At 40.2% G+C, this 72089-nt stretch overlaps 1 protein-coding gene and 1 pseudogene across 2 annotated transcripts; both read left to right on the top strand.

Moving 5' to 3' along the window:
• Window positions 1-5653: 5653 nt before the first annotated feature.
• On the top strand, window positions 5654-7109 carry LOC308626147 (Krueppel-like factor 4; annotated as a pseudogene). Its single transcript has one exon. The product of its transcript is annotated as a Krueppel-like factor 4 (transcript).
• A 10219-nt stretch (window positions 7110-17328) lies between these two features.
• LOC308626095 (lengsin) lies at window positions 17329-46813 on the top strand (the record flags this gene model as incomplete). The annotated part of the gene is made up of 5 exons (XM_081250876.1): window positions 17329-17358; window positions 31467-31596; window positions 34108-34305; window positions 43177-43343; window positions 45614-46813. 5 exons carry the CDS (start codon window positions 17329-17331, stop codon window positions 46811-46813), a joined length of 1725 nt encoding a protein of 574 aa, XP_081107002.1.
• Window positions 46814-72089: the final 25276 nt, after the last annotated feature.

Raw genomic sequence — 72089 nt, 5'->3', positions numbered from 1 at the left:
AATAAACAGACAAATTATGTATAATCTCCCAAGACTGAAGCAGGAAGAAATAAAAAAATATGAACTGACCAATTACCAGTAATAAAAATTGAATCAGTAATTTAAAAACTGCCCCCCCCAAAAATGTTCGGGACCAGATAACTTCACAGTGAATTCCATTAAACATTTAGAGAAGATTTAACAACTGTCCATCTCAAACTGTTCCAAAAAATTGCAGAAGAAGGAATGTCTCTGAACTTATTCTATGAGTCCAGCCTCACCCTGATACCAAAACTAGACTAAGATATCACACAGGCACAAAAAAAATTATAGGCCAATATCACTGATGAACATAGATGCAAAAATACTCAACATTATATTAGCAAACTTAAACCAACAATACATTAAAAGGATCATACACCATGATCTAGTGGGATTTATCCCAAGGATGTAAGTACTTTTCAATATCTGCAAGTCAGTCAATCACCACATTGACAAACTGAAGAATAAAAACCCTATGATCATCTCAGTAGATGCAGAAAAAGCTTTTGACAAAATTCAACACTCATTTATGATAAAAAAAAACTCTTCAGAAAGTGGGTATAGAGGAAACATACTTCCACATAATAAAGGTCCACAGCTAACAATCATACTCATTATACTTATCAAGCAGAAAACTTTTTTCTAAGATCAGGAACAAGACAAGGATAACCATACTCACCACATTTATTCAACACAGTATTGGAACTCCTAGCCACATTAATCAGACAAGAAAAAGGAATAAAAAGAATCCAAATTGGAAAAGGAGAAGTAAAACCATCACTGTTTGCAGATGATGTGAACTATACATAGAAAATCCTAAAGACACTACCAGAAAACTACTAGAGTTCAGCAATGAATTTGGTAAAGTTTCAGGTTATAAAATTAACATACAGAAATCTGTTGCATTTCTATGCACTAACAATAAACTATCAGAAAGAGAAATTAAGGAGACAATCCCATTTACCACTGCATCAAAAAGAATAAAATACTTATGTATAAACCTACCTAAGGAGGTAAAAATATGTACTCAGAAAACTGTAAAACACTGATGAATGAAACAGAAGATGACACAAACAGATGGAAAGGTATACCATGTTCATAAATTGGAAGATTTACTGTTGTTAAAATGACCAAGGTACCCAAGACAATCTACAGATTCAATCCAATTCCTATCAAAATAACAATGGCATTTGTCACAGGACTAAAACAAATAGTTTTAAAATTTATATGGAAACACAAAAGACCGTGAATAGCCAAAACAATCTCGAGATAAAAGATCAAAGCTGGAGGTATCCTGCTCCCTGATTTAAACAACCACAAAGCTACAATAATCAAAACAGTATGACACTGGCACAAAAAATAGACACATAGACCAATGGAACAGAATGATCAATTAATATATGAAAAAGGAGGCAAGAATATACAATGGAGAAAAGGCAGTCTCTTCAATAAGTGGTGCTGGGAAAACTGGATAGCCACATGTAAAAGAATGACATTAAAACATTTGTCACATCATATACAAAAATAAATTCAAAATGGATTAAAAGACCTAAATGTAAGACCAGAAACCATAAAACTCCTAGAAGAAAACACAGAACACTTTTTCACATAAATGGTAGCAATATTTTTTTTAGATCTGATTCCTAAAGAAAAGGAGATAAAAACAAAAATAAATACATGTGACCTAATTAGACAAAAAAGCTTTTGTACAGCACAGAAAACCATGGACAAAATGAAAAGACAAGCTACTGAATGGGAGAAAATATTTGCAAATGATATGACTGAAAAGTGGTTAATACCCAAAATATATAAATAGTTCATGCAACTCAACATCAAAAACACAACCCAATTTAAAAATGGGCAGAGGACCTGAATATACATTTTTCCACAGAAGACATACAGTTGGCCAACAAGCACATGAAAAGATGCTAAACATCAGTAATCATCAGAGAAATGTAAATTAAAACCAGAATGAGATTTCACCTCACGCCTGTTAACATGACTATCATCAAAAAGACCACAAATAAAAATGTTGGTGAGGATGTGGAGAAATGGGAACAGTCATACACTGTTTCTGGGGATATAAATTGGTGTAGCCACTGTAGAAAATGGTATGGCGGTTTCTTAAAAAACTAAAACTAGAACTACTGTATGACCCAGCAATTCCAATCCTGGGTGTATATTTGAAAAAAATGGAAACACTAATTTGAAAAGATACATACACTCCAATGTTCACAGCAGCATTCTTTATAATTTCCCAGATAAGAAGCAACCTAAGTGTCCATCAACAGATGAATGGATAAGGAAGATGTGGTATATATATACAATGGAATATTACTCAGCCAAAAAAGAATGAAAGTTTGCCATTTGAGACAACATGAATAGACTTGGAGGGTATTAGGTTAAGTGAAATAAGTCTGTCAAAGACAGACAAATACTGTATGATATCACTTAAATGTGGAAACTAAAAAGTTAAATAAACTAGTGAATATAACAAAACAGAAACAGACTCACAGACAACAAACTAGTGGTTACCAATGGGGAGAGGGAAAGGGGGTGGGGCAAGATAGGGGTAGTGGATAAGAGATACAAACTATTATATATAAAATAAATAAGCTACAAGGATATATTGTACAACACAGGGAACATAGCCAATATTTTATAATACTATAAATGGAGTATAACCTTTAAAAATTGTGAATCACTATGTTGTACACCTGTAACATATATTTTTTTACATCAACTATACCTCAATAAAAAAAAAGAATATAATCCATCTTAAGAAAAAAAAAAGCAACCAGATTACCATGCATAGAAAGATAGTTAAATGAATTTGATTTTTTCCATTATGGAGTATTATGTTGCTTATATGATCAAATTTTTATAAAATTTACAGGAGCAATAACAACAAAACCCCAGGTTTATTCTTCAGATTCACACGTGCTTGCTAAGTATCTTTTAAATATTTCCTTTTAAGCAGTCTTTTCCTTTCAAGGTATTTTCTTTCTCTCTGAAAAATTGAGAAGAAAATCAAATTGGCAATTTCTGAAAAAGAAGAGACAAAAGTATATGAAATACATTTTGGTTTCAGATTCTCTATAAATGCCATTCTGAAATTTTTCCTATCCTTAAACTTTCAGCTATCACTCACTTTCTACAAATGGAAGAATTATATTTCTTCCTATGTAGACTTCCAACTGAAGATTTTACTATTTAGAAATGCTAAATATGATATCAAACATCACTCCTAAAAACTCTAAAACACCTGTGCCCTCATAAAATCGATTGACAATTTGATTTTTGCTGTAAGTGGTCAAATAAATTTCCCACTCAGATGGTATAATTTTAGAGACAAAGAAATGATACAAATAGAGCTTCTTTAATCTGAATGGCTCCTGACAGTCTCACTAATGAAAAGAGAAAAGGGTTACTGAAGCTTCCTCACCTTATATTTATGCATCTATTTATGCTTTCTTAGGTGCTGAATTTTTTAAAAGTCTGGATTCCTTCCCATCTTGCCTTTGTGGTTGAGGGTGTGGACTCTGGGCACAGGCTACTGGAGTTCATATCCCGGTTGTGCCACTTACTAGCTGTGTGAGGCTTCCACAAGACCCTTAAGATTTTGGTGCCTCAGTTGCCCCCTCTGTAAAATGGTGGTAGTAATGGTGTTACCTCACTGGTTTTGGTAATTAAATGAGTTACTATCTGTAAAGCACTTAGAAGTTCACTCTAAGAACTATGTAAGTCTGTCTTATTTTATTCATTACAATAACGTAGCAGTGCTAAATATTTGTTAAATCCTTAAAGCTTTTGTTGTAATTACAAACTTTTACAACTGGAGTGGAGGAAGCAGTGTGGATACTCCAGCTTCATCTAGGTCACTGCTCCAAAGTAAAGAGACTGATATACACTGTGCTGTGTAGGCACATGGGCTTTCATTGAAGAAGCTCGGTTAATGAGCAGAGGAAAGACGCTTTTAAAATTTTTTATTTCTTTTCCTAAAATATATTTGCTTAATTAAAGACATATTTCTTTAAAATTTATGATGCCATCAGAAATTTATTTATTGTATTGTAACATGAAATACACCAATGGACAGGTGATATATACCATTTAGATTATTATCTATCATCCTTTATATTAGCCAGTATACAATGGAAACTAAAGTTTTCAAATGATCTTGGGCCCTATTATTTGAGAATCTAACATCATTTTTTTAAAAAAAATATTTGTATATAGGTTACAATTATAGCTGTTTTGCAGACAAAATTATTCATAAGTCATCTAGACTCAAGTAGAAGGTACAACTTACCTTTAATTCTGTCTACTATCTAGGAGGCAATGTGGTACGAATATCAAGTTAATTTTGTGAATCTTAAATGACTCCCCTAGAATGATTCTTAACAAACCCGAAACAGGAGTAGATAATACAGATTACATTCTAAATCAAGAATGTGGTTAGAGAACACTAAATTGTTTGGTGTGTAAATTGTGTGAAGGGGTCTAACTTTATCAGAAAAAAATTATGAATATAAATAGTTACTTATGGGTGAAGATGTCTGACAGTAGATGTTTTCAGTCTTTTATCTAATAGAAAGAAGGCACTGTGGCTATGGTGATTGACAGGAGTATAGAGGATATCACCAGAAACTAGGTCATCATAAAAATTTGATTTGGTACAGCATAAGAGAGTATTTGTTCTTTGGCAATATATACTTAATTCTCATAATAGAAATGTAACATTTTTTCCTAGATAATAAATTCCATTTTCTCATATATCATTCATTCATTCAACAAATGTATACTGATCTCTTATTATGAAATAGGCAGTGTTCCAGGTGCTCAAGTTACAAAATAGAATCCAACTTCTAGGATGCGAACCCTCTGCTATGTGAAACTCTAGGAATTCACAGCTTAGGTGGGAGATATAAAAACAGGTAAAATACAGTAAAACTTGATGAGCACTATATAGTTATATGAAAGCCAGAGGATAGAGTGACTAACTGTACATAAATTAAATAAGATCTCATCAAAAAAAGAAAAATCAAATAAATACAATGGAAAGAACTGCTTTATGAAGAAAGAATGTCAACAATTTATTCAATTCTCTATGCCCTCATTTTCATATTTTTAATTTTATGTTGGAGTATAGTTGATTTACAACGTTGTGCTAGTTTCAGGTGCACAGCAGAGTGATTCAGTTATACATATACCTACATTCATTCTTTCCCCATGTAGATCATCACAGAATATTGAGTAGCATTCCCTGTGCTCTATAGTAGTTCTTTGTTGATTATCCATTTTATAGATAGTAGTGTGTCGATGTCAATCCCCAACTCCTAATTTATCCCGCCTCCACGTGGGAGACAGGGTGGGGTGTGGACGCTGCTGAATGGAAGAGAGCACAGCCCGGCCATCAGACCTACTTCCTCGTCTTGCTGATTATCTATTTTTATGGGTTTACAACTTTTCTAAGAACTTTTGTATACAAAGGAACTTTTTTTAAAAGTAATTTCCCCTTTATATTTAATCCAAAGAAGAAGGATCTCAGGCAATTTGGAGTTTTTGGTTTTGGCCTCGTTTCTAAGACTTTTTTCCTCTTTGTTGACTTTGGTGTTCGGGCACACCCACTGCTTTGGACTCCTGAGGACCTTCTGGGCACCCACATTAATGAGGCAGCCACCTGGAGAGTCTGACTTGGCTGTCAGCGACGCACTGCTCCCATCCTTCTCCACTGTTGCATCCGGCCCCCAGGGAAGGGGGAAGACACTGCGTCCAGCAGGTGTCCTGAATAACTGCGGGTTGGGGAGCTCTCCCACGTGAAGTGACTTCCCCCCAGGGCTTCCCAGCTGCCCCTACGACCTGGCAGCGGCGACCGTGGCCACCGACCTGCAGAGTGGCAGAGTCAGCGCGTCTTGTGACAGAGCAACCCGGCTCTCCTACCCTGGAGGGAGACGGAGGAGTTCAGTGATCTCCTGGACCTGGACTTTATCCTCTCCAACTCGCTGTCCCATCAGGAGCCAGTGGTCTCCACCGTGTCGTCGGCATCAGCCTCATCCTCGTCCTCCCCTGTGAGCAGCAGTCCTGCCTGTGCGCCCTCCACCTGCAGCTTCAGCTGTCCAGGCCAGGCTGGGGGCGACCCAGGCTTGGCTCCAGGCAGCAAGGGCGGTGGCCTGCTCTATGACCGGGAATCTGCATCCCCTGTGACAGCTCCCTTCAACCTTGCAGACATCAACCACGTGAGCCCCTCTGGCTGCTGCGTGGCTGAGCTCCTGTGGCCGGAATTGGACCCAGTGTACACTCCGCGGCAGCAGCCGCAGCCGCCAGGTGGCTTGATGGGCAAGTTTATGTTGAAGGCGTTGCTGAGGGCCCCTGATCATTGGTGTTAACAAAGGCAGCCTGGTCGGCAGCCAGTTGGTGGTGGCAGCGCCTTACAGTGGCGGGCTGCCCTGCTTGTGCCCCAAGATCAAGCGGGAAGCTGTCTCCTCATGCATCCTGTCGGTCGGCCCCTAGAGGCCCACTTGGTCACTGGACCCCCTCTCAGCAATGACCACAGCTGCCAGTGCACAACTTTCCCCTGGGGCGGCAGCTCCCCAGCAGGACTACCCCGACCCTGGGTGCCGAGGAACTGCTGAGCAGCAGTCATCCTGCCCTGCCGCTCCCCCAGGCTTCCATCCACACCCAACTACCCTCCCTTCCTTCCCTACCAGGTGCAGCCGCAGGTCCCACTGCTCCATTGCCAAGAGCCTATGCCACGCAGTTCCTGCATGTGGGAGGAACCTGAGCCAAAGAGGGAAGAACGTCGTAGCCCCGGAAAAGGCTGGCCACTCACACCTGGGATTATGCAGGCTGCGGCAAAACCTACAGGAAGAGTTCTCACCTCAAGGCACACACACCTGTGAGCCCACCCAGGTGAGAAACCTTAGCACAGTGAATGAGACGGCCATGGGTAGAAATCTGCCCTCTCAGATGAACTGACCAGGCACTACCGCCAACGCACTGGGCACCAACCCTTCCAGTGCCAGAAGTGCGACCAAGCATTTGCGAGTTTGGACCACTTCAACTTACACATGAAGAGGCACTTTTAAATCCCAAAACAGTGGGTATGACCCACCTTGCCAGAAGAGAATTCAGTATTTTTTACCTTTCACACTGTCTTCCCAGTGAGGGAAGGAACCCAGCTGGAAAGCACTACAATCATGGTCAAGTTCCCAACCAGTGAAATTGTGAATGGATAATCAGGAGACCTGAGGAAACCAAATGACAAAGGACAGTTGGGGTCTGTGACTGGATCTTCTATCATTCCAATTCTAAATCCAATTTGAATATATATTCCTGGATTAAAAAACACCAAGGGGGTGACAGGAAGTGGTGGGTATCAGGGTACAAATTAGATCAGTGAGTGTGGGGGAGGGAAAACCAGAAAGCCTTGAATTGTTTCAATGCAATATAAGCATAAAGATCACCTTGTATTCTCTTCTAAAAGCCATTATTACAATCTTAGAAGAAGAAGAAGAAAGTCAGGTACAGAAAATGTGTTTTAATAGCCTAAACAGTGGTGCTTGGTGAGTCTTGGTTCTAAAGGTGCCAAAGGAGGCCAAATTTCTCAAACTGCTGCATACTTTGACAAAAAAATCTATTTTTGTCTTCCAGTCTACATTTATGACCTAAGTCAGGTAAATACACCTGGTTTACCTTAACCTTTTTATGCAGAGAGTCTGTTATGCACTGTGGTTTCAGTTGGGCAATAATTTGTACAATGGCTCATTCCCAAATATGCCTTAAGCAGAAATTTTTTTTTCTATATAGTTCCTTGCCTTAATAAACATGTAATATAAATTTTTAAAAAATGATCTCACTGCAATTTATGTCAAAGTGTTCTGCCTATATTTTCCTCTAAGAGTTTTATAATATCTGGTCTCACATTTAGGTCTTTAATCTATTTTGAGTTTATTTATGTGTATGGAGTTAGAGAATACTCTAATTTCATTCTTTTACATGTAGCTGTCCAGTTTTCCCAGCACCACTTATTGAAGAGACTGTCTTTTCTCCATTGTATATTCTTTTCTCCTTTGTCGTAGATTAATTGACCATAGGTGAGTGGGTTCATTTCTGGGCTTTCTATCCCCGTCCATTAATCGATATTTCTGTCCCTGTGCCAGTACCATACTGTTTTGATTACTGTAGCTTTATAGTAGTGTCTGAAGTCAGGGAGCCTGATTCTTCCAGTTCCATTTTTCTTTCTCAGGATTGCTTTGTCTATTCGGGGTCTTTTTGTTTCCATACAAATTGTAAAATTTTTTGTTCTAGTTCTGTGAAAAATACTATTGGTAATTTGATAGGGATTGCATTGAATCTGTAGATTGCCTTGGGTAGTATAGTCATTTTGATGATATTGATTCTTCCAATCCAAGAACATGGTATATCTTTCCATCTGTTTGTGTCATCTTTGATTTTTTTCATCAGCATCTTATAGTTTTCAGAGTACAGGTCTTTTGCCTCCTTAGGTGGGTTTATTCATAGGTATTTTATTCTTTTTGATGCAGTGGTAAATGGTATTTGTTTTCTTAATTTCTCTTTCTGATCTTTCGTTGTTAATGTATAGAAATGCAAGAGATTTCTGTGTGCTAATTTTGCAACTTTACTGAATTCATTGATGAGCTCTAGTAGTTTCCTGGTAGCATCTTTAGGATTCTCTATGTATCATGTCATCTGTAAACAGTGACAGTTTTACTTCTTTTCCAGCTTGGAATCCTTTTATTTCTTTCTCTTCTCTGATTGACATGGTTAGGACTTCCCAAACTATGTTGAATAAAATGGTAAGTGTGGACATCCTTGTCTTTTTCCTGATCTTAGAGGAAAGCTTTCAGCTTTTCACCATTGAGTATGATGTTAACTGTGGGTTTGTCATATATGGCTTTTATTATGTTGAGGTAGGAAACTTACATATGCCCACTTTCTGGAGAGTTTTTATCATAAATGCATGTTGAATTTTGTCAAAAGCTTTTTCTGAATCTATTGGGATGATCATATGGTTTTTATTCTTCAATTTGTTAATGTGATTGATTTGTGGATATTGAAAAATCCTTGCATCCCTGGGATAAATCCTACTTGATCATAGTGTATGCTCCTTTTACTATATTGTTGGATTGGTTTGCTAGTATTTTGTTGAGGATTTTTGCATCTCTGTTCATCAGTGATATTGCCCTGTAAATTTCTTTTTTTTTTTTTTTTTTTGGTATTTTTGTCTGGTTTTGGTATCAGGGTGATGGTGGCCTCATAGAAAGAGTTTGAAAATGTTCCTTTTTCTGCAATTTTTTTGAAATAGTTTCAGAAGGATAGGTGTTAACTCTTCTCTAAATGTTTGATAGAATTCACCTGTGAAGCCATCTGGTCCTGGACTTTTGTTTGTTGGGCGTTTTAAAATCACAGTTTCAATCTCAGTACTTGTGATTGGTCTGTTCATATTTTCTATTTCTTCCTGATTCAGTCTCGGAAGATTGTACCTTTGTAAGTATTTGTCCATGTCTTCTAGGTTGTCCATTTTATTGGCATATAGTTGCTTGTAGTAGTCTCTTATGACCCTTTATATTTCTGAGGTGTCTTGTAACTTCTCCTTTTTCATTTCTAATTTTATTGATTTGAGCACTCTTCCTTTTTTTTTTGATGAGGCTGACTAATGGTTTATCAATTTGTGTATCTTTTCAAAGAACCAGGTTTTAGTTTCATTGATCTTTTCTATTGTTTTCTTAGTCTCTATTTCATTTATTTCTGTTCTCATCATTATGATTTCTTTCCTCTACTAACTTTGGGTTTTGTTTGTTCTTCTTTCTCTAGTTGCTTTAGGTGTATGGCTAGGTTGTTTATTTGAGATTTTTCTTGTTTCTTGAGGTAAGAGTGTATTGCTATAAACTTCCCTCTTAGAACTGCTTTTGCTTTGTCCTAAAGGTTTTGGATCATCGTGGTTTATTTTCATTTGTTTCTAGGTATTTTTTATTTCCTCTTTGATTGCTTCAGTGATCTATTGGTTGTTTAGTAACATGTTGTTTAGCCTACACGTGTTTGTGTTTTATACAGGTTTTTTCTTGTATGAGATTTCTAATCTCATAGCATTGTGGTCAGGAAAGATGGTTGATATGACTTCAATTTTCTTAAATTTACTGAAGCTAGCTTTGTGGCCCAGGATTTGGTCTATCCTGGAGAAGGTTCCATATTCACTTGAAAAGAATGTATATTCTGCTGCTTTCAGATGGAATGCTCTATAAATATCAATTAATTCCAACTGATCTAAAGTGTCATTTAAGGCCTGTGTTTCCTTATTGATTTTCTGTCTTGATGATCTGTCCATTGATGAAAGTGGGGTGGTAAACTCTCCTACTATTTTTGTGTTACTGTCAGTTTCCCTTTTTATGTCTGTTAGCATTTGCCTTATATCTTGAGGTGCTCTTATGTTGGGTGCATATATATTTACAATTGTTATATCTTCTTCTTGGATTGATCCCTTGATCTTTATGTGGTGTCCTTCTTTGCCTCTTATAACAGTCTTTATGTTAAAGTTTACTTTTTTCTGATATGAGTGTTGCTACTCCAGCTTTCTTTTGATTTCCATTTGCCTAAAATACCTTTTTCCATCCCCTCACTTTCAGTCTGTATGTGTCCCTAGAGCTGAAGTTGTTCTCTTCTAGACAGCGTATAGATGGGTCTTATTTTTGTATCCATTCAGCCTGTCTATGTCTTTTGGTTGGAGCATTTAATCCATTTACATTTAAGGTAATTATCAATATGTATGTTCTTATTACCATTTTGTTAATTGTTTTGGATTTGTTTTTGTAGGCTTTTCCCCTTTCTCTTTTAGTCTGTTGTCTTGTGATTTGATGGCTATCTTTAGTGTTGTGTTTGTGTTGCTTTTTCATTTTTGTGCGTGTATCTATTGTAGATTTTTGGTTTAAAGTTACCATGAAGTTTTGATAGAGCAGTCTATGTACATACAACATTGTTTTAAGTTGCTGGTCTCTTAATTTCAAGTGCATTTCCAATATCCTGCATTTGCACGCTCCTCTTCTCACAATTGCTGGTTTTGATATCATATTTATGTGTGGATGATTTCTTACCTTTACTGTATGTTTGCCTTTACTGGTGAGCTTTACCATTTATAATTTTCTTGTTTCTAGTTGTGGGCTTTTCTTTTCTGTCTAGAGAAGTTCCTTTAGCATTTGCTGTAAAGCCGCTTTGGTGGCACTGAATTTGCTTAGCTTTTGCTTGTCTGTAAAACTTTTGATATCTCTCTCAAACCTGAATGAGAGCCTTGCTGTGGAGTACTCTTGGTTGTAGGTTTTTCCCTTTCATCACTTTAAATATATTGTGCCACTCTCTGTGGCCTGCAGAGTTTCTGCTGAAAAATCAGCTGATAGCCTTATGGGGAATCCCTTGTATGTTATTTGTTGCTTTTCTCTTTCTGCTTTTAGTATTTTCTGTTTTTTGTCAATTTGATTAATATGTGTCTTGGCGTGTTCCTCCTTGGGTTTGTCCTGTATGGGACTCTCTGTGATTCCTGGACTTGAGTGAGTGTTTACTTTCCCATGTTATGGAAATTTTCATTTATTATCTCTTCAGATATTTTCTCAGGTCCTTTCTCTCTCCCTTTTCCTTGTGGGACCCCTATAATGTGAACGTTGGTGTGTTTAATGTTGTCCTAGAAGTCTCTTAGACTGTCTTCATTTCTTTTTTCTTTATTCTGTTCCACAGCAGTGATTTCCACCAATCTGTCTTCCAGCTCACTTATTCATTGTTCTGCCTCAGTTATTCTGCTATTGATTCCTTCTAACATATTTTTCATTTCAGTTATTGTATTGTTCATCTCTGTTTGTTTGTTCTTTAAATCTACTAGCTCTTTGTTAAACATTTCTTATATCTTCTCCATCTGTGCCTCCATTCTTTTTCTGAGATCTTGGATCATCTTTACTATCATTATTCTGAATTCTTTTTCAGGCAGATTGCTTATTTCCACTTCACATAGGTGTTCCGGTTTTTCTTTCTTTTCTTTTTTTTTTTTTTTGCAGTACGCAGGCCTCTCACTGTTGTGGCCTCTCCCATTGTGGAGCACAGGCTCCGGACGCACAGGCTCAGCAGCCATGGCTCATGGGCCCAGCCGCTCCATGGCATGTGGGATCCTCCCAGACCAGGGCATGAACCCGTGTCCCCTGCATCGGCAGGCGGACTCTCAACCACAGCGCCACCAGGGAAGCCCCATGGGGTTTTATCTTGTTCCTTCATCTGGAACATATTTCTCTGCTATCTCATTTTGTCTAGTTTTCTGTGTCATGGTCTCTATTCTGCAGGCTGCTGAATTGTAGTTCTTCTTTCTTCTGGTGTCTGCCCCTTCATGGGTGAAGTTGGTCCAAGGGCTTGTGCAGGCTTCCTGGTAGGAGGGACTGGTTCTCACTGGTGAGTGGAGCTGGGTCTTGTTCCTCTGGTGGGCAGGGTTGTGTCAAGGGGTGTGTCTAGAGGTGTCTGTGGGCTCAGGAGGACTTTATGCAGCCTGCCTGATGGGTGGGGCTGTGTTCCCACCATGTTGCTTGTTTGGCCTGAGGTGTCCCAACCCTGGAACTTGCAGGCTGTTGAGTGGGACCAGGTCTTGGTGCCAAAATGGTGACCTATGGAAGCGATCATGCCTAGGAATATTCCCTAGGGGCTTCCACAACCACTGCCCTTGCCTCCCACAGTGGGCCATAGCTGACTCCCTCCTCCCCTGGAGACACTCCAAAACCTGCAGTTAGGTCTGGCCCAAGGTCAAAGAGTCAAAGGAGGAACTAATGACATAAGCCTTGATGTCTACCCAAAAATGAGGAAGAAGGGAGTCTTCTCCCTTCCCACTTTTTCTTTGATTTTGAAAATGTAACGCTCTTTGTTCTTAGGGCTACACTCCCTTGCCTACCTGCTTGTATCTCTCACAAGCATCCTTCGCTAATAAACTCATTTTTTGCCTGTCACTTTTCCTCTTGCTGAATTCTCTCTGAGCCGAGACAAAAGAACCTGAGCTTCAGTAAGTCCTGAGAACAGGTGTGCAGTTTCAATCAAAGGACTGTGGGTTTGAGTTCCCTTCTATGTCAGAGACTGTGGGTTCAAGTCCCAATCTGAAGTGCAGCTAGCTTCAAGTCCTATCCAAGGTGTGTGGTTTCAGAGTTAATAATTGTCTTTTTTTCTAGTTGCTTAATATCCCATATATATATTAGAAGTTCAATCTCAATTATTTCCCAACATTCATGTACAAGAGGTATTTTATTAACTTATTCTTCTTGTAAATTATTTCTTGGGCTTTTGTCCTGAACATACCTGATAGTACTTTACTGTTTATAAAAGTAAAGTACTATCATATGTGTCATTCAGCTGTCATTCTGAGATTTCACCTTATCAGTTTCCTGGAGATTCCATTTACTCTCCACCATTTGGATCTCCTGTTACTTGGTTTTATGGTTTTCCTCTGTATTGGTTTCCTATTTCAGAGAAACATATCTTTCATCAGTTTTTTGAGAAAAGTATACGAGTGGTATGTGAAACATGTCTTCATTTTTCTCTTCACTTGATTGTTAGTTTTGACTCAGTATAGAATTATGGGTTAAACAATTTCCCACATGATTCTGAAATTATTTCTCCATTGCTTCCTAAGTTCCAGTGTTGCTATAAAGAAGTCTGAGTTCATTCTGATTCCTCATCCATGGTATGTGCTAGCATTCTGAAATTTTATGACAGTGAGTCTTGTATCAATTGTAATCTACTTAGCTAGGTATTCAGTGTACCATTTCATTCTGGAAACTCTTGCCCTTCAATTCTGGGAAATAAATATTTTTGAAGATTTATTTCCCTCTATTTTCTCTCATCTTTTTCTGAATCTTTTATTATTCATATGTTGAACCTCCTGGATTGGTCATCTTTTTCTTTTTTAATCCCTTCTCTCTTATTTTCCATTTCTTTGTTTTATTTCTCTTATTTTTGGAAAGTTCTATGTGGTACACTGCATTGTTTCCTGGTTTTCCTCACTAATTATGTGGGAATAGCTTTCTGAGTTTTGTTAAATATTTGGTACAATTTGTCTTACTGCTTTATTCCACCCAAAACTTTTTTCTTTTGTCCCCATTTCCATTTTCTTTTCTCTCTTTTTGCTTACGGTTTTTTGTTAACTTTTTTTTTGAAAGAGGCAAAAGTAAGTAAGTGCATGTATTAAGTGTGACATTTCTCCCCGAAAGACCTCATCAACATTTTTAAGAAAAGTTTATAAAGGTAAAAGATGTATTTTATCCTAAACAATCAGGTAAGAAAATTGGTTGGTTAATCAAGAAAGTCAGCAGAAATAAGGAATCATAAAAAAGAGTAAATATTTTATGTCATGAAGAACCTAGGGGTAAAACAGGAATAAAGACACAGACCTACTTGAGAATGGATTTGAGGATATTGGGAGGGGGAAGGGTAAGCTGTGACAAAGCGAAAGAGAGGCATGGACATATATACACTACCAAACGTAAGGTAGATAGATAGTGGGAAGCAGCCGCAGAGTACAGGGAGATCAGCTCGGTGCTTTGTGACCACCTGGAGGGGTGGGATGGGGAGGGTGGGAGGGAGGGAGACGCAGGAGGGAAGGGATGTGGGAACAGATGTATATGTATGACTGATTCAATTTGTTATAAAGCAGAAACTAATAAAAAAAAAGAAAAAAGTAAATATTTTAAACATATTATTTTAAATTGAGTTGTATAATTATACATTTGTTAACCAACATAATGAATTTAGAACAATGCCTTTTTTTGAGTATACATCCATTGGTTTGAATCTCATATTGTCTTTCTTGCAAAAAACCATTATCATAGTGCATCATATAAGAATAATATAAGATTTTTTGGGTTTGTTTGTTTGTTTTTTGGATGCTAGATCTTACAACCCATTGTAAGACAATCTGAAAGAGAATTCCAATTTAACAAATTGTCTTAATTTTTTTTTACATTTGTATTACCCCAACGGAATTCAACAATTTGTATTTGACATATACTGCTATGAACTGATCTCTCATATATTGGATTAGTGCCCTTATGAAAAAGACTCCAGAGAGCTCCCTCACCCTTTCTGCAAAGTTAGGATACAGTGAGAAGACAGCCGTCTATGAATCAGGAAGCTGCCCTCCCCAGACGTTGAATCTGTTCTTGGTCTTGAACTTTCCAGGCTCCAGAACTGTGAGAAATAAATTTCTATTGTTTATAAGCTACCAATTTTATGGTATTTTTGTTATAGAAGCCCAAACTAAGACACGTTATTTTCAAGTCTTTCTAAAACATTCAGCTTAGATTTGAAGAAATGTTAAATATCTTTCTTCATATTAGTTTGAATAATATTTAATTAAATTGCATGTATGCAATAACCAGCACAACTATGATAAACAATTGTGAACATAACCACAGTCAATATACAACTAGACTGGTGGGAGGAGAAGCTGGGCGGGGGGGACTGTTAAAACAGTTAATCTTGAGGTTTAGTGCAGGAAGAATCAAATTATAATGAGGAGGGGCTAAAGATAATTTGATTAGTAGGTTAGATGATGGTGTACAGGCCCAATGAGTAAAACAGTGTTGGAAGGATGCTCAGTGAGTAGGTTGTCACTAGAAATGAGAATCTCTGAATTAAGATCTCTCTGACTTTATGCCTCTATTGGGCAGATAAGACAGCTCTTCATGACAAGAAAAATCTTATAAATGAAGGATAACTAAGTTCTAACAACTTAGTAAGATCTAATGGTTTATCTGAGTTATTTGTCAGAAATGTACCAACTCCGTGTTTTATGACACAAGAATTTTTCCATTTTATCCCAAGTATTAGAATTAGGATTAGTTATTAATTTGGAGGGTTAGGAAAAAGTTGTGGATGTGGATGCAAACTGTATTTAGATTGTTGTGTTTTATGTAAATAATATTGATTATCTGGCAACTTCAGGTATAAGTTTTTACTTCATCTTGGTTCTACAAAATAAATACATGCATTATTAAGTTTTATAAAGAGAATCAGCATTTAGATTTGGATGAAAAACAACCAAGTGAACAGGTAAATAGGTTAATTTTAAGCTTTTTAAGTTTTAAAAGAGAAATGAAAACCCTTTCAAATACTCATTTTTGTAATTAAGAACAGAGATAAAAATTTCTCAGCAATATAGCAACTGTTGTACACAGTATGTTTGAATTTTATATTGCAGTTTGATTAGAAAGAAACAAAGAGGGTAAACGGAGAAGATATTGACATTCATAAGGTAGGAAAGAGAGACACCTGGAACGATGATCAAAGAAATAAAGAAAAAGTTAGAGTTGATTACAGCAAACATAAAATAATGACTATGCAATTGCAGAGATATAACAAGAGAGTCAGACTCAGCTGACCAGTTGGAGTTGGGCCTGGACTTTCTTGGGCCTAGACGCCCTGGAAAGGAGTGATCAGCTGTGAAGACTATACATCACACAAGGAGGAGAGTACAGAAGGTTTGACTGGATTCAGAAAAAGCCTCCTACCATCCCCCATTAACTGGACTTGAAGTTGTGGTTGAAGGCAGCAAACTCCCTTTGAGAAACCATTTCCTATTTCCTCTGACTGAGTTAGGATTGTTTCTGGGACCATGTAGAGCAGCTTATAGATGATTTCTGGGCTCATGGTGGACAGCTGGAGTGGCTGGGGCTCTTCAGAGACTGACATTTGGAGAATTGAAAAGGCTAAAGAAAGATGACAGTAGTTATACAACACAGGACCAGAATTAATTTAGAGACTAGAAGTGATGCTAGAAAGGAAAATAAAAATAGAAATTACAAATAAGTAGATCTTTGCCATCAGTAAAAATCTGGGTCACTTACAGGTGTGTTTTTCCAATTGTGTTTTTGTCTGTGGACTTCGGTAGCATAGTTGTCAAATAAATATTTCATTATCTCAGTCTAACAATAGATTTCATTCCAGAATACAATTGTTATATAACAAAACCAGTATGTTGCAGAAAATGTTGAGCAACCCAGTTTTAAGCTTTGTATATCCTTTGTTTGTAAGGAGTCAGGCATAAATGAACATTCATCATTAGACTTTTCTAGTATATTTCTAGTGTATTGTGCCTTGGGCATGACACATCAGTCTGGTGCTTATCTTTTGTTACCTGTCAGACCCCTCTGGAAAGAGCCTCTATGCAATTCATCATCTGCAGTGTTTGTTTTGGGTATACATATAAATACATGTTGAATGCATTTGTTGGGGATACTGTGGTTTCCAAAGCCAACTTACGTAAAAATGTGTGAGATGAATGATGAAGGGGACCTTCTGAAGGAGGTATGAAGTTAATAATTAACATGTTATTTATCAAAATACTGACAGCAAAGCTTTTTATTATTCTATGTCAACTGTTTGAGTGCCAGAATGAATAAGGACAACGTGATTACACTAGTTTTATGTCTACACTGGGGAAGTTTATGAAGAAACTCTCTACTACACATTGAGTTTATAAATGTAATAAAAACTAAATTCAGAATTAGCATTAGGAAAGCATATTTAGTTTGATGAATCATTTAAAATAACTTCATTAGGCACTGAGTTTGAAGCATAAGTATGATATAAAAATTTTTATGCCTATTTTGGTTGTTATTGAGAGAACAATCTTTGTTTTCTCAAAGTTTTTGTTTCATTCAGACAAAAATGCTTTGAGTTTAAATGACTAAAGGTAAGAAGCCATTTTCAAATTGTATTTGAAATGCATGTCATTTTAAATAGTGATAGCCACTCATCTGTTTTAGAATATATTTAAACAACACAGTTGTTAACATGTAGCATTTCTCATTACTTCTTAATGTGTATGTACCCAGCTGTGACTCCTGTTATTCTCACAGACCATTCTGAAAGTCTAGAATGTAGACTGGGAGGTATGTTGTGGTCAAGTCTGGGAGTATGTGGGTTTTCATTGGTTGAAGTTAAGAAGATACAGTGTAAGAAGCATGCCTACTCTGTGTGAGGCACTGTGGTAGACCAATGCATTGTGTTTGAAATAGTGGCAAATGAGAATAGACTCCTCCATTTACTGGGGAAGACAGCTAAAAACCTAAGGAAGCAGGACTTCCCTGGTGGCACAGTGGTTGAGACTCCACCTGCCGATGCAGGGGACATCGGTTCGAGCCTTGGTCCGGGAGGATCCCACATGCCGTGGAGCAACTAGGCCCATGTGCCACAACTACTGAGCCTGCGTGCCACAGCTACTGAGGCCTGTGTGCCTGGAGTCCATGCTCCACAGCGAGAGAGCCCACCTCAGTGAGAAGCCCCTGCACCACAGCGAAGAGTAGACACCGCTCGCCGCAACTAGAGAAAGCCTGCACGCAGCAACAAAGAACCAACGCAGCCAAAAATAAATAAATAAATAAATAAATTTATTAAAAAAAAAAAAAAACACCTGAGGAAAAATAAGGTAACTGCTGTGTATAATGAGCATAAGCAGTGTGCATTGGGATGGAGACAAGTACTTTCCACAAGGGAACCGGGTTACACTGTGTGAAGAAGGGACCCACTGCGGAGTGGCTGTGGCTTATCAAGTAGTGTCCTGTCATTGTCAGAGGCATCAAATGATAGACATGTGTAAGAGAACAAATTAGTCTGAAAGTAAACTTGTAGCTGCAAATGATGGCTTAGAGAAAGAAAGTGATTAGTATACACATAATAGCTTTTTGAAATTTTGATTTCTAACTATTTAATTTCTTCTTGGATTAGGTTTTACTACTCCTGAGCCCATGGCAGAACTGTGTTTTCTCCCCCACCTTCCACAATTTTAAGGATTCCAGGTGACCCAGATTTCGTGAAAATATATGAGTCACACTCTCCCCAAGACCAGTCTAGACCAAATGTTGATAGTTCACTCTTAGGAGAATACAAAAACCAACAATATGATTTTAAAGTACACAATTTTTACAACAAAAGATATATTCTGCCTTTTGGGGAAAAGTTCCTTTGTAACTGGGATGGACATTATATTTAATAGATGTAGTAGATGTAGTAAAGGTGAGTCTTGGTGTCCACTTGACCCAACTCTTCATTGAGTAACCTCCTCTGTGCTTTCCTGCCTAGGGTCATATTTCAGAGAGAGAATGAATATGGGAGGAGCGAGGGAGATGGTGTGTGATATCCTTTTCCTGTTAACTGATGTCTAGAAAAGGACAGTGATTGTGTGCTGTACCAGACACTCTGGTAAAGTAAGCAGCAGCAGCACGAGGTTAACAAAGACCCGATGGATTCAGGAGGGTGTCAGAATCTTTAGTAAAAATGAACTGTTATTAACCTTAGATATGGTATGTCCCTAAAGAATGTTTTACTGACATTCCCTATTCCAACGTCATGAAGTCATGCGTTCAGCCAAATTCTTATCAGTGGTGAAAAGAATATAGATCAAAAACACATTCTTATTCCTCAAAATACACCCTATGCATGTATGACATTGTGAAATTGAGGAAAATAGCAGCACATCAAGTTATCAAAATTAAAATCTATCTATCAAAAACCTGAGTGCGTCACTGAGTTGCGTGATATGCCAAGAGACCTGGGTAAGATCTCCTCTCTGCCCTGTAGATGCTTATGGCTCAATAGAGAAAACATCCACCCAGGTGGACACAAAAGTCTGAGCCTTCCACATTGAAATGTGGAAGAGAAATGGGTGCCAGCTGGGGTGAGACCAGAGGCTTCTCATCCTCTGCAGCCTCTGTATGTGTCCGCAGCAAGTGTGGCACCAGGGGAAGCTGTAACTGACTGAGGCCGCACTCAAGGCTAGAGATTCACCTACCCCAACTTACCCTACTTTTCCTGCTCTATGCTACTGTGTGTGCAAGTTTATAAAGACTTCTTGATTCTATTTTTATATTTTAAATGTGTTTTGTCTTTTAGGATTCAAAGTCTTGTTTTCAGATTTCAAGGTTTTTATCTCATTTTATACTTATTTTCATTTGCCTCAAGTGTACCTCCTTCCAGTTCATTAAGTGCCTCTCTCAATGTTAAAAATTAGGTTTGTGTTTCACATGCAGTGGCTAAGAGTACATTCCCTGAAGCCAAAATGTCTCTGTTTTAATCTCAGCTCTATTACTTACTATCGGTGTCACATGGGGCAAATTATTGGACTTCTCTGTGCTTCATTTGGGCATTAATATTACCAAATGGAAGAGGTATTGTGGAGGGATTAAATGTCTTAATACATGCAAAGTGCTTAGAATAGAGCTTACAACACAGTGAGCACTCATGAAACAGGAATTAGTTATCATACATACTTTAGTATATTTTAGACTGATTAGTAATATCTTCCCTAAGTTTTCATTTTTACAGCCTTAAAGAGTTTTACACTTTTTCTTTACATGGTAGAACTTCATTTGCTTTTCTATGTCATAATGAAAAAAAATATATGTGGTATACTTTTATATAAACAAACATCTATTCACTTCTATCCCATTAAGTCTTTCCTAAGGTATAGTGATGAAAACTATATTTAGTATTCTAGTTATAGGCGCATCATATTTTTAAAAAGATAGAATGCCTTCTCCTGTCATGTTTAAAATATTTTTGATGAGACCCAGTATTTTTATCTACTGCAGCCTATCAGTTGATATTTTCACCAACAGTTCTATAATGTTCTTGGATCTTATTTCAACTGTATTACAAGAATCCATTATCATAAATATTATATGTATTATATTATATGCTAAATGTACATTAAAATTTTTCTACAAGTCTTTTCTTCCTATTGAAGTATATTTGTTGCTTTTCTGCCCATCCACAAAGCCTTCAAAAATTACTTTGATCCTATCTACACAGATAAATATATTTTCAGGTGAAAATCTTAATTTCTCTGGAAAACATGGAGATTTCTTTTTTGGTTCACTATGAAAAAGCAAAGTAAGACTGGTATACCAGCACCAAGCCCAGAGAATTGACTGAACGTTTTGCTTCCTTTATTATTTATTATTGCTCTGGGCTTGTGCTGATGTTGCTTATTTGCCATCTTGCTGGGAATGGAAGCAAGATCCCAACTCTTCACTTGAGGAGCAGCCATATCATTTACACTGTGACAATTGCTTCACACAGAGACTTTTTATAATGACAGTTTCTCTATAATTCTTGGGCGGATGTGGATATATATTATGTTCCACCTAATCTGCCAACTAGTATATAGATTATTTTATTGCAAAGGTGGTGAGTATCTATGGTGGTAGAACTGGAAATGATCTGGGTCATCTCTGACATTTGACTCTATAACCTCTCCACAAATGAGCTTGAGGACAAGAAACTTGACACTTTTCCAAATAGCCCATCCCATTTTAGCCCATTATATTAAGTAAAATTTGGATTCTCTGTAACTTCCAAAAAATTTATTTGTATTTTTCGTCGATGCATAATTTCACTTCAAAGGATGGAGATGGCACTCTTAGGTTGGAATGTGAAGTTTTAAAAAAAGACTGAAATTTCTTATTGCTTTTCATGTATTCAGATGAAGGCTCCTAAAATGCAACACAGTTTAAGGATGAAAATTCTTTAAAATGTAAAGATGAAGGTCTAGTTTTTAGAATAAGTAGATATGTGGATAGTGTCTTTGTAAGAATATCTTATTTTCTATAAGTTGGGTCCTTGTGCATAATGATCTCAGGGACTCTCTAATTTAGTGTAAGACTAAAGTGACTTTGCAGAAACAGCTTGGTGGAAGGAGTGAATTACTCACTAGGCCATAAAGAGGTGTTGAAGTTTTTCTTTTTCTATTTAATTATTTATTGCCATGTGGGATCTTAGTTCCCCCACCAGTTATCGAACCTGTGTCCCCTGCAGTGGAAGCTCAGATTCTTAACCACTGGACAGCCAGGGAAATCCCTGAAGTTTTAAAGTAAACTCCAAATGATGTTTATTTATCTGGGGAGCCAGACAACTTAAAAAGATAATAATTTGACCAACGTTTTAAATAAGACATGGAACAGATCAGAGTATACAAACGTAGTTAACTGCCAGGACTACAGAAAGTGAATATTTTGGTTTTCTTTAATGTTTCTGAGTTTTCTTTATTTTATTTCATATAGTTCTTTAATGTTAGAACATTCTTTTGAAATATTAGCATGTTTCAGCTATGCTATAAGGAAGCATTGGAAATAAGGTTCTATATTTTAAAGGGAGTAATCATAACCCTGGACACAAGGTGTCGTTTTGAGGATAAAGATGGTGAAAAAAACCCCAAAGGAAAGGTGAAATTAGTGGGGAGAGGGGACAAAGTTGTGGAGCAGCTTGTCACCAGCAGAAGCTTCTCTTTCTCTAAGCCCTTCTCGAGAAAACTTTGAAGGATTCCACATAATATTTTATCTAGGAAAGCTGTTTTGATTATGTCAACCTATTGGATTACTATCAGGTCCTGTTGGACATTCAAAGAAATCTCATTTAGTATTATTTATGAAGGAGAGATCTGAATCAAATGTCCCTTCTGGTCGTGTGTAGACCTTGGTTGCCATTCATTCACTCATTTATTAGAAAATACTTAATCAATTTCCATCTTATTCTAGTCAATATATTAAGCTCAAGGGTATATCTAAAATGGCCCCTTCTAGGACTCTCCAATCCCTTGACTAGGTTCTCTGTGTCAGTCTTTCCTGATTTCACTTCCTATGCCATCTGTCTTGGATTTCATGTCTCATTATTTTAGCCTCTTACTTGCCAATATCTTCAACTTATTTTTGTCATTGTCTTCCTGAGTTTGTATCATCACAAAACCTCAACCCTGTGTTTTTCACAACCCCAACAGAGCTTTGCTGGAGAAAAAGAATTTACCTGTGAAGATTGGTGCCACTAAAACTTTAAAGTCTTCAGTTCTTTTAGACACTAGACATTATTGTTTCCTGAGTTGGCTTTTTCTCGTTCTCTGCTATGTCTATGTCAAACCACTTCCATTCTTCTTAAGCCTTTAGTTTTCCATATACTTACTGTCTGAGCACACCCAGAATGGATAAGAAAGATCAAAGTTTAAAATTAGTTTTAAATTCATAATCTGCCACTCATTAGGTGCAATTAATCTTACTGAGGTACAGTTATGTCATCTAAAAAGCACTCATTAAACGTTGAGGATTCCCTTCTTTCTCTCCTACTCCTAATTCTCCTCTTCCTCCAGATTTTTCCTCTTCTCCCCTCCTCTAACCTTCTCTCTTCTCTCTTCTTTACTTCCTCTTATGGAAGGAGATATATTAAAGTTATTCCTTCATTTCAACTCTAGTTTCCATACTTTTTGCCCTTTTAGGGATCTCACTTTATCCTTTTTCTCCTTTCTTCAACATCCCCTTCTTTATAGACTCCTTTCATCAATATTTAAATACAATTCATGTAAGACTTTTCTTCCTAAAAGCAACATAAGCTTTTCTTGGACCCCTATGCACTCTCCCAGTGGCCATCCTGTCTGTCTTCTTCTCTTGTATTTTTGAGTTGTATGTCCTGCCTGTCTCCACTCGATGGTGGTGGACATCTCTGGTGCACTTATTGTGTGTGGACCCAGGACTGAGCACTTCTCAGTCCTCCTCAGTTTACTGCAGTCTGGCTGCTGCTCACATTCTTTCACTGAAACTGCTCTTACCAAGGCCTCCAGTGACCTGGTTGCAAAAAACAATGGGCAAGTTTTAATACTTACTTTATTTATCATTTCAGTAGCATGGCCTATTGGTGCTCCCTTCTTTTAAATACAGCTTTTATCTTTTTTATGTCAGTGAAGCCATCCTGTCGCAGTTTTTTCTTTCACATTCTCATCCTTTGTTCTCTGACTACTGTCGGGGATTCAATTTCTATGTTTCTGACTACTGTCGGGGATTCAATTTCTATGTTTAATCATTAAATATTGTTGTTCTCATTTTTATCTTAGTCCTTATTTTTTTCAGTCTCTACTCTTTTTTCCTTAATAATTCCAACCACTGTCAGGCCTTTGTTTTTTTCCTTTTGTTTCATCTTTTGAGTTCTGACCCATATGGCTAATATTTGCTGGGTACCTCCAGATGACACACTTATCTTAGATTCTTTATACCCAAAATAGAACCCAGAAACTCTCCTCTCAGGTCTCCTCCTCATTTGGGTTTCCTAGTCAGAAACCTTACTGCTATCTTGAATCTTTCTGTCTACTTTATTTCCTATATCCAGTCAATCACCGACCTGCCAAATCTACCTCCCAAATATATCTGTAGTATGCTCATTTTTTGCCTCATCTCCACAGCAATTATCCTAGTTCAGATCACTGTAATCTCTACCCTAGATTGCCCAAGTGGATATTGGGAGGTCTAAGTAGTTCCTTGGTTTATGGCTGCAGAAGTTCTTAATTCTAGAAGGGGCACCTAAATACATACATGGCACTTAAGGAATCATGATACTTTGGCTAAACTAATCATTGCCTTAGGGTTTGGAGAGATTGGTAAGCCTGGGTTATGCAGAGCCTCAGATAATATTAATTTGAATTTTTCCTGAATGAGATGGGAAACTGTGGAAGTATCCTAAGCAGAGAAATAGCAAGACAAAATTGTGATTTAGAGAAGTGATATGGGCAGAAGTCTGGAGGATGGGTAGGAGAATGGTAACACTGAAGGTAAGGAGGAAGTCAGTAATGACTGTGGTAATCTAAGAAAAATGTGGGAAATGGAAGCACTTACTTTTAAATGGGGAATTATTGAGCAGAATTACCACACTGTATTTAACTCTTCCTACTTTATGCTGCTTTCAAGTTTTCACTATTATAACAAAGATGGCACTGGACATGCATATCACTTTACATATTTTGAATTATTTTCTTAGACCATGTTGCCAGAAGTAGGAAAAGTGTTTAATAGGTATGGATATTTTTAGATAAGTTGATGTTAGTTTAGAATGTGTTCTTTGAAATATCTTTTCTACAAATATTTTGAACACATTTCTTCCCCCTTTCTTTGAAGAATACATTTTAAGGAAACTGAAATTCTTTTCTCTTTGATATATTCTTTTAAATTTGATAATCACTGATCCTTTTTAACATTATTTCTAACACATGTTAAAACTTGATGTGGCTTTTTTCCTCCTGTGCTGTACAGTAGGTCTTTGTTGGTTATCCATTTTAAATATAACAGTGTGTACATGTCAACCCCAAACTCTGATTTTATTAATGAGGGGAGGTACATGAAAAAGCAAGCAAGCAAATACAAAAACAAAAAGAAAAATTTAAAAAAGAAACCAAAAAAACAAAAAAACTTGATGTAGGGACGTGGGATTTATTTATTTTTTTTCTTGCTGGCTGTTTCATGCATCTCCCCTCATCAACAAAATCAGAGTGTATGGTAAATGCGTTAATAATTATACCACAGACTATAGCCAGTATACAGGGGTTAAAACAGGGATTTTTAAAGTATTGACATTGAAATGGTAACAGAGAAAATTAAAAGTAAATGAACAGGGGATTCCCTGGTGGTGCAGTGGTTGAGAGTCTGCCTGCCGATGCAGGGGACACGGGTTCCTGCCCCGGTCCAGGAAGATCCCACATGCCACGGGGCGGCTAGGCCCGTAAGCCATGGCCACTGAGCCTGCACGTCCAAAGCCTGTGCTCCGCAACGGGAGAGGCCACAACAGTGAGAGGCCCGCGTACCACACACACACACACAAAAAGTAAATGAACAGAATCAGTGATATCTAGAATCTAAATAACACTGGTTACTTTATTGGAAAGAAACTTATTAGGTTAAATTATGCCTAAATTTAATGCTTGGCAGTACCCCTTTAGGTTAAATATTTTAGCTAACTTGATCAGCCACTGAGTGGAAATGCAAAATGACAAACATATTAAGCCATATGAACAATTTTCAAAGGAAATGCTGTGATGAGAAAAACATGAATTATGAAAATATCTTGTAATATGAAATATTCTTTAAAGGCCATTCCTGTGTATAAACTGAAGTCATCTGATAGAATGATAGTAGAAAAGTATCTGAAGTGTGAAAAGCTTCTTTGGTGGAAATATCAAAAGAAATCAGAGTCAACCTGTTGTAGTAGAATTTTGAGACTGTCCAAATTAAGCATAAATTAGATTTTCATGTTCACACATATCCGTGTTTATGCTCATGGTTTTTCCATCTTCGTTTATTGACTTCTTTCTATCTTTAGTTCAAGTGTCCCCTCTGCTGTTTAAGCTTGGCCTAGTTTCCCTGAAGACTCTCTGAAGACCCTATTTATAAAACAATCTGCCTGTTTAATAGCAGTGCTGTAGATTACAAGCATGAGTATGTTGGCTCCCCACTGAGAACCCTCAGACTACTTGACATACCCTCACCTCTCTGAGACGTTCCACTAGCTTACTGTGTTCAGAGTCTAGAGATGCTTAGAAAAGGAAGGGATTAGAGCCTGACTGAATAGGAGTCATCTCTCATGAGTTAAGGGCCCATGAGGTAGCCTAGAAAGAGGTATCTTTGAAGCAGAGATCCTCAGTAATGCATGGTGCCTGGGTAAAGATAATCATGACTAACATCTATTTAGTACTACGCATCAGGCACTGCTTGTCTGACTTAACGGTGTAACCAGGGAATTTGTCGGCTGCACCCGTAATGTCAACTACTTGATAAACATTTCTAAACTGGTTGGCAAACAGCTGCTGACAATAGTCCCTTGAAGGTACCCCAACTCTCTGAACTTCTCTAGCTCTCCTACTGTTTCCCTGGGGCCCTTAGACCTCTCCATAAACCATCTACTATAGAGTTAACACCTGGTCCTGCAGGGACCCTCTAGAATCCTGTTCTGGCTTCCCAGCACCCCAGCAATGATTCTGGGGCACTCTGACTGACTGTATTCATTAACAATGCGTTAAGCACTTGTGCTCTGGAGCCAATTACCTGGGTTCGAGTCCTAGCTCTACCATTTACAAGATGTGTGGGCTAATTAGTCTTTCTTTGACTCAGTTTTACTCATCTCTAAAATGGAGATGACAATGTATCTATCTCAAGTGGTTGTTCTGAGATGAAACGCAGAGCATTTAGAAGAGAGCTGACACATAGTAGGTAAAATAAAAGTATTTGTTATTTTTATTATCTGTACTAATGGTTAAATATCTTGACCATCTGTACTAGCCACCACTGCTGGGGAAAAGATAGGTAGTCTCTGCTGCTATCATTGTGCTCGGGGCCTCTAGCACTGCTGAATATTCTGAACAACATTCCAGTCTTTTTGAGATCTGGCTATATGGGAATTGAGTATCTTTCTTTTCTTCTTTACTACCTACTTTATACTTTAAATTGATTGTCAACATTTAAAAAAATCATACAATTTCAAATGAAAATCCAGATTTCTGGCATTCCTTGGAAATTTGGAAAACTGGCATCACTAGGGCCACATTTTGTCATGGCAACTATTCGCTAGACCCACACATTTGTTCCTTCCTTGGATGGATGTCAGCTCTGGTGCTCACCATACAGCCCACTGCGTCTCTGTTACCAGTTCAGCATTGAGTTTGCTGCCTCTGAACTAGGGTAGCCTAACTATCTCTTTCTTTGTAACATGGGAGCCTTCAACTTCAATAACAACACTTTATCACCTATACTAGATTGTAAGATTCTTTATGAAAGGGACCATGTTTTATTTATTTTTATGTCTTTGATTTTACCTTACCCATAGTCCTCATTGTTTGGACTGATGAACTTTAAGCTGATAGTGACTTAAGATGGTTTTAACCCTTATTCAGGAAACAGTTATTAAAACACAATATAATTATAGAAGAATATGTAACTGAGGGAGTTGAGTGAACAAATTTTTACAATTTTTATAATCCTATAATATAGAAGTGGAATTTCATTTAGTTCAGCTGTCTGCTATGGTGATGTGGGAAGCTCCTCAGATAATTCCCATTCTTCCTTGGGAGTTATATGACCTTGAACAAATCATTTAATCCTGGTGAGCCTGTTTCTGCCTTGGCAAAACATAGGTGATAATAAATGTTCCCTGAAAGTTTTGAGTATTAAATAAGATATAACATATTGTTTGGTTATAAAAATACTTGTAAAATGTTAATATACTTTGGGGAATTGTACTTACAGCAGTGTTTACAGATGAAAATACCAAGGCTCCAGAGGACTTGCTACTTAGTGGAAAAGTCAGAATTAGGACTCAAATCACATGAATCTTGACTAGTAGATTATTTTTTTTTTACTGAAACATCATTCACATTGTAACTAAAGGTAGTTAAGAGATTAAAGAGAACAAAAATACTTATTGGAGGTGAGGTAAATCAGGGATCCACTAAATTTCTTTGAGCTATTATAGAAATGATCATTTTAGTATATAAAGGAAAATCAAAGGACTGAACTAAATGTATTCTTCATTTGAAAAAAAATTTGAACATCTATTTTGGAGTCAGAGGCACATACTATGACTTAGTTCTAGGGTTCTTATTGGTGAAATTCTCAGTTTAGGAACTCGATAAATTGTCCTTGTTTTTCTCTTAATAAACTTCCCCTTTTGGTCTGGTTTATATCAAGGCAGGTGAAAATTACTAAAATAAACATTCTCTGGGTTTGAGTCTCTGAAATTTAGGAAGCAGAATGGCATTTTGGAAACCAGAGGACCTGTTTGCATCAATACTCTCTACTTTCCATTCACTTTTGTGGCCTTGGGCAAGTTACTCAGGGTCTCACTTTTCTCATTTGTAGGATGGAGATTCTAACATCTTGAGGGTTATGCTGAAGAAATGTGCCTGACAGAGTGCTCAATTGTAGCACATTGTTATTTGGTTGCAGTTAGAGTTTGAAGCTGGAAGAAGTCTTAAAATTTGTTTCATTTGATTCCATCAATCTGTGTATGAGAGGATCCCTAATGAATCAAACTAACACAAACATTAGTCTGCTCAGTTTCCTTTGAAATTTGTGTAACTGGACTAATACGTCATTTTCTAAAGAAGACTTCTTAAAAATAACCAGAGACATGAATATGCAAAAACATTTACCAAAATTACAACTATATAATGTATATTTCTGGCAATGCAATCTTAGAACTTGTGAATATATACAATAAGGCTAGTATGTCACTGTCAGAATCCTATCCAAAGTGCATAGGGAAAATTTACACAAATATTTGAATAAAATTATAAACTACTAGAAAAAAATAAATGACTATAACAGTAAACATCACATGATCCAAATATAAGATTATCTGTAGTGAAAGACCACAATTTTCTAAAAAGTGAAATTTAAAATCACACAAGATGTTAAAAAAAGAAAAAACACTATGGCCAACTTAAAAATTGCTTCAAAATTTAAAAGGCTAGATCTCACGTTAAGTGTTCTTATCATAATAAAATTTTAAAAATTTATGGGCCTCCCTGGTGGCGCAGTGGTTGAGAGTCCACCTGCCGATGCAGGGGACACGGGTTCGTGCCCCGGTCTGGGAGGATCCCATATGCCACGGAGCGGCTGGGCCCGTGAGCCATGGCCGCTGAGCCTGCGCGTCCGGAGCCTGTGCTCCGCAACGGGAGAGGCCACAACAGTGAGAGGCCCGCATACCACAAAAAAAAAGAAAAAAAAAAATTTAAAGTATAATGTTGGTATTTAGTATACATTAAGTGCTTAATAAATATTAGTTCCTTGAAAAAAAAATCACACAAAGACTTTATCCTATGAAATATATCTTTTTCAAAAACATGGTAACAATAAGAACAATGTATCATAACTACATGTAGACACAAAACAGTTAAATTCATGTTTCTTCTTTTAGTCTTCAGAGATTGAATTGATTTAATTGACAAATGGTACAGCTGTTCCCCAGCAACCACTCTGGACATGTATTTATAACTTGCCTCCAGGGACGGAAACTTCAGAAATAGCTCTTCAAAAAGAAAATAGCTCGAAACATTTTAGAATATAGTTTTTGACCTTGACCCTCTCACCTCAAACCACAATGAGGAGTTTGTAAAAAAAAAAAACATTAAAAGTACCAGTGTCAGCATAATTCCTTCCAGGTTCATCCAAGTCGTTGCAAATGGCAAAACTTCATTTTTTATGTCTGAATAATATTCCATTATATATATATATATATATATATATATATATATATATATATATATATATATGCCATATTATCCTTAGTGAAATAAGTCAGACAGAGAAAGACAAGTACTGTATATTTTCACTTATATGTGGAATTTAAAAAAATGAACAAATATAACAAAACAAAAACAGACTTACAGATACAGAGAACAAACTACCAAAGGTGAGAGGTGTGGGGAGGGATGGGCAAAATAGCAGTAGATGATTAAGAGATACAAACTACTAGGTAGATAATAAATAAGTTACAAAGATATAATGTGTAGCACAAGGAATATAGTCAATATTTTATAATAACTTTGTATGGAGTATACTCTATAAAAATATTTAATATTGTACACCTGAAACTAATATAATATTTTAAGTCAATTACACTTCATTAAAAAATCAGAAAAGTTGACTTGGTAGAAGTAATGACACATACACAAAACTTAAAATAGAATCTGTAGTCAGTACATTATGATGTGCATAAAATATCAAGCCATTTGAGTAGAAAATAATTGATTCTTTTAAAAATTATTTCAGTGAATTAAAAATAAAAGTGGATAAATGAAAAAAATCAATGTCAGCTTTTTATTTTAAAAAAATCTTATTTATTTCAGTTGTGACTCAGGACTGCAGGGATGATTCTGTCCGCTGATGGGGCAGAGACACCAGAGCTCTCCATCCCCAGCCCCTGCCTCACTGTCCAGCTCCCCGTGGGGAATTGCCCTTGACAGCTCTGTCAAGGGATCCTGTCAAAGATTATAACTAGAGTGTTGAAGTTAGGTTATTTTGTTTTAATATGTTTTTCTTTAGGTTTTCCCAAGCTATAAAACAGTTTGAGCATGATATTGTTTCACACACATAAAATACAGTCACAAAATAGAATTTTATGAAAGCATGTACTTTTTTTGAAGTAAATATTGATGCAATTAGGATGAAGGTAAGAAGAGGAGAATCTAATTCCTTAGGTATAATACTTATGTCTCTGGTCAAAAACATTAGAGATCCTAAAAAAAGAGAGAGATAAATTATAAAAGAGGGATTTTTAAAGCTAAAATGAGTTTGGTAAAATTACTTGAGAATAAATAATGCAAAATATCCCAGAGTAAAAGATATAGAAAATCTTGACTAGTTGGGCAAGATTTTAATTTATTTGATGATATTTTTTGTACCACATATAGAAAGAGATACAGAAAATCCATCCTGTCAGCAAAATGTTGAGCCTCTTAATTTTGAATTATTCAAGTGGATGTGGAAACAGCAAAATTTACCTTGTTTTTAAAGTCTCATAGAGTCATTTTTATATCATCATTCTTTCTTGACCTCCAAATTTCATTGTATGCATGCTCTGTTATTTGACTTTTTGTTTATTAATTATTACAGGACACCAGAGATGAAGGTAATGAGACTAAAGCCAGCAGGATGAGTAACTTAAGAAAGACAAGAAAAGAAGTCACTAAACTACATATGTTTTCAACTGAAATAGGAGAAGTTGATATAGACAACTCAAAAGGTATCTTGCTACTATGATCCCTCAAGAATATGTAGTCAAAGACAATCTCTATTTGGTCTCTTCTTCATAAAACATTTTTCTTCTCTTCTATGGGAGAAGCAAAGAAAGAAAGAAAATTTATTCCTACATAGGCAACATAAAAGAAGGAAAATATAGGCTTGCAGTATAAATATATAAAAATAATAAAAATATTTAGAATTTAAAGGGAGTAGAACTAGGAAAATAGTAGTGTGAACAAAAGAGTACAGAACAGAAGGAACATATGAGTAAGAAGAGAAGCATATTTCTGCTCTGAGAAATGAATACAAAGATCATTACTGAGAGAGGCCACAATAAATATGTGGATTAAGTTTTCATAACACATGTTGGAAATCCAACTAGACTCCAATGGATTTGAAACAGTGCTGAAACTAGGAGTTGATTTGGACAACAGTCTGAATTCTAGGAAGAGTTGTGTTCCAAGGCAGGGGCAGTACAAATGGCCAGTGCATGGCAACAATAAAATGCAGTTAGACTTTTGTAAACTTTATTATTGTTTTAAAGTTCTCTACAGAAAATGCAATCCCATATGGCTTAAAACCAGGGTGAACTACTCCCACTGCCCCTTATTTGGTATGTCACTGCCTAGGAATAAATTATTTTCTCAAGTATTCCTCTTTACATCATATTGAAAGACAGTTGAAAGCAGTACCAACATTTTTAAACATGTTTCTTTCTTTTTTTAAATTGACATATAGTTGATTTATAATATTGTGTTAGTTTCAGATGTACAGCAAAGTGATTCAGTTATATAAATTTTTTCAGATTATTTTCCATTATAGGTTACTACAAGATATTGAATATTGTTCCCTGTGTTATACAGTAAATCCTTGTTTTTTATGTATTTTATATATAGTGATGTGTATCTGTCAATCTCATACTCCTAATTTTTTCCCTCCCCACTCTCCCTTTCCCCTTTGGTAACCATAAGTTTGTTTCTATGAAAGCCATTAAATCTACTACAGAAATTGTAAGTCCATTTCTGTTTTGCATATCGATTTGTCTTACTTTTTTAGATTCCACATATAAGTGATTATCATATATTTCTCTTTCTCTGTTTGACTTATTTCACCCAGTATGATAATCTCTAGGTCCATCCATGTTGCTGCAAATAGCAATATTTCATTTTGGGGGCTGAGTAATATTCCATTGTATGTATATATATATACATATACATATACATATATATATGTATATGTATATGTATATATATATACATACCACACATACCACACCTTCTTAAACCAATCATCAGTTTATGGACACTTGGGTTGTTCCAATGTCTTGGCTATTGTAAATAGTGCTGCTATGAACATCGGGGTACATGTATCTTTTCGAATTAGAGTTTTCATCTTTTCTGGATATATGCCCAGGAGTGGGATTGCTGGAACATATGGTATCTCTATTTTTAGTTTTTTAAGGAACCTCCATACTGCTTTCCATAGCGGCTACACCCATTTACATTTCCACCAAAGGTGTAGGAGGGTTCCCTTTTTTTAATCTAGCAGTTATTTGTAGACTTTATGGTGATAACCATTCTGACTGGTGTGAAGTGATACCTCATTTTGATTTTGATTTGCATTGCTCTAATAATTAGTGATATTGAGCATCCTTTCATGTGCCTGTTGGCCATCTGTATGTCTTCTTTGGAGAAATATCTATTTCATTTTGATAAAACGGCCATACTACGCACAGCAATCTGCAGATTTAATGTGATCTCTATCAAATTACCTATGACGTTTTTCACAAAACTAGAAAAAATATCTCTAATATCTATATGGAACCACGAAAGACCCAGAACTGCCAAAGCAAGCCTGAGGAAAAAGAACAAAGCTGGAGGTATAATCGACCCAGATTTCAGACAATACTACAAAGCTACAGTAATCAAAACAGCATGGTATTGGCACAAAAGCATCATATAGATCAATGGAACAGAATAAAGAGCCCAAAAATAAATCCACACACTTAAGGTCAATTAATATTTGACAAAGAAGGCAAGAATATACAACAGAGAAAAAACAATCTCTTCAGCAAGCAGTGTTGGGAAAGTTAGACAGCTGCATGTAAATCAATGAAATTAAAACATTCTCTCACACCATATACAAAAATAAACTCAAAATGGTTTAAAGACCTAAATATAAGACATGACACCATGAAACCCCTAAAAGACATGAATTGTAGCAATATTTTCTTACACCAGTCAATATTTTCTTTAGGCCAAGGCAAAAGAAATAAAAGCAAAAATAAACAAATGGTACCTAATCAAATTTAAAAGCATTTGCACAGCAAAGGAAACCATCAACAAAACGAAAAGACAACATATGGAATGGGAGAAAATATTTGCAAACAATGAGACCAACAAGAGGTTAATATAAAAAATACACAAACAGTTCATAAAACTCCATATCAAGAAAACAAACAACCTAATAAAAAATGGGCAGAAGACCTTAACATTTTTCTTTATTTCTACAGAAAGGATTAGGAACCAAATGGTGTGTCACAAATTGGGGGATACCAACAAACCAGTCATGGGACCTGGCTCTGCTGAATCTCATTTGCCAGAAGATGACAAGGACTCCAAAGATCAGACAATAGTGATAAAGCCATTGCCCCTCAAAACATCAGCTAGCGCTCCTGGTGGTGAATTTCACCCAAACTCCAGCTATACTGGTAAGGACTCTGGGACAAACTGGCATATGGGTCTAGTTGCTATTCCCAAATTATATTTGAATTAGTGACATTGTGTTGTCGGTTGAAGATGCTAGCCTGAAAGTCAGAACAATTGAAATAACTTATACACCTGTCATTTATAAAATGCTTTACAGTTTTCTTTCCCCACTAGGCTGCTCATCTGGAAAATGGGAGGGTTGCAATGCATGATCTCTCAAGACTTTTCTAAAAGTAAAATTGTTATTATTATTATTTTTTTAGATTCTATTCCCATATAGGTCATTACAGAGTGTTGACTATTCATTGTGTTATACAGAAGATTCTTATTAGTTATCTGTTATATATATATATAGTGTGTATATGGTAATCCTAATTTATCTCTCCCCCCTTTCCCCCTTGGTAAATGTAAGTTTGTTTTCTACATCTGTAACTCAATTTCTGTTTTGTTAATAGGTTCATTTGTACCTTTTTTAAAGATCCCACATATAAGATGATATTTGTCTTTCTCTGCCCTTCATACTTCCCTCAGTATGACAAACTCTAGGTCCATCCATGTGGCTGCAAATGGCTTATTTTGTTCTTTTTAATGGCTGAGTAACATTCCATTGTATATATGTACCACATCTTCTTTAACCATTCCTCTCTTGATGGACATTTAGGTTGCTTCCTTGTCCTGGCTATTGTAAATAGAGCTGCAATGAACATTGGGGTGCATGTATCCTTTTGAATTATGTCTTCTCTGGATATATGCTCAGGAGTGGGATTTCTGGATCATATGGTGGCTCTATTTTAATTTAATTTTATTTTTTATATCTTTATTGGAGTATAGTTGCTTTACAATGTTGTGTTAGTTTCTGTTGTACAACAAAGTGAATCAGGTACAAGTATACATATATCCCCATATCCCCTCCATCTTGAGTCTCCCTCCCACCCTCCCTATCCCACCCCTCTAGGTCATCACAAAGCATTGAGCTGATCTCCTGGGCTATGCAGCAGTTTCCCACTAGCCATCGATTTTATATTTGGTAGTGTACATATGTAAGTGCTACTCTCTCACTTCATCCCAGCTTCCCCCTTCCCCCCACCCATGTTCTCAAGTCCATTCTTTACGTCTGTGTCTTTATTTCTACCCTGCCAGTAGGTACGCCAGTACCGTTTTTTTTTAAATATTCCATATATGTGCATTAGCATATGGTATTTGTTTTTCTCTTTCTGACTTACTTCACTCTGTATGACAGACTAAGTCCATCCACCTCATTAGAAATAACTCAATTTCTTTCCTTTTTATGGCTGAGTGGTATTCCATAGTATATATGTGCCACGTTTTCTTTACCATTCATCTGTTGATAGACATTTAGTTGCTTCCATGTCCTGGCAATTGTAAATAGTGCTGCAATGAACATTCTGGTACATGTCTCTTTTTGAATTATGGTTCTCTCAGGCTATATGCCCAGTAGTGGGATTTCTGGGTCATATGGTGGTTTTATTTTTAGTATTTAAAGGAATCTCCATACTGTTCTCCATAGTGGCTGTATCAATTTACATTCCCACCAACAGTGCAGGAGGATTCCCTTTTCTCCACACCCTCTTCAGCATGTATTGTTTGTAGATTTCTTGACGATAGTCATTTTAACTGGTGTGAGGTGATACCTCATTGTAGTTTTGAGTTGTATTTCTCTAATAATTAGTGATGTTAAGCATCTTCTCATGTGCCTCTTGGTCATCTGTATTTCTTCTTTGGAGTAATGTCTATTTAGATCGTCCACTCATTTTTGATTGGATTATTTTGTTTTTTGATATTGAGCTGCATGAGCTGTTTGTATATTTTGGAGATTAATCCCTTGTTGGTTGCTTCGTTTGCAAATATTTTCTCCCAATCTGTGGTTTGTCTTTTCATTTTGCTTATAGTTTCCTTTGCTATGAAAAAGCTTTTAAGTTTAATTAGGTCCTATTTGTTTATTTCTGTTTTTATTTTCATCACTCTCAGAGGTGGATCAAAAAATATCTTGCTGCAATTTATGTCAGAGAGTATTCTGCCTATGTTTTCCTCTAAGAGTTTTTCAACATAGTTTTGGAAGTCTTAGCCATGGCAATCAGAGAAGAAAAAGAGGTAAAAGGAATCCAAACTGGAAATGAAGAACTAAAATTGTCACTGTTTGCAGTTGACATGATACTATATATAGAAAATCCTAAAGATGCTACCAGAAAACTACAAATGTTCATCAATGAATTCAGTAAAGTTGCAGGTTACAAAATTAATATGCCCAAATCTCTTTCATTCCTATACACTAACAATTAAAGATCAGGAGAAATTAAGGAAACAATCCCATTTACATCAAGAAGAATAAAATACTTAGGAGTAAACCTACCTAAGGAGGCAAAAGATCTGTACTCAGAAAACTATAAGATACTGATGAAAGAAATTGAAGATGACACAAACAGATGAAGAGGTATACCATGTTCTTGGATTGGAAGAAAGAATATTGTCAAAATGACTATAGTACCCAAAGTGATCTATATATTCAAAGCAATCCCTATCAAATTACCAGTAGCATTTTTCACAGAATTAGACAAAAAATTTTACACTTGTATAGAGACAAAAAAGACCCTGAATAGCCAAGGCTATCATGAGAAAGAGAAACGGAGCTGGAAGAATCAGGCTTCCTGACTTCAGACTATACTACAAAGCTACAGTAATCAAACAGTATGATACTGGCACAAAAACAGAAATATAGATCAATGGAAGAGGATAGAAACCCCAGAGATAAAGCTACGCACCTATGGTCACCTAATCTATGACAAAGGAGGCAAGAATATACAATGGAGAAAAGACAGTCTCTTCAATAAGTGTTGCTGGGAAAACTGGGTAGCTACATGGAAAAGATTGAAATTAGCACATTCTCCAACACCATACACAAAAATAAATTCAAAATGAATTAAAGACCTAAATGTAAGACCAGATACTAAAAATTCTCTTATTCTAAATTTATGGGTTATCAATAGTGATATAGCTATTTTGGCCTATGAGTGTATTGGTCAAAAATCTGTGGGATCCAAGTGATAGAAATTAATTTTAAAATTATTTATTCCACATAGGAATCCATGATGAAAAGATTGAACAAACAAGGTTTGGAAAGGTAGAAATATAGCAGGGTGTAAGGTTAAAGATACAGTGTCTACCGGGCTACTCTCACTTCTGAAACCAGTTTCAAGACTGGGAGTTCCCTAAGACTAACCTTAGTTTTGATAATTAGCTATAAGAACCGACCGAAGGCTATTATCCTCAAGGTTATGGTTGATTACAATGAAAACAAAATACAGATTAAATTCAATTAAGGAAAGGTTTCATGATGAAGAGTCCAAGGAAGTTCTAAGCATGGAACTCCCACTTGTCCTCTGCCACTGAAGTCATGGACAAACACTATTTTCTTGGCAAAGGTGTGTGACAATGTAAACGGAGTATTGCCAACCAGAGAAGCTCACCTTAGTCTTGGTGTGCAGGTCTTTATTGGAGCTCCACAGTCAACTGGCCACACGGCTGACCTCAGTCTCCAGTTCCACTGGGGTCAAGCTGATGCCACATGACTCAGTAATAAATGACATTGCTGGACTCTCTAGTGTGACCAGAGACACAAGGAAAACAAAGGCACTCTTGTCAGGCAGGACATTCTAAGGGCTTAGAGATTACCAGTCAGGGCCAAGGGTAAAGGCCAGAGCTCTCTTTGGGCAAGGTTAAATTCTTTACCACACACAGGGCCTAAGAAGTCCACAGAGCCTGAAAATGAACACTGTCAGGCTCCTTATATATTAATTTTCTGTTGACACCATAACAAATTTAGCATTTTAAAAGAACACAATTCATTATCTCACAGTTCTGTACATCGGAAGTCTAGGTTTGCACAGCTGATTTCTCTGCTCAAGTATGTCAAGGCCAAAATCAAGGCGTTGGCCATCTTAGTTCTTAGCTAGAGATTCTAGGAAACAATACACTTCCAAGATCATTCACACTGTTGGGAGAATCCAGTTCCTTGCAGTCATAAGACTGAGGTTCCTGTTTCCTTGCTGGCTGCCAGCTGGGGTGGCCCTTAGCTCCTGGAAGCCTTTGGTTCTATATCTCTGAGCCAGTAGTGCCTCAGATATTTCTCATGTTTGGAATTTCTATGACTTCCTCGTCTTCCACACCTCTTTTCTGACTACAGCTGGAGAAAGTTCTCTGCTTTTAAGGGCTCACCTGAATAATACAAGACAATGTCCCTGTTTTAAGGTCCATAAACTTAACTACATCTGCAAAGTCCTGTTTGCCCCGCAGCTTAACATATTCTACATGTTCCAGGGTTTAGGGTGTCAACATCCTCGGGGGCAATTCATACCATCTCTCATGTCTGCATTTCTCCGTGGCTTCATGAATGTCTCTTTCTGTGTTTGGCTTCCTGAATTTCTCTATGAAGTGAAGAACATGAGCGTCGGCAGCCTCCAAGCATCAGGGACTATCAATACAAATGCCACAGGGGCCAGACAGATAATGCCAATGAGTGAGGTGTGCTGGTGAGAAAGTAGTGAGTGCTACTCACTCAGAGACCACATGGCCTGCAAAGCTGTGAATATTTACTATCTGGTCATTTACAGAAAACATTTGCCAACCCATGGATTAGAGGATGCATACATACCCCATTTGAAGGCCACCTCAGAGTTCCAGCCAATGGTTGCTGCAGAGAAATGTTCACCCAGTATTGCCAAATCTTTCTCTTTTTTCAAGAGAAGGTTGAACTCAAGATTTTTATATGAAATTTTCTGATATTTAAGTGTCAACTAATTTTAAAAATTTCCAAACACTGGGAAGGCTAATGAGAAAATATCTGCTGACTACACTGGCTCTTTCACAGTTTGTGACCTTTGTTTTATATAGTTTCAGGCATAAAAGAGAAATGGAATTTACCATTATTTAGTCTCAAGTCAAAATATCTGAGAAAAGAACTGTGTCATGAGCTCTCTTCTCACCAATCAACTATGACTAGGGGTGTGGGTATAATCATTGATTGATTCAACTTTATTAATTCACAGTCTTCTTCTTTGGCCCAGGGCTAGATTTTTTACAGACCCCAAGTACCAGAAAGTATCCAACTCCAAACAAACAAACAATAAATAATTTCAAAATAAATATAAAAATAAATCTCCAAGATAAGTGTAAGGAATTTCAATGTGGTATTTTCTTCGCTATAATAACTACTTTGAATTTATTAAAAATGTATTGTTTCAAAGGATAGCTCCCCCTACCCTCACTTTTTATTGTTTTTGTTTTTGTCACGGCTTTTATACCAGGTTATTCTGCCACCCGTGTTTTCCAATTCTGCTGAGCTAACGTGATGTGGCCAAAGGTGGGGTCACATCTGCATTAACAGTGCGGCTCTCAGAGCAGCCAGGTCGATGAAGGAAAGGAATATGGCAGCCGTCCCTAAGCTGAATGTATTACAGAGTGTACTCTCAAATGCACTTTTCCTCTTTTGAAATGAGTTTTCTGAAAGCCCAAACACCTATTTAATTTGCCTTTTATAAGTGACCATGGCTTGTTCTCTATAACTGAAACATGTCCTCATTGTCATGGAACATGGACATTTCTCCAAGGCTTTCTAGCTGCTATAGAGCTTTGAGGTTTGCTTGGTTTTTCATGTTTTCTTATTTTTCCCCTTAAAAACTCACAGCCATAAAACTTCCTCTATAAAAGCACATTGATTTAATTTATTAACTCTCTGAGGAGATGGGAAAGGAGAACACCTCTCAGGAGCCACAGTATAAGAAAAACAAATGAGCCCCTGAAATGGCAAATATCTGTCTGCTCTTCTATCATACACATGTATGCTCTATCATACACATCTGGGGAGGGCTGACCAAAAGGTTTAACTGTAACTAAGAAGTGCAATTTATTTGAAGAAAAGAAAGTCAGACAATTCAGATTAGTTGATGCCATGAAAATGAAATTTGATTGAATAGGGCTGTCATATTTGGTGAAAGAATTAAACTTTTAAATGAAAATTTGATACTTAGGATACATATCAAAATGTGACGCCAATTTTTACTTTTTAATTAGACAAGGTCAAATCACATGATGTATTAATTACTTAACTAAATAATTAAATCACATTCATTATTAAATTATTAAAGGAATAGCCAGTGAGTGCCTATGACATGTCTGTACTGCTTGGAGGTACTGGGGATACAATAGCAAGTAAGTAAATACATAATAAGCAAGCTCTCCTGGGGCTAACATGCAAGTGGTGAAAGACAGTAAACTTGTATTACACAACAACATGGCAGGTGGTGATTAGGACCCTGAAGAAAATGGAAACTGGTCAGTATATTATTATGGGCTGAATTGTGTCTCCCCAGAATTCATATGTTGAAGTTCTAACCCCTAGTACCTCACAATGTGACTGTATTTGAAGACAGAGTTTTAGAAGAGGTAACTAATGTTGAATGAGTTCTGTAGAATGGGCCCTAATCCAATATGACTGGTGTCCCTATAAGAAGCGATTAGGAAACACACACACAGAGGGAAGACCATGTGAAGAAGATGGCCATCTACAAGCCAAGGAGAGAGGTCTTCAGAAGAAAACGACCAATCCTGCTGACAGCTTGGTCTTGGACTTCTACTCTCCAGAACTGTAAGGAAATACATTTCTGTTTAAGCCTCCTGGTCTATGGTATTTGTTATGGCAGCCCTAGCAAACTAATATATACACTCACTGTCCAGCCATAGTGTAACTTGGTGATGTTAGAGAGAATCAGTGGTTGGACCTGTCCACATTGTGATCAAATCTCAGAGAATTAATACTTCAGATGATTATGTTTTATGTTCCCAGCACTTTAACCATGATAAATTATCCCACCTTTGCATTTGGCGGCATGTTTATTGTCCATAGTTTCCTCACTCAATAATATAAAGCTCTCCAAGGGTGCCCAGCCTTTTTCTGGCTGCCCCTATAATATATGTGCAGTATAAATAGTATGTGGTAACAAAAAACAAATCTATATTGAGTGGATAAACCTTTTTCTTATTTTAAAATAACACACATTTATTGTAGTAACTGTAGAAGATACAGATAAGGGAAAGAACTAATGATTACCTGTGATTGTATTATTGGTGAACCAGTAAAATGACTATTCCTTTAATAGGAGATGTCTCCTGATTTTTTTATGTTATTAATATATTTATGGTTTACATGTAATTGCTTATTACGTTTAGAATACTGATTATCTGAAATTTTCCATATTTTAAAATGCCTATAAATTTTATTTTCTTTAAGGAGAATTATTCATCTTGGGCAGAACACCCAATACTTCAGAATAAGTTTGGGAACACAGCAGCTGCTAATTTGGCATAAAACACTGTAAATGCTACAGCTTAATTGTTTCTGTTAAATGGAAGGTGGTTATAAAGCCTATGGCGCATCAGAGCAGCCAAATTTATCAGGACAGCACCCCTAATATATTCATTGCATAGGTAGAACCAATCACAGGACTACACATGCTTCATGTACTGAAAATCTACTTAATCTGTGTTTTTAAACTGTCAATCTTTATGTTTTACAAGCGTAATATCTCAAAAAATGATACTCAAGCATCACTTTAAAATTACAGCTGTTCAGCATCAGTGATGCAACAGACTGATGGGTATTCAGATTCAGACATGATCATGGTACCACTTACCAGGGTTAGAGTAATTGTGCTCACTTGATGCATTTAAGAGACATTGATATGGTGCTTACTGTCCGCCAAGAACTGTTGAATAACTTGCTTAATCATCATAACAAGCCTATGAAATAGGTAATACTGTGTCAGTGAGAAAGCTGAGGCACATAAGAAAGCTGAGATAAGGCAAGTTGCCAGGGCAAAGGCAGGATTTGTAGGGAGGCAGATGAGTTTCAGTGTTTGTGCTGAATGACTACAATCTGCTGCGTCTCCTAAAAGTCAGACAGTAGCCAAGATCTGTGATGCGCACTGTGTGCCTGATCCTCCCATACGCTTTAGATACATTCAGTCACTTTATGGTATTGAGCCACCCACCGAGAATCAAAAGGTCTGGGTTCCAGTTTCAATTTTGGTGATGGACTGAGAGCGTGATTCAGGGAACCTGGTTGTACTTCTCTGGGACTTAAGCTACTGAGTTGGTTGAATTAGATGTTATCTCCAGTCTCTTTTAACTCGAGGGTTTTAGAATTTGTAGACTATCTTAAAAGTCTTGAAAAAAAACTTTTTTTGAAGTTTTCTAGTTTTTTAAAAATGGAGTACTCAGTCTAGATTTTTCATCTCCTACACTCTCATTCTTGAAAAACACTTTTATATTCTCATTTATACAAATTTTATATTTGACAGAGATGTAGATGTCTTAGATCCAGATGCCGTTATAAAGATATATAGCTCTTTTGGCAAAGAAAACGAAACAAAAAAGCAAACCCACAGAAAATAAAAACAAACAAATAATTTTACCTTTAATCATACAGGCACTTTTTATTTGGGTAAAACCAGTTATTTCAAGAAGCTCAGTCTTTTCGATGATACTCATCTATATACAGCCTTATATGGTGCCAAAGCAGTGATGTAAATATATTCTAATTCCCATAAGCAAAGACATTTTCAGTAAGTGCTTACACATATTATTGCTATTTACTTAAGCAAATAGAGTTAACCTTCACCCCGTCCCAGGTGATAATCTCTTAGACTGTTTAGGAACAATGTTCTCAGGAATAAGCCAAAGACATGGAAACATATGATGCTTTTCTTAATGATCATAATGACTAATTTACTATTCTCTAGCCTCATTTTACTTCGCAGTTCGTCATGATCTAATGATTTAGACCATTTTTTATTTTACAGATAACACCAGGGACAGCACTCCAATTCCTACTGCACCTCAACTCTCCTCTAGAATGAAACACATTAAACAAGAAATGGCCAAAAATCACCTTCAGTTTGTGCGATTTGAAGCAACAGACCTGCATGGTGTGTCCAGGTCTAAGAGTATCCCTGCACAATTTTTCCAAGTGAGTTTTGCAAGTAGAGTTATGATTGAATATAATTTCATTCAATTCATTTGCAAGCAAATGGTCCTCATTGCTCTTTCTTATGTTATTGTAATCTATACAGCAATTCTAGTTGAAAACCAATCATTCATTGTGTTTCTTCCCTTGCCACTCCCCAGACACATTATTGTTCCCCTAAGAGCTGAATGTATACTTTCAGCTCCCAAACAGCAATTCATTTACCCAATATAAATATAAAACTAATTAAGACTGGTAATTTTCATTCTTCTGCCTTGAATAATTTCACTCCTTTTTTCTCTTATTGCAATTATGAAGATTATAATTTGTTTGATATGAGAAAATTACAACAGAAGACCCAGGAGTAAATACAAAGAGAAAAAAAAAGATTAAATAGAATTTGCTAGATAAAAAGCATATCCATTTTAGCTTCTAATTCTGATAAGAATATATCCTATTTTTGTTGGATTACAATAAATATTATTAAGTTCTCAAAAATAGTGATATCAAGAAATACGATATTTTTAGATATGTTTTGAGATTTTCTGAGTATTTTTCAGTTTATGTCATGTATTTACTTTAATAACTGACTTACTGTGTTACTGAAACATCATTTCTTAGGAAGGGACATCGGTATTATATACAAAAGTATGAAAATTAAGCATCCTCTAAGATTATTGTTTAAATATATCTTACTTATTACTTCAATATCAAATTGTAATTTTTCTCATTTGCTTTATATTGGGAAAACCTGGGCATCTTCAAAACACTTTTTAAAGAATTCCAAAAGATTCAAATCTGTTTCTTCAAAAATTCTTTAGATCTGCCTGCACACACACACACACACACACACACACACAAACAAACACACACACACGAAGTTTATGTACGTAGGTCCTTGAGTAGGTTGAAAATTAAGCAGGCACTGAATAAACAGTGCTTGACTTACTCAACTTTACTATTGGCAAAAGCAGATTTGGATCATCCAGGTCAAATGGCACTTGGAAATGTGTAGAGGTGGTGGAAAGTGAAGGAGGCTCACCGGCACCTGCAGAAGAGTCGCTTCTGCGAGCATCAGCCCTTCCTCGTTAGCCACGCTGTTTGAGATTTGGAGGTAATATAACAAAGAGTTTGGCTTGCAGAATGTGAGTAGGTTTTGTTACCCTCACGGTGTTCACTGACATCATAGGAACCAAGCTTTACAGTCAGCTTTTTCTCCACCCATTAATGGAAACGTCAACACATGAAACCTTACTGATATTCCTACTACACAATTTCTACATTTTTATGTGTCTGTTCAACTTTATAACTTCATTATTTTCATGCCGTATGGCACATAGAAAAGTTAAATAAAAGCTAAATCCATTGAACCCAAGAGGTATTTGACTAGAAAGTGCCTTAGCAATCATCTACACTAACACTTCTGTTTCACAGATATGGAGGCTGAGGCACATAACATATGAGGCACATAACATAACACATGAGGCACATAACATAATATATGAGGCACATAACATAACATTAGGCACATAACATAACATATGAGGCACATAACAAAACATATGAGGCACATAACATAGTTCTGTGACCTGCTTAACTTCACACAAGGAATTAATGAGAGTTAGGACTGCTGACTTGAAGGCTGCAACATTTTGGAAACTATAACATAGGTCCACATTCACGGGCAAGGTTTCTGGAACTCTGCGCCTGTGAGGTAGTTTGCTCGTTAGTGGGTCGTAAAGGTGAGTGAAGAGAGGAGTGCAACTGTCAGCGGTCCCGACTCCTCTGTCCTGTGTGTCCCGGGTGTGACAACAGTCAGCTCTCTGAGAAAGACTGAGGATTCTTTACTGTAGACTTTGGGGAGTCAGTTACCTGTGGGGATTACAATAGAATAAGCCTTATCTGAAGTATTAGCTACTATGCCACACGGTAAAGAGTGCTTTAAAAAATATTTTTGGTTATGAGCAGTTCAAATAGTTCTGTTAGGTTTTACCTTTGTCATTGGCTATAGACATTTTCTTTATCATTATAGCTTTTCTTTATGAGTGCTGTTTTCATGAACATGAGCATATAAAGTCTCCAAGGCTAAAGCTATTAAGCCTTGTTTATAAATTACCTTTGGGGGGTCTATTTTAAACTATTAAAAATTTATCTGATACTAAGCTAGCTTTAACCAACCGATGTTAAACATTTTTTTCCGTACTCCCACCCCCCACGTTTTTGTTTGTTTTCAAGTTTCAAAACTTGATTGCTCTATCCTTTAACTTCTTTAGGAAAAAGTGATCCATGGCGTTTACATGCCCCGAGGTTATCTTGAATTGATACCAAATCCTAAGGACAATGAAGTGGATCACATAAGAGCAACATGTTTTAATAGTGACATAGTCCTGATGCCAGAGCTATCGACCTTCAGAGTTTTGCCGTGGGCTGAGAGGACTGCAAGGGTGATCTGTGACACGTTCACTGTGACTGGCGAGCCTCTTCTGACTTCCCCAAGGCACATCGCAAAGAGGCAGCTGAGCCGGCTGCAGGACTCTGGCTTCTCCCTGTTCTCTGCCTTCATCTATGATTTTTGCATTTTTGGTATACCTGAAATTATCAATTCAAAGACCATATCTCTTCCTGCTTCAGCATTGCTAGATGATCATGACCAGCCCTTCATCCAGGACCTCGTGGATGGGTTGTATCACACTGGGGCCAATGTTGAGAGCTTTTCCTCCTCTACCAGGCCTGGCCAGATGGAAATCTGCTTTCTGCCCGAATTTGGCATCCGTTCAGCTGATAACGCATTTACCTTTAGAACAGCTGTCAAAGAAGTGGCAAGGAAATATAATTACATCACTAGCTTTTTCATCGAGACTGGATTCTGCAATTCAGGAATTTTGTCTCATAGTCTCTGGGATGTCGATGGAGAGAAAAACTTGTTCTGTAGCAGTTCTGGAATGGAGCAGCTCACGACCACTGGGGAAAAATGGTTGGCAGGTCTCTTGAAGCACTCTGCTGCTCTCAGCTGCTTGATGGCTCCTGCTGCAAGCTGCCGGAAGCGCTATTCCAAGGAGAGTAAAGACCTGAAGGAGAGTGTGCCGACAACGTGGGCATACAACGATAACAGCTGTGCTTTTAATATCAAGTGCCATGGTGAGAAAGGCACCAGAATAGAAAATAAACTGGGCTCAGCCACGGCAAACCCTTACCTGGTGCTGGCCGCCACTGTGGCTTCAGGCTTGGATGGACTTCAAAGAAACGATGGTGTTTTGGCTGCTCCAGAGGACAGCACAGACCTTCATCAGCCCAAACTTTCTGAGATCCCTTTGAAACTAGAAGATGCCCTCATGGCACTGGAGGAAGATCAATGTCTGAGACAGGCTCTAGGGGAAACTTTTATTCGATATTTTGTTGCCATGAAGAAATATGAGTTGGAAAGTGAAAAAACAGATGCTGAGAGAAATAAATTCTTAGAGTATTTTATTTAGTGTGAAACACTTAACTACTCCTTTAGCGATGTGAGTTTGACTTAAGTAGTTGATCTGCCAGAAAGAAAAGATTGGATTTTTGCAACAACAACAAGACTACAAATGCTTTCTCTCTTTTTTGTCCCCATGGAGTATTTGACAGATGAAGTGGGGTTGCTGAGAGGTTTCTGATTCAGAAACAAACAATAAAGTTGTGGTGCAGCTGTGACGTGAAAACCAGCAAACCTTGTCACTCGGTGGTCATTGTCTCCGCGTATGTTGACCTAGATACGAATATTCAATTTTGTGGGAGCAAGAAATATATTCACACAATTAAAAAGACTTAAGAATTAGAATGCAAAATTTAAATGACTAAAAAAAATAATAATTTCAATTATACACATAGGTTGTGACTGCCAGCAAAACAAAGATATCCGCTAATATAATCTGACTCATCAAGGCATTCTGAGGGTCTGTTTTGCAAGCATCATTGTGATGCCTCTAAATGAGTTAATTAAGTTTTACAAAAATATGTCATGATGACAAGTTAGCAGAAGTTTTCACATATGTCCCTTCTCTTTCTACCCTTCGTCACCAGCTCCTAAAAGGCCAAGGAATTTCAAAGCTGTAATGTCCACAAGAAACAAATCCACAAGAAATAGATTTTGAGCTGGGAACAATGAGGTCAAATATTTAAAAGTAGTGAAAATGTTTCTTTAAACAGTATCTCATATAGAAGCCGAATTCATAAAATACGGATGGAATGGGGATGGGCTGCGGTGGGTGGGCTCTGCCTCGATGGTACCACTCTGAAACTGGAGATTTCAAAGATACCTCTGGTGCTTTGTGGAGCATGAAAACAACTGCCTTGATAACCAGGGCAATGCTTTCATCTAAAATTGTCTTTCAATTACTGAGTCCCCTGCCCACAGAAGTTGGTATCTCCCCAGAGAATCTTAAATGTTCTAGACTTTTGTGTGAATGAGATACTATTGTAACTATCACCAAAGTTTAACTTCTTTTGGGAGGAAATTCAAAATCCACTTACTAGCAAATAAAAACCCTATTCCACTGCTTAGAATCAAATAGGAGCTTTTATGTTCAATTAAAACCAACTGTGGTCTCAGCTGAGAGAGCAAACACGCAGGCACAGGATTAGAATATGGCTCAGATCCTCCTCATTCAAATCCATGGTACTCAGCAGCTGTAATACTGAAAGTCAGCCTGTCTTCTTCTAATTGCTCACCCTCTTTCCTTTGAGCAGGAGAAGTATGTATGGATACGTAAGAATAAGATTTTTTGTGTGGATTAAGGGGTAGAGAGAATGGTAGTGTAGGGTGTGTGGAGAAGGAAAGGAAAATGCAAGAACACTCCAGAGAATGAAACCCCACACATTCTACGGGGGAGGAGCTTACTGGTTGTCTCCCTGTCTTTATTCTCCCCTCCATTCTCAATAGTGACATATAAACGTGTCTGGGGCTTCATTGTGGCGGAGTGTGGTCATGTTATTAGGTTCACGCAAGTTGAAGTGTTGTATGGAAGCTCTAGGAAACTGCCTTCAAGGACAGATTCTCCGTTGCCCGTCCTTTCCCCATCCTTCTGCCCTCACCTTCCTGCCGACTAACCTGCAGCTGATGTGGCTAGAGTGATGCACTGAGGAGTGGAGCTGCACAGGGTAGTAATGGGGTGGAAGCTTTGTCCTGTGGGCAGAGCACGCTTTGCCCACATTCAGATTTTTACTTCTATCTCCTTTAAGGCACCGTGAGTTTGGGTCTTTGTTACTTGGACAAAAATCACCTTTCTTGCTTGTGTGTGAGTGTGATTGTATGTGTGTGTGTGCACGTGTGTGTGTGTGCCTGAGTGTGTGGGGGGAAAATGTGAGGGGCTTGGGGATGAAAGAATAAAGGTAAAAGAACCAGTGAGAGATCAGTTCCTCAACCTTTCTATTCTAGGAGAATCTGAATTAGAGGGATTCACACATGCAAAAAAGTTACACTGTCACCCACCCTAACAGAGCTGTATAGACCTGTACAGCAAAGAGTGTTGCCCACCCTTCAGTTCTACAAGGATCGAGTCTTTAACCACTGCAGCCCCTGACCAACAGTGTACCCCAGAAGGAATTCAGGACGAAAAACAGGATGAAATGTGCTTTGGAAAAACAGGCCTTTAGACAGTTAGATGCATATCTGAGGAAGAATTTTAATGAACCCAGATTCTTGTATCTTCCCATGCATAGAAAAGCACTAAAATCATTAACTGAACTGCCTGTTCATTGTGACTAGAGGTAATCTTTTACTGAGATGTATGCTTGGTTGACTGCACTTATTTCTTAGCCCAAAGTCATGTGTATCCTGGCTCCTTCTCTACTTCTTTGGAGCAGTTCCTCAGAGCCGTCTGAGAGGCTGTCTCCCAGGCTATAGTCCACAGTAAGACCCTGAATAAAACTTCAACTCACAGATCTTACATTGTGCCTTTTTCTTTCAGACCCCTTATGCAGCTCATGGGCTTTCATGAAACACGTCTAGTGCTTTGGCTTAGTTTTACCACAATGTGTAAAAGATGGCATAAAAACTCTGTTAATCAAGGTGTTTGTAGCCTTTTTATTTCTCCAAGAATATGATATTAGCAAAATAACTTAAAAAAAACACAATATTCCGGATGTCGGTGTGAGGGAATTATGTAACTGGGAACATCATCCTCGGTGTTCAGTACACAGTAGTGAGTTGACAGAAAATATTCAGCCATATGTTACCAATTGGTTTATAATATAAACTGGTGTGGCAATATTCACAGAGATTTCCTTTAGGGTGTGCTGATGTATATATTCTTGTTTTTTAAGGTAAACCAAAAATCAACATTGGCTAAGAGAGTTCAGAGCTAAAGAAAAATTGGAGTAGACATACAAATTCTGTTGTATGTTTCTTTCCTATTTATCCGTTCACAGGATTTTTATTTTTGAAGGGACTTTCCCTGATGCTTCTACTGTCTTAGTCCAGGTTAAGAGGGCCAGGCAGTCATTCAACAGCATTTACTGGACATCTGTTGTGTGCTAAGCCTTCTGCTGGGACTCACAGCTCTAGGGGAGACCAAGACAAATATGCGTGGACAATGAAAGGGTTTGAGATCTGTGTTGTTTTTTGTTGTTGTTGTTTTTGTTTTGTTTTTAATTTTTTGTGGTACGCAAGCCTCTCACTGTTGTGGCCTCTCCTGTGGCGGAGCACAGGCTCCGGACATGCAGGCTCAGTGGCCACGGCTCACAGGCCCAGCCGCTCCGCGGCATGTGGGATCTTCCCGGACCGGGGCATGAACCCGTGTCCCCTGCATCAGCAGGCGGACTCTCAACCACTGCGCCACCAGGGAAGCCCTGAATTTGTGTATTTTAAACAGAACAGCAGAATTTTTTGTAGCCCTAATACTGAAAAAACTACTTAGAAGGCTGCACTTTGGCTTGAAAAGGATGCTTTCATGAAATTACTCCTTTATTTTCAATTACTATAATTGTTCTAATCAAAGATTAGGTGAAAATGTGATTACTGAATTTAAGGCTGGTTGTTAAGTGAGTACACATAAGAAGTATAAACTAAAGACTCTAATAAGGCAAGAAAAGAAATATCAGTATTATAGTAGGAAGCTTCTGTTTTCAAGGACATTTTATGATCTAACATTTCATTTTACAGTGATTGTCTGAATAAAAACGAAGCTTGGGGCTTCCCTGGTGGCGCAGTGGTTGAGAGTCCACCTGCCGATACAGGGGACACGGGTTCGTGCCCCAGTCTGGGAAGATCCCATATGCCGCGGAGCGGCTAGGCCCATGAGCCATGGCCGCTGAGCCTACGCGTCCGGAGCCTGTGCTCCGCAGCGGGAGAGGCCACAACAGTGAGAGGCCCATGTACCACAAAAATAAAATAAAATAAAATAAAATAAAAACAACGAAGCTTGAAATAATTATTTGAAGGCAATGAGAGATTAAAAGACTTTAATATGAATAAAAATTGAAAACACATAGTAAAGTCTGAACTTATCAGTGACACATAACAGTCTACTGACATATCTTCAGTCAACTGTTTGACAAAATAGGTTACCAATATATTTGTAATATGGGTATTATGGGGCAATACCTTTAATCTTGAGTTTCCTATTACAGGTGTTAGAACTTGTATCTCTAGGGCTTCCCTGGTGGTGCAGTGGTTGAGAGTCCGCCTGCCGATGCAGGGGACACAGGTTTTTGCCCCAGTTCGGGAGGATCCCACGTGCCGCGGAGCGGCTGGGCCCGTGAGCCATGGCGGCTGGGCCTGCGCGTCCAGAGCCTGTGCTCCGCAGCGGGAGAGGCCACAACAGTGAGAGGCCCGCGTACCGCAAAAAACAAACAACAACAACAAAAAACTTGTATCTCTAAACGTTACATATGTGCACTGTGCCTTGTATCTTCCCCGTTAAAGCTCTTCTCATGTTGCCTGTAATCAGTAGTTTACATGACAGCTTTTCTAATTAGAATGTGAGTTCCAAGGAGGAAGGGCACAGATCTTGTTCATATTTATATGTTTTATTCCTTGCACATATTCTGAAATTCAATAACTGTTTAACCAGTCAATCGATTGATCAAACAGCTTATATGCTATAGGCATAATACAGTTCTATAGTATAGTATAATACTCTCACACACATGCACAAACCCAGAGAGAGTGAGAAATAAAGATAGGGACAACTGAAAGAATCAGTGATTGGTTTGTTATTGGCCCTAAAATTTCTGCAATTAGGTGAACTTCTTTAGCTTCCTCTGTTTTCAGAAACTCATGTGTACACACTATTTGATCACCTTGATGGGGATCATAAAAAACAGAGGTCAGGGTGGAATAGTCATGCTTATTTGCTGAGCAGAACCCTTCAATGGCTTTCTTTTTTTTACTTCTTTTTTAACATCTTTATTGGAGTATAATTGCTTTACAATGGTGTGTTAGTTTCTGCTTTATAACAAAGTGAACCAGTTATACATATACATCTGTTCCCATATCCCTTCCCTCTTGCATCTCCCTCCCTCCCACCCTCCCCATCCCACCCCTCTAGGTGGTCACAAAGCACCACAGTGGTGGTCGCTTAGGGCGTCTCGGAGCAGTCAGACTTATCTTCCAAACCTCATTTTGTGACCTTCCCAGATTCTGTGAATTTTCTAATATCTTTTAATACATTCCTTGTCTGCTTAAGCTAGCTAGAATTTGCAAAAAGAATCCTGACTGAAAACAGTTTATAAAAGGACACAGAAAGAGCAAGACACTTTGATCAGGGGGAAGGGGGAAAGCAGGGAGTGCTCTTTAATCAGAAAAGTAGAACAAGTTAATGTCTATATTAGATGTACATTTGTACCAGTTTATTAAGCTACATCACACTGGTGCTTTCTCATTCGCTGCCTTATTTGATGCTCCCTACAATTTCATGAGAATAGTATGCTCATTATTTTAATAGGAAGAGATGTAAGACTCAGAGATGTTAAGTGTGGAGACAATTGGCAGGTGAATCCAGGCCCCACCCTTTGAGTCTCACAATCTCTGTGCTACGCACCGAAACACCATTCACTGTAGAGTTCCAGCAGAGTCGCTAAAAAAAATATGTTTCAATTTCAATTTTAAGGCTTCTGGGCACCAACAGGTAGGTGTTTTTTCTAGATAACTAAAGAATTGGACCTTTTCTTTTTTGTTAATATGTACTTCGATTTGAAGTAGCTTCACTAAGTTTTATTCAATGTGTTTGAGTACAAACAAATCTCAGCAAACCAGATGTGGGATTGTTCAGGTAATAGCTATCTGCCAGCTACTCCACACAGGCTGGAAAATCTCATCAAAAAGGAAGATCATGCTATAACAGCATTTATATTACATTCAGAACTTTTCTCAGAGAAGAATAGTAATTTAAGCCATAACATTTTTTATCATTTTTTGGAATATAAAAATACCTGGTTGGAATCCCTAAGTCCCTGGGATTTAAACTGAAATTATTTTGTTCCATCTTCAGAAATCTTCTTTGACAAGAAGTCTGCATTCACTGAGAGCATAAAAAATTTGATACTTCTCTATGTCTGCTTAAGGAATAACACATAAGAATGTACATTGATGTTTTTTTAAAAAAAACAGGCAGCTTACCTGAAGGGAAAATGTATAAATTAAAGTGAAAAGAGAATTGAGTAGAACCTAGCACACAGTGAGAGGTTTTTTTATTTTCTTTCCTTTTTAGAGTTTTTCCTTTTAAGGTAAATATGATCAGTTGATTTATCACCAATCATCAGAAGAATGCATAGCAAAACCACAATAAGATATCACTTCACACCTGTCATAATGGCTATTATCAAAAAGGCAACAAATGTTGGCAAGGATACGGAGAAAAGGAAATCCTCATGCATTGTTGGTGGGAATGTAAATCGGTGCAGCTACTGTGGAAAACAATACGGAGATTCCTCAATAAATTAAGAATAGAACTACCTTATGATCCAGCAATTCCACTCTTGGGTATTTTTCCAAAGAAAATGAAAACATGAATTTGGAAAGATATATGCACGCCTATGTTCATTGCAGCATTATTTGTAAATAGCTTGGCTATTTGTAAATAGCCAACATATGGAAGCAACCTAAGTGCTCATGAATAGATGAATAGATATAGAATATGTGGTATATATATACAATGGGATGTTACTCAGCCATAAAAAGAATGAAATCTTGCCATTTGTGACAACATGGATGGACCTAGAGGGTATAATTCTAAGTGAAATAAATCAGACAAAGACAAATCCTGTATGACTTAACTTATATGTGAAATTTAAAAGCACAAAACAAAGGAACAAACATAACTAAACAGAATCAGAGTTATAGATACAGAGAACAAACAGATGGTTGCCAAAAGGGAGAAGTGGGGGCTTGAGAGAAATAGGTGAGGGAGATTAAGAGGTACAAACTTCCAGTTGCAAAATAAATAATTCATGAGTATGAAGTGTACAGTGTAGGAGATATAGTCAATGACTATGTAATATCTTAGTATGGTGACATATCATAACTAGAGTTATCATGATGATCATTTTGAAATGTACAGAAATATAAAATCACTATGTTGTGTACCAGGAACTAATATCATGCTGTAGGTCAGTTATACTTGAAAAATAAACAATGTATTAAAACACTAATAACATATGCATTTACAATCACATGGCTTACATGTGAATATATTTAAGTCAACAGATATTAAGTACAGGCTCAATATCAGTGGGGAGAGGAGAGAGGAGCATTGAAAATATGTAATATTACTGACATCTATGGGTATATTAAAGAGCCAGTAGAAATATGAAACTGTGGAGACATTACATGCATTATGGGATGCCTGAAATTAATCCAGGTTTTAAAAATTCTGGATTACTCGGGAATGTATTTGGAATAAATAGTCTGAAAAGGACTAAAAAAGAAATATTTACTATTTTAAAAACCATGAAAGGATAAAAAAATCTAGCTATAATTTGTTACTTATTTGGAGGTTGATATACATGAATCAGATTATAAAAACCTCTAAAATATCTACGAATTAAATAAATTCTACAAAGTGCTAAATTTCTTTCTTTTTTAACATATTTATTGGAGTATAATTGCTTTACAATGGTGTGTTAGTTTCTGCTTTATAACGAAGTGAATCAGTTATACATATACATATGTCCCCATATCTCTTCCCTCTTGCTTCTCCCTCCTCCCACCCTCCCTATCCCACCCCTCTAGGTGGTCACAAAGCACCGAGCTGATCTCCCTGTGCTATGTGGCTGCTTCTCACTAGCTATCTATTTTACTTTTGGTAGTGTATATATGTCCATGCCAATCTCTCACTTTGTCCCGGCTCACCTTTCCCCCTCGCCATATCCTCAAGTCCATTCTCTAGTAGGTCTGCGTCTTTATTCTCATCTTGCCCCTAGGTTCTTCATGACCTTTTTCTTTTTTTTTTTGTTTGTTTAGATTCCATATATATGTGCTAGCATACGGTATTTGTTTTTCTCTTTCTGACTTACTTGACTCTGTATGACAGACTCTAGGTCCATCCACCTCACTACAAATAACTCAATTTCATGTCATTTTATGGCTGAGTAATATTCCATTGTATATATGTGCCACATCTTCTTTATCCATTCATTTGTCAATGAACACTTAGGTTGCTTCCATGTCCTGGCTATTGTAAATAGAGATGCAATGAACATTTTGGTACATGTCTCTTTTTGAATTATGGTTTTCTCAGGGTATATGCCCAGTAGAAGGATTGCTGGGTCATATGCTAGTTCTAGTTTTAGTTTGTAAAGGAATCTCCATACTGTTCTCCATAGTGGCTGTATCAATTTACATTCCTACCAAAAGTGTAAGAGGGTTCCCTTTTCTCCACACCCTCTCGAGCTTTTATTGTTTGTAGATTTTCTGATGATGGCCATTCTGACTGGTGTGAGATGATATCTTATTGTAGTTTTGATTTGCATTTCTCTAATGATTAATGATGTTGAGCATTCTTTCATGTGTTTGTTGGCAATCTGTATATCTTCTTTGGAGAAATGTCTATTTAGGTCTTCTGCCCATTTTGGGATTGGTTTGTTTGTTTTCTTGATATTGAGCTGTATGGGCTGCTTGTAAATTTTGGAGATTAATCCTTTGTCAGTTGCTTCATTTGCAAATATTTTCTCCCATGCTGAGGGTTGTCTTTTGGTCTTGTTTAGGGTTTCCTTTGCTGTGCAAAAGCTTTGAAGTTTCATTAGGTCCCATGTGTTTACTTTTGTTTTTATTTCCATTTCTCTAGGAGGTGGGTCCAAAAGGATCTTGCTGTGATTTATGTCATAGAGTGTTCTGTCTAGGTTTTCCTCTAAGAGTTTCATAGTGTCTGGCCTTACAGTTAGGTCTTTAATCCATTTTGAGTTTATTTTTGTGTATGGTGTTAGGGAGTGCTCTATTTTCATACTTTTACATGTCCCTGTCCAGTTTTCCCAGCACCACTTATTGAAGAGGCTGTCTTTTCTCCACTGTATATTCTTGCCTTCTTTATCAAAGATAAGGTGACCATAGGTGCGTGGGTTTATCTCTGGGCTTTCTAACCTGTTCCATTGATCTATATTTCTTTTTGTGCCAGTACCATACTGTCTTGATTACTGTAGCTTTGTAGTATAGTCTGAAGTCAGGGCGCCTGATTCCTCCAGCTCCGTTTTTCTTTCTCAAGATTGCTTTGGCTATTCGGGGTCTTTTGGGTTTCCATACAAATCGTGAAGTTTGTTGTTCTAGTTCTGTGAAAAATGCCAGTGGTAGTTTGATAGGGATTGCATTGAATCTGTAGATTGCTTTGGGTAGTAGAGTCATTTTCACAATATTGATTCTTCCAATCCAAGAACATCGTATATCTCTCCATCTATTTGTATCATCTTTAATTTCTTTCTTCAGTGTCGTAGTTTTCTGCATACAGGACTTTTGTCTCCTTAGGTAGGTTTATTCCTAGATATTTTATTCTTCTTGTTGCAATGGTAAATGGGAGTGTTTTCTTAATTTCACTTTCAGATTTTTCATCATTAGCATATAGGAATGCTAGAGATTTCTGTGCATTAATTTTATATCCTGCTACTTTACTAAATTCATTGATTAGCTCTAGTAGTTTTCTGCAAGCATCTTTAGAATTCTCTATGTATGTCATGTCATATGCAATTCTATGTCATCTGCAAACAGTGACAGCGTTACTCCTTCTCCGATTTGGATTCCTTTTATTTCTTTTTCTTCGCTGATTGCTGTGGCTAAAACATCCAAAACTATGTTGAATAATAGTGGTGAGAGTGGGCAACCTTGTCTTGTTCCTGATCTTAGTGGGAATGGTTTTAGTTTTTCACCATTGAGGACGGTGTTGGCTGTGTGTTTGTCATATATGGCCTTTATTATGTTGAGGAAAGTTCCCTCTATGCCTGCTTTCTGCAGGGTTTTTATCATAAATGGATGTTGAATTTTGTTGGATGCTTTCTCTGCATCTATTGAGATGATCATATGGTTTTTCTCCTTCAATTTGTTAATATGGTGTATCACATTGATTGATTGGCACATATTGAAGAATCCTTGCATTCCTGGGATAAACGCACTTGACCATGGTGTATGATCCTCTTAATGTGCTGTTGGATTCTGTTTGCTAGTATTTGGTTGAGGATTTTTGCGTCTATGTTCATCAGTGATATTGGCCTATAGTTTTCTTTCTTTGTGACACCTTTCTCTGGTTTTGGTATCAAGGTGATGGTGGCCTCAAGAATGAGTTTGGGAGTGTTCCTCCCTCTGCTATATTTTGGAAGAGTTTGAGAAGGATAGGTGTTAGCATTTCTCTAAATGTTTGGTAGAATTCGCCTGTGAAGCCACCTGGTCCTGAGCTTTTGTTTGTTGGAAGAGTTTTAATCTCAGTTTCAGTGCTTGTGATTGGGCTGTTCATACTTTCAAGTTGTTCCTGGTTCAGTCTCAGAAAGTTGTGCATTACTAAGAATTTGTCCATTTCTTCCAGGTTGTCCATTTTATTGGCATAGATTTGCTTGTAGTAATCTCTCATGATCCTTTGTATTTCTGCAGTGTCAGTTGTTACTTCTCCTTTTTCATTTCTAATTCTATTGATTTGAGTCTTCTCCCTTTTTTTCTTGATGAGTCTGGCTAATGGTCCATCAATTTTGTTTATCTTCGCAAAGAACCAGTTTTTAGTTTTATTGATCTTTGCTATCATTTCCCTCATTTCTTTTTCATTTATTTCTGATCTGATCTTTATGATTTCTTTCCTTCTGCTAACTTTGGGGATTTTTGTTCTTCTTTCTCTAATTGCTTTAGTAAAGGTTAGATTGTTTTTTTTTTTGAGATGTTTTTTGTTTCTTAAGGTAGGATTGTATTGCTTTAAACTTCCCTCTTAGATCTGCTTTTGCTGCATCCCATAGGTTTTTGGTCGTCGTGTCTCCATTGTCATAATTATCAATATGTATGTTCCTGTTCCCATTTCCTTAATTGTTTTGGGTTTGTTATTGTAGGTCTTTTCCTCCTCTTGTGTTTCTTGCCTAGAGAAGTTCCTTTAGCATTTGTTGTAAAGCTGGTTTGGCGGTGCTGAGTTCTCTTAGCTTCTGCTTGTCTGTAAAGGTTTTAATTTCTCCATCAAATCTGAATGATATCTTTGCTGGGTAGAGTAATCTTGGTTGTAGCTTTTTCTCCTTCATAACCTTACATATGTCCTGCCACTCCCTTCTGGCTTGCAGAGTTTCTGCTGAAAGATCAGCTGTTAACCTTATGGAGATTCCCTTGTGTGTTATTTTTTGTTTTTCCCTTGCTGCTTTTAATATTTTTTCTTTGTATTTGATTTTTGATAGTTTGATTAATATATATCTTGGCAAGTTTCTCCTTGGATTTATCCTGTATGGGACTCTCTGTGCTTCCTGGACTTGATTAACCACTTCCTTTCCCATGTTAGGGAAGTTTTCAATTATAATCTCTTCAAATATTTTCTCAGTCCCATTCTTTTTGTCTTTTGCTTCTGGGACCCCTATAACTCGAATGTTGGTGTGTTTAATGTTGTCCCAGAAGTCTCTGAAACTGTCCTCAGTTCTTTTGATTCTTTTTTCTTTATTCTGCTCTGCAGTAGTTACTTCCACTATTTTATCTTCCAGGTCACCATCCGTTCTTCTGCCTCAGTTATTCTGCTATTGATCCCTTGTACAGAATTTTTAATTTCATTTATTGTGTTGTTCATTATTGTTTGCTTGCTCTTTAGTTCTTCTAGTTCCTTGTTAAATGTTTCTTGTATTTTCTCTATTCTATTTCCAAGATTTTGGATCATCTTTGCTATCATTATTCTGAATTCTTTTTCAGGTAGAGTGCCTACTTCCTCTTCATTTGTTAAGTCTTGTGGGTTTTTACCTTGCTCCTTCATCTGCTGTGTGTTTTTCTGTCTTCTCATTTTGCTTATCTTACTATGTTTGGGATCTCCTTTTTGCAGGCTGCAAGTTCATAGTTTCCATTGTTTTTGGTGTCTGTAACCAGTGGCTAGGGTTGGTTCAGTGGGTCATGTAGTCTTCCTTGTGGAGGGGACTAGTGCCTGTGTTCTGGTTGATGAGGCTGGATCTTGTCTTTCTGGTGGGCAGGTCCACATCTGGTGGTGTGTTTTGGGGTGTCTGTGGCCTTATGATTTGAGGCAGCCTCTCTGCTAATGGGTGGGGTTGTGTTTCTGTCTCGCTAGTTGTTTGGCATAGGGTGTCCAGCACTGTAGCTTTCTGGTCGTTGAGTGAAGCTGGGTGTTCGTGTTGAGATGGGGATCTCTGCGAGATTTTTACCATTTGATATTACATGGAGCTGGGAGGTCTCTTGTGGACCAGTGTCCTGAAGTTGGCTCTCCCACCTCAGAGGCCCAGCACAGACGCCTCACTTGAGCACCAAGAGCGTTTCATCCACATAGTTCAGAATAAAAGGGAGAAAAAATAGAAAGAAAGAAAGAAGATAAAATAAAAGTTATTAAAATAAAAAATAATTATTAAGGAAAAAATTTTTAATGTAAAAAAAGAAAAAAAAAAGGATGGACAGAACCCTAGGACAAATGGTGAAACAAAGCTATAGAGACAAAATCACACACAGAAGCATACACGTACACACTCACAAAAAGAGGGAAAAGGGAGAAAATCATAAATCTTGCTCCCAAAGTCCACCTCCTCAATTTGGGATGATTCACTGTCTATTCAGGTATTCCACAGATGCAGGTACATCAAGTTGATTGTGGAAATTTGCTCCGCTGCTCCTGAGGCTGCTGGGAGAGATTTCCCTTTCTCTTATTTGTTCGCACAGCTCCCGGGGTTCAGCTTTGGATTTGGCCCCGCCTCTGCATGTAGGTCGCTGGAGGGCATCTGTTCTTCGCTCAGACAGGACGGGGTAAAGGAGCAGCTGATTCGGGGGCTCTGGCTCACTCAGGCCGGGGGGAGGGAGGGGTATGGATGCGGGGCGAGCCTGTGGTGGCAGAGGCTGATGTGATGTTGCACCAGCGCGAGGCACGCCGTGCGTTCTCCTGGTGAAGTTGTCCCTGGATAACGGGACCCTGGCAGTGGCGGACTGCACAGGCTCCCTGGAGGGGAGGTGTGGGAAAGTGACCTGTGCTCGCACACAGGCTTCTTGGTGGCGGCAGCAGCAGCCTTAGCATCTCATTCCCATCTCTGGGGTCCACGCTTTTAGCTGCAGCTCACTCCCATCTCTGGAGCTCCTTTAAGCGGAGCTCTGAATCCCCTCTCCTTGTGCACCAGGAAACAAAGAGGGAAGAAAAAGTCTCTTGCCTCTTCGGCAGGTCCAGACCTTTTCCCAGACTCCCTCCTGGACAGCCGTGGTGCACTAGCCCCTTCAGGCTGTGTTCACGGTGCCAACCCCAGTCCTCTCCCTGCGCTCCAACCGTAGCCTGAGCCTCAGCTCCCAGCCCCTCCCGCCCTGGCAGGTGAGCAGACAAGCCTCTCGGGCTGGTGAGTGCTGGTCGGCGCCGATCCTCTGTGCGGGAATCTCTCCGCTTTGGCCTCCGCACCCCTGTGGCTGTGCTCTCCTCCGCGTCTCTGAAGCTTTCCCCCTCCGCCACCCGCAGTTTCCGCCCGCGAAGGTGCTCCTAGTGTGTGGAAACCTTTCCTCCTTCACGTCTCCCTCCCACTGGTGCGGGTCTCGTCCCTATTCTTTCGTCTCTGTTTATTCTTTTTTCTTTTGCCCTACCCAGGTACGTGGGGGAGTTTCTTGCCTTTTGGGGGATCTGAGGTCTTCTGCTAGCATTCAGTGGGTGTTCTGTAGGAGTTGTTCCACGTGTAGATGTATTTCTGATGTATCTGTGGGGAGGAAGGTGATCTCCGCATCTTACTCTTCCGCCATCTTCCCCTCTCTCATAATTGTGTTTTCTTTCTAAATGTGTGATTCTGTGTCTCTTTTGTCATTTAGTTCATGTGTCACAATTTTGATATTACACCTATAACTGATACCTTATGATAAGGCTCTTTTTCTGTCTGACTTAGGTCACTGAGAATGATCGTACCTAAGTACACCAGAGTTGCTGCAACTGGCCTTATTTCATTGATTTTGTGGCTGAGTTATATTCCATTGTACATAAGTATCGCATCTACTTTATCCATTTTTCCCTTCCAAGGAAATTTTGGTTGTATCCAAGTCGTGGCTCTTTATACAGACCAGCACTAAAAGTTGTAGTGTCTGTGTCCTGTCGAGTTTTGCTTTTCCCAAGATATACGCCCATGAGAGGAAGTGCCGTATGCTCTGTAACTTTGTTTCTTAGATAGTTTTGGGAAACACAATACACTTCTCCAGAGTACCGTTGGCCATTTACCATCAAACAATTAGCATAAAAAGGCTACCTTTTCTTCAGCTCTATCCTGCATTTCTGGTTTTTACACTTTGTCAGAGTGGCCCTTTGGACTGATGGGAAGTGATACCTCCTGGTAGTGTTTATTTGCACCACGGGCTGGCTTCGTTGGCCAAAAAGGGCATATGCGTTTTTCCTGAATATTTTCTTGTAGAACTCATACGCCCTTTTTGGCCAACGGCATCATTGAAGATGTTCTGCCCCTTTCCATGTGCATTCGAGGCAAGATCAGTCTCCCTCTTGAAATCCCGTTCCTGCAATTCTGCCTTGCTTTCATCTCCTTTTTTGTGACTGACCTCAAGGCATTTTTTCCACGTTTGGTATCTTTTAGAATCCTGCATGATTGTGAATTGCAGTGCCCCTGAGCTCCACTTTTCAACTTGTTTCTTTGGGAACTGGACACAAAACGACAGGATTGCTTCAAGCCCTCTTCCATATCAGAGGGCAAGCTGAGCCTTTGGTCAATTCCTCTTCCTCATTGGAAATTAGAGTGGCATGCACCTGTCCAAACACCTTGGCATTGTCTCTCAGTGTTTCCCCCATTCCTGTTCATCCTCCAGACAAATTCCAAACTGTGCAAAAGAGGGTGTTGTAGGTCCAGACTTCCCCAAGTGGGGAGTTTTTTAGGAAAGTGGCTGGAGGTGGGAACCCGAACTCCAGGAACTGAGGTGATTTTTCCAAACTCTTCCTTTTCTGAAGGGGTACCATCCTCAGAATGTCCCATGCATGTTTTAGCTGTACGTAGGGTTGCCTGCATCTGGAGATTTGGGACCCATGGAATCAGGACCAGGCAGTATTACTCTAAGGGGCTGCGTTTGCTGACTCATGCTCACCAAGACTCTCAGCCCCACGAGTGTCCAGACTTAGGTCCCATCCAGCTGTGTGTTTCGATATGGTCAATCCAGGTTGCCTCGCAGACTCTGAACGAATTGTGTAAGAATTTTCCTTTCATTCAGTGTCTTTTTTTTTTTGTGTGTGATTTATTTTTATAATGAGGAGTAGCTGATTTTCAGTGCTGTGTTTCTTGCTGCTGTACATCCACTTGATTCACGTACAGAGATACACTGATAAATTCTTTTTCAGATTCTTACCAGTCGTATATAATCTTTTTCGGTGTGTAGTGTGCTGAGTCCAGTCCTTTGAGGTTTAGAGTAAGTCTTGTTGATTCCCTATTTGGTCTATGGAACGGTATCTGTGCTCATTTCAAACTCCTGGTTTATGCCTCACGTCAACCGACCTTTGCACCCTAGCAGTCATAAGTGAGTTTTCTAAATGTGTGATTCTGTGTCTATTTTGTCATTTAGTTTATGTGTAGCAATTGTGATATTCCACCTATAACTGATATGATAAGTCTCTTTTTCTGTTTTATGTCACTGAGAATGATCGTACCTATGTACACTCGAGTGGCTGCAACTGGCCTTATTTTATTGATTTCATGGATGAGTTATATTCCATTGTACATGCGTATGACTTCTTTATCCATGTTTTCCTTCCAAGGAAATTTCAGTTGTGTCCAAGTCAAGGCTCTTGTAACAGACCAGCACTACACGTTGTGGTGCCTGTGTCCTGTCGAGTTTTTGTTTTCCCAAGATATACGCCCATGAGTGGAAGTGCCATATGTTCTATAGCTTTGTTTCTTAGATTTTTGGGGGAAACACAATACACTTCTCCAGAGCGCTGTTGGCAATTTACCATTCCACAATCTGCCTAAAAAGGCTCCCTGTTCTCCATGTCCTATTCTGCATTTCTGGTTTTTACGCTTTCTGAGGATGGCCCTTGCGACTGATGTGAAGTGATATCTCTTTGTAGTGTTGATTTGCACTGCGTGCCTGCTTGCTTAGCCAAAAAGGGCATATGCGTTTTTTCTGAATATTTTCTTGTAGAATTCATACGCCCTTTTTGCCAACGGTATCATTGAAGAAGTTCTGCCCGTTTCCAGTGAGACCAATCTCCCTCTTGAAATCTGGTTCCTGCAATTCCGCCTTGCTTTCAACTCCTTTTTGGTCAGTTACCTCAAGGCATTTTTCCACGTTAGGTATCTTTTACAGTCCTGCAGGATTGAGAATTGCAGTGCCCCTGAGCTCCACTTTTCAACTTGTTTCTTTGGGAACTGGACACAAAACGGCCGGGTTGCTTCAAGCCCTATTCCTGTTCCAAGGGCAAGCTGAGCCTTTGGTCAATTCGTCTTCCTCATTGGAAATTAGAGTGGCATGTGCCTGTCCAAATACCTAGGGCTTGTCTCTCATTGTTTCCCTCCGTTCCAGTTCATCCTCCGGACAAATTCCAGACTGTGCTAAAGAGCATGTTGAACGTTTTGACTTCCCCTAGTGGGGAGATTGTTAGGAAAGAGTCTGGAGGGGGGAACCCGAGCACCCGGAGATGAGGAGATTATGTGCCTTTTCTTAAACTCTTCCTGATGCGACGCTGTACCATCGTCAGTGTGTCCCATACATGTTTTAGCTGTACGAAGGGTCCCCTGCACCTGGAGATTTGGGATCCATGGAATGGGGACCCGGAAGTATTACTCTAAAGGTGCTGCATTTGCTGACTCATCCTCACCATGCCTCTCAGCCCCACGAGTGTCCAGCCTTAGGGCCCATCCAGCTGTGGGTCTAGATATGGTCAATCCAGGTTGCATCACAGCCCCTGAGTGTATTTTGTAACATTTTCTCTCTGTCTTTTTTTTGTGTTTTTTTGCAATTTATTTTTATAATGGGGTGTAGCTGATTTTCAATGCTGTCTTTCTTTCTGCTGCACATCCACTTGTTTCACTTACAGAGAGACATCCATAAATTCTTTTTCAGATTCTTACCAGTGGTATATATTCTTTTCTGGTGACTAGAGTGTGCTGAGTGCAGTTCTTGAGCTATAGAGTAGGTCTTGTCGATTACCTATTTGGTCTTTGGACCAGTATCTGTGCTAATTTCAGCCCTCTGGTTTATGTTTCACCCCACCCCACCTTTCCCCTTTAGCAGCCCTAAGTGTGTTTTCTAAATGTGTGACTCTGTTTCTGTTTTGTAATTTAGTTCATGTGTAGCCATTTTTAGATTCCACCTATAAATAATACTGTATGCTAAGTGTCTTTTTGTGTCTGACTTATGTCACTTAGAATGATCATACCTAAGTCCACCCAAGTTGCTGCAACTGGCCTTATTTCATTGATTTCATGGCTGAGTATTATTCCATTGTACATAAGTACCATATCTTCTTTATCCATTTTTTCCTTCCAAGAATATATATATTGTTTTCAAGTCGAGGCTCCTGCAAAAGTGCTGCACTAATATTTGAAGTACCTGTGTCCTATCGATTTATGGTTATCCCGAGATATACACGCAGGAGTGGAAGTGCCATATGCTTTGTAGCTCTATTGTTTTTTAATTAATTAATTACTCTTTTTTGCCTGTGTTGGGTCATCGTTATTGCGTGTGGGGTTTCTCTAGTTGCAGGAAGTTGGGGCTACACTTCGTTGAAGTGCGTGGTCTTCTCATTGCAGTGTCTTGTCTTCTTTTGGAGTCCAGGCTCTAGGTGTCAGGCTTCAGTAGTTGTGGCGCATGGGCTTAGTTGCTCCGCAGCATATGTTATCTTTCTGGACCAAGGCTCGAACCCGTGTCCTCTGCCTTGGCAGTTGGATTCTTAACCTCTGCGCCACCAGGAAGTCCCTGTAGCTCTACTTTTTAAGAATTTTTAGGAAACATCATATCCTTCTCCAGGGTGGCTGTTAGCAATTGACATTCCCACCATCAGTGTAGCAGGTTCCCTTTTCTCCACGTCCTCTCCTCCATTTCTTGTTTTCACACTTTGTGAGGATGGCCATTCTGACTGGGGCAAAGTGATACATCTTTGTAATGTTGATTTGTATTTCCCGCATGTTTGGTTGGCACAAGGGTGTATGGATTTACACCTGTACACCCTTTTTGGCCAACTGAATCATAGGCAATGTTGAGCAGCTTTCATATGCTTTAACGGCGAGTCCAATCTACCTCTTGCAATCCAGTTCCTGCAATCCTGCCTTGTTTTCAAGTCCTTTTCAGTTACTTACCCCAAGCCATTTTACCACGATAGTTGTCATTTACGACACTGCAGGCGTGGTGCATTGCAGTGCCCCTGAGCAACTGTCTTCAACTTGTTTCTGAAACCGGCCACAAGGTGGCAGGATTGCTTCAAGCCCCATTCTGGTTACAGGGGCGGCCTGAGCCTTTGGGAAATTCCTCTTCCTGATGGGAAATTAGAGTGGCATGTGCTGTCCAAGCACACAGAGCTTGTTTTTCATTCCTTTCCCCCCTTCCCCTTCATCCTCCGGGACAAATTCCCAGTCGTGCACGACCGGCTGTTGAGTGTGCTGACTTCCCCAGGTGGGGAGACTCTAAGGAAAGAGGCGGGAGCGGGAACCCCTCCCCCAGGACATGTGGAAATAAGGTGACTTTTCCAAACTCTTCCCGCCCATCCGGCCCCCCATCCTCTGGGGTTCTGTCCGGACACCGTGGGGTTTCCAGCGGTGTGGGGCTCTGGCACCGACCTGCGGGGAGCAGCCCTGCTACCCGCGCCTGCAGCGCCGCCTGCTGGTCTCTCCGTCCTCCCGTCGGGCAAAGTCTTCACCTTCCCCGCTGCCTCGGACGGTCCCACTCCGCACTGCCCTGTGATCAGCCCCTCGTCCCCACCGCCATCACGCCCAGCTCCACGCCCCTCGTCCAGCCTCAGGGCTGACCCAGGACTGGGCTCCCCGCCTGCCCACCTTCGGTCTGTGTCCTCAGTCCACCTGTGCAGGCAGGTGAGGATCCCCTCCAGAGGCTCCCAAACGCTTCACCCGTACCTCCTCCCTGGGGTCGGCCCACGTCCTGTTGGGATGTTCCACCCTCACCAAGCCCCCAAGTACATGGCAGGGGCAGGCATCAGGCCTGCTGCGTGCACTGCTGTGCGTCCTGCTGTATACACAGGCATGACCCTGCCCCAGGGTGCAGGAAAGGCACCCTTACCTCGGGATGTGGGGAGATGGACTGACCACAGGGCGGACGTCAGCTCTCGGCTCACCAGGCAAGGGCAGCCGGGTTCTCGCTCCTTGGACCCTTTCTCACCCAGCCTGACCATGACCCGGCTTTGTTCCCACCCCCGTTGTCCCTGCATTGGCCTCACTCTTGTGAGCAGAGCAGGACAGTGTGGTCTGTGGTCACAGGCTGAGACACACAGACACTGGCTGACCCACGTGCACCCATGCTGACCACACGGAACGGGCACTGCACCAGGGCTTGTGCGGTGTGGGTTCATCTGCCCACAGAGAGGCCGGGCCTCTGTCCTGGCTCCAGAGGTCACCTTGAGTCTGACGGGAGTGTCCGTGCTCCGTGGGCTTTGCTCCAGGCTGGTCTGTGCTGATGGCGTGATACATGGTGGGGCTTCCTGAGTCCCCCGGGGGCTGGAGGCCAAGGTCAGGCACACGGCGGTCCCCACGTTGACGTGACAGACCCCAATAAGCCCTGCACTTCAGGACTCAGGTGGGCTTCCCTGGGCTGCCACAGCCGAGGAGGCTGGACCCTGCTCATCCCCCCTGTCCTCGCTGATTTTAACTTGCATCCTTCACCATAATAAACCCTGGATATAACAGCTTCAGGGAATTCTGGGAGCCTCCAAGAAAAAAGAAGCCGGGGAGGGGGGTCTCTGGGTCCCCGACTCTGCAGTTGGAGTCAGAAGTCAGTGGGGAGGATCTTGGGGCCCTGGAATCTGAAGGGCCTCCCTACCAGGGGAGGGGTAGGAGACCCCGGGTGGTAGTTAAGCTGAGTCCAAGGCCCTCCTGCGTAGGAGGTATCCTAGCCCCGGGGATCCTGAAGAGGCTGGCTCCCTCCTCCCCTCAGCCCCCAGGCCTGGTCCCTGCTCTTGAGAGATTCCCTAGGGTGGGGTCCTGGTGCTGGAGGTGCCCCAATGCTGTGGCCTCCTGAGCCTCCAGTGAGGATAACGGGATTGGGGGAAGACTTGTTCACAGAAAGGGAGCTTCTGCTGGAACAGAGCCTGGGTCTGCTGCCCCCGCCCCCAGGTGCACTGGGGCAGGAATGTGAGAGCGAGGCTCCCTCCCCTCCCAAGACACCCAGGACACATGGGCGTGGTTGCTGGACTCCCACACGATATTAAAATCTCCTACGCAGGCCTGTTGGGTGAGAGACACTATTTACAGACTATTAATGGGGGAGGGGGGCCCAGAGGGTGAAGCTGGGGGTGGGGAGAGTTGGAAATCTCCCAAGGACACGCTATCCCTGCAGCGACCCCCCAGGTGAGCTCAGGTGGAGGTGGACCCATCAAGTCAGAGCTCACATTCGGAGTCTTTGGGGGACAAATAGCCAAGCACCCCCAGTCCTTGACTTCACCTGCTGCAGTTAAGGCCTGCCCTGTCTTCTTCATGGTCAAGTTCTCACCCCTCCCAGAAGCCCTCTTGGGGGTTAATGGGATGGGGGTGTCCATGGCAGGACTGGAGGGTCTGTGGTGGGCTGGAGGCCACGTGGCAGGCAGGAGGGCTCCCACCGAGCCTGCCGGTCCACACCTCCTGGTCATAGGCCCACACAGAGTCCACCAGGCTGTGGATGTGGTAGAAGCTGCAGAGGTGCAGGGACTGGTCCAGCCATGCAGGTGTCTGACCACCGAGCGGTCAGTGTGGGGTATTCCCAGGGAGCCCTGGCCGTGCTCGCACCCTCCTGGGAAGGACACGTCAGTATGGTCCCTGGAATGACTGGGAGGTCAGCCGGCAGCGCCCCCCACCCAACCTCACTGTTACCACAGGAAACAAGAGACAACTCTGTGAGGAAACACAGAACATCACCAGCCTGCTGCTGTCCTGAGGAAGGTCGGCTGGCATCTGGGAACTGGGTGCTATAGTGGGTTGAATGGGGGCCCCCCAGAAGTTATGTCCACGTCATGCCCCCCAGAATCTGAGAATGGAACCTTATTTAGAAGTACAGTCTCTGCAGGTATAATTAGTTACGGATCTGGAGACGAGGTCATCCTGGATCCGGGAGGCCCTGAATCAGTGACAGTGTTCTTCTAAGACACAAGCGGAGAGACACAGACACACAGGGAGACACCACGTGAAGACGGAGGTAGAAACGGGAGGGATGCGGCCACAAGCCCAGGGGCGCCTGGAGCCCGCAGAAGCTGGAAGAGGCAGGCAGGACCCTCCCCTGGAGCCTCCGGAGGGAGCGCGGCCCTGGGACACCTCGAACTCAGACGTCTGGTCTCCAGGATTGAGAGAGGACAGGTTTCTGTTGCTCTGAGCCTCGATTTGTCACAGCTGCCCCGGGAAGCTAATGCAGCTGGTGAGCAGCTCCCGGGCCTGATCTAAACCCTCCCGCCTCCCGTTAGGGGCAGCCCCTGCGCCTGTGCTGTTGCACAAACCATGTGGCTCATGCTGGACCCCGGCTCCCCTTCTGGGCACCGGCATTTTGGAGGGTGAGGGCAGAGCACACCACGTGACCAGACCCCAGCCGGTGCCAAGCCTCTAGTGAGCTTCCCTGGGGGGACGGGGGTGCGGGTAACTGTCATGGCTCTGCCCTTCATCGCTGGGGAAAGAGACACCCTAGAGACCCTCGAGGGAAGGAGGGGGCATGAGGGTCATGAGGTGACCGGAGCAGGGATCCTCCCGCCCGGGCATCCCTACTGCGTGCTGTGACCCATCTCAGCTGTGAGGACACAAGCCACGAGCATGTGCTGGGTCCTGTGAGCCTCCAGCCAGTCCCTGAAGGTGAGGGCGGCCCTGCAGACCCCAGCCCTCTCCTCCACTGTAGTAGGTGGAAGACCCACTTCGGCTTGCCATTCCAGAAGCAGTTCTGGGGCTGTCCTGGGAGGGCTTCTGGGGTTATGCAGGCTGAGCCCCTGTTGCTAGGCCCCCACTTCCCCACAAGAGCCTCCAGAACAAGCAGTTTGCCCTGTTGCCTGAATGATCGCCCAGAAGTTTTCTCAGGAAAGAATCAGGGGTTTCTGTAGCGGCATCTGCAGGCAGCTCTGCATCTGGGCCCACGTTCACACCTTCTGTGTGAACACTGAGAACCTTACCTGACACCTGCCCCAGCTGACCACCTCCGCATGCCGACCACAGGCTCCAGTGCGGGCGTCAGCCTCCTCCTCTTGTCAAAGCTGCTCCAGGTTCTGCTCAAAGCCCGTGGACGCACCTTTCACAGGGCTGTCCTCCACCCCCATCTTCAGCAGGAGTTCACCTAAGTATTTAAGTGAAGGGGTCCAGAGATAAGAAAGGACGCTACAAACAAAGAAACAGATGGAAGCAAGATGGCAACGAATGTGACCTCCAACAGACCCTGAGTCTCATCACATGTTGAATTTACTATATCAGCATATTAAGCGACACACCCACTGGCGGCCATGACTGGACATGAAGGACCAGAAACGGGTCAAAGGAGGTGGTGCCCCGCCCCCTTGGGAAAAGCCCCGCCCCCTTCCCCGAAAGGCCTCTTCATCCCATCACTAGCCTCACTCCTCCTCCCTTTGTCTTCACTCTTTAAAATTAAGCCACTCTCTCCAGGAGGGCGAGAAGTTGATCTGTGAACTTAGTTCCTGCTTCTCCATTCTTAGGCCACTGACTAGAGCCTGTGTGTGGTGGTCTGGGCTTTGGTTTTGTTATTTGCCTACTTGACTCCACGTGGACAAAGGAAACCTCCCCCGCTGAGGCAGAGCGCCTCGCCAGGCTGGGGCCCGAGCAGGGTCCACGTGACGTCACTTGGTAACAGTCTGTAAGGGGGGCCGGTGGTCTCTGCCCGTGGGGTGGGGGCAGGGACACCTACAGCCACAGCGCCGGCTCCGTGGACGGCACGGCCCCTCGTGGGCCTGGACCGTGTGCTCTCATCCCCCCACGCCTGACACCCCCTGACAGTCATGACGCAGTGACCCTGGCTGCTGGGCGTCCAGTCAGGGGGGACCAGAGGCAGCACCTGGTGCCGGGTGAGACGTGCCTTTTCACGGGCAGGGGACGTAGGAGATATTAGGACTTTGTGTCTAGAAAACAAACCAAGTGGCTAGAAGGTGATCTGAGCTGTGGACTTGAAACCCACATGCGAGGTGAGAGCTCCCACTGGACACTGGCTTGGAAGCTCCCGCACAGGCGACACCACACCAGTGCTTCCCGCCCGACCCCTCCAGGCCTCCCTGTGGGCACAGCTGGACCTGCGCTCCTCAGGCTCCCCGACCCAGAGCCTGAAGGGCTGATGCTGGCAGGGCCTGGGGACACGAGGGGTCCCTCCACCAATGCTGCTCGGCTCCTCCTCGCCAGTGACCAGGGGAGGGAAGCCCCGTGGAGTCTCAGACCCGGCACAGGCAAAGCTCGCACCCCTCCCCAGGACCCCCGGCCCAGCCCTGCTTCCTCAGGCCCACCGTCTGCCCCTCCCGGTGCCTGCGTCCCACCGACCCACATTCCCGGTGTGGACGTCCACGTGCACAAGCTGCTCCGTGTCCTCTTCCCACATGGGACACCCGCATCCCTGCTTCTCCCTAATGACGGCCTGGACCCCGAATGTTCTGGGCAGGAAGAGGGCCGAGGAGGACAGCGGCCTGTCCTGTCTGCCTCCCGGGGGCCCAGACACAGGGCTCGGGGGCTGCTGGGCCTTGAGGTCTGGATGCCTCCAGGTGTGGGATGAACCTGCCACTGCCCGCTGGAGCTGCTCCTTCCGAGACTCAGGAAACAGGGGGACCCACCAAATGGAGCCCGTCCCCAGGCTCTGCTGCAAGTCTGCTCAGATTTTCTCTCCCGATCCTGAAGGTAGACCTGCGGGAAACAGGGCCTGCGATTCCTATACTGACGGTGTTCCATGGAATTTCCACTAGACCCCTTCCTACCCTGTTCTGAGCAAATCACTAGTCAGTCCATGCTTCCATCACCCCACGAGCAGACCAGGAAGCTGAGGCTCCGAGAAGCCAAGTAATCCAGCCGGAAGCACAGATGTGGGACACGGAGTGGGGTCTGCACCTGCCGCCCGCCCAGGGGGACTGCCCACTCTCCACAGCTTCCACACCTGTTCCCTTCGCCCCCCTCCCGGGACCAGCTCGCAGAGCCCCCTTTTGGGGGGATTCACTTACCTTCTTCTAACAGGATCCATCTCACTATCCTGTTTTGGGATCATCCGGAAGGCTTGTCACTCTGAAGCAGGTTCAGCCTCACATCACCGAGGGCAGCTTTCCTGGATCACACTCACCACCTGCCCGTCCACTCCCAGCTCAGACCCAGAAAGGCCCCCTCGGCCCCGAGTCCCATGGCTCTGCCTGGGCTCCCACCTCCTCCTGCCTGGTCTGTCCCTCTCATGTCCCCTGCAGCATCACCAGGAGCTCCCACTTGACCCAGGCAGGCTGTCTGCTCTGTCCTGGGGAGGCCTCCGTGGTGTCAGGTGGATGACACAAGAGGTACCCGTGGGGTCTCCCTCACGCAGCACAGTGGCCAGCACCTGCCTGCTGACCTCATCACTCTAGAGGGACAGGAGTTCAAGGGGTCCGTGGCATCTCCTGGTTCTCATTTCATCCCAGCACTGCCCACAGGGAAGTTGATAAGCAACTCTGTGCTGGCTGCACAGAGGGGACGCTCATACACATGCCCCCCGCCCAGCACACGGGACTCTTGTGGCCAAGCCCCTCCCAGGATATGGAGCTCACCTGGACAGGTACCCAGCAGCCCCCGGGGCTCTCATGGTCAGGCCCCTCCCAGGATATGGGGCTCACCTGGGCAGGTACCCAGCAGCCCCCGGGGCTCTCATGGTCAGGCCCCTCCCAGGATATGGAGCTCACCTGGACAGGTACCCAGCAGCCCCCGGGGCTCTCATGGTCAGGCCCTTCCCAGGATATGGAGCTCACCTGAGAAGGTACCGTGTCCCCAGGGCTCTTGTGGTCAGGTTCCTCCCAGGATATGGAGCTCACCTGGACAGACACTCTTAGGGATGGGCTTCCAACT

The sequence above is a fragment of the Mesoplodon bidens genome (genome assembly GCF_964165515.1).
Source record: "Mesoplodon bidens genome assembly, chromosome: 12".
In the NCBI taxonomy this organism is placed as follows: Eukaryota; Metazoa; Chordata; class Mammalia; order Artiodactyla; family Ziphiidae; genus Mesoplodon; species Mesoplodon bidens.
This window is presented reverse-complemented; position numbering and strand designations above follow the sequence as displayed.